Consider the following 72,089-nt stretch of genomic DNA (forward strand, 5'->3'; position numbering starts at 1 on the left):
GGCAGGTAAGCAGCGCAGGGCAGGCAGCAGACGAGCAGGCAGGGGGCGATAGAGGCTGGCAGGCACCGCGGGGCCAGGCAGGGAGGCAGTTAGGGCAGCGAGAGGGAGGCAGCGGGCAGCGCTGGGGGGAGCAATGTCGTGCGAGGGGAGCACCAACAGCAAGCCAGCGGGTTATCATGGTGCCACTTGTAGGTTAGCCACATATTAACACTGGTTTGATACCAAAAAAGACACTTTAGTGTTCTTTTTTCGCAAATTTAAATAAAATGGCACATGAAATCTACAACACATCTCAATGATTTTGCAAACTTATAAAAGTACTCAATAGAAATTATAATTCCTCACTTTTGATCATAACCTCAATAGTAACTACATTCATGAAAAGAACCTACGTAAAATAACATTCAATGTTTCATTTAAACTCGTACTCTAGCCTAAGAAAAATATGAGCAGAATGCGTGCAATATTTCGTGGTAACTACTTATATATGTGGTTGATATTTTTACAATTGTCATGTGAGAAAAAAATCCTTTGTGACTAGAATTGAATATAGAAAGTTTTATGGGTCAAATATGCAACGTTCACAAATTCAGTAAACAATCACAAAAAACATTTAGCTCATCTAAATTTACAATGTCTTATTATGCATATATACTAAATGTATGACTCCATTACATAAGGTGATAATTTTAAATGGTTATGCAAGCAACATTTGGTGATTTATGACATATCCAAAAAATTGCGCATACTGTAATTATGATTTTTTATTTATCAAAGATAAGCCTTAAAATAAAGTCCACTTTTGGATTTTTCCATTCATATCACTTATTTGTATACAAATACCTCATATGAACGCAATTGAAAAATTTAAATATACACTTTCATTAGTTTTTCATAGCAATGTTTCTTTTGCAAGAAATTATGCACTATAATTCTTTTTAAATGAGCTTAAATTACAAGATGCCTGAGAGTTTGAACCCTTGAAAAATGCTTAGTTGTTGGGTATTGACCTATAGAGACATTATACACCTTCGGTTTTGTCCCATAATCTCATCACGTTAATGAAAGACGTCTTGAAAACCAAAATTTTCCTCTTTGTTAGCATTTTCAAGATTTTGGTCTTTTGATTATAACAAAAATCCAGTTCCATAACCAAGTTATGAAGCTCAATTTCTTGTTATAATAAGTTTTTTACTATCCATACACCTTAAAATCTATGCAAAATCTTATTTTGATGAGAAGTTATATTCAATTTATGAAAATTTTGTTAAAACTACACTGAATTACTATGATTTTTAATCTTAAAACTTATCATTATAATCTTAATTTCGCATTAATTTTGACATAAGTAAAATTTGCTTATGTTCTTCACCTCATAGTTGACCTAAGATATGAATGTGACCTATGAATTTTTTTTGGGATTCACCAAATAATTATGACAAGTTGCTAAGAAAACAGGACACTTTAGTGTCTCGGGACATTTGAGTGTCCGATTACAGAACTAGTGTTAACAAAAGCTGCCATGAAAAGGTGCAAGGATTTAGTGGAGGTTGTGCTTCATGGTTTATAAGCTCCAGTGACCATCCTTCAGCTCTCATTAATGGGAAGAAGGGGCTGTTGCATGGTAATTGGAAAAAATAAGCCACACCTTCCTCTCTACCTATGCATTCTAGTTAAGGTCACAAACCTTTGATGGAAGAACTTTCATACTCGTATGGGTTTGCCATATGAAAAAACCAGGGCTAGAATTGCTTCACTTGTTTGATAAAATACTCTATCTCTCTGCTTGTATGCATTTGAGGCCTTGTGTGCATGCACCATGCAGGGTAATTTCACACAAGGCCCCAAATGCATGTGCAGTAAATTAACTCAAATGTAAGCTAACTATTTCATAGATCAGCACAATGTGACTCCCCTTGTTGAGTTTTCAATAGAATTCTTTCATGCAATGAAGATAATTTACTTGCAAAATGCTGCAGGCAAGGCTAGAAGAAAAGTTACTTACAAAAGAATATGTACCATGATAAGGGATACTTCGGTTGCCTCACTATGTCAATGCAACAAATAGGTAAATACCGCCCAGTTAGGAGACTGGGCATCCCTCCACAACAATGCCTGAAGCAGTGGGACATGAAGCAACGCTGCAGTAATCATACTGATTACCAGCCCAATTCAGGCTTATACCTTCAATGCCAAGACATACATAAAGAAGCACCCCCATGAATGCAGTGCCGGCATCAAGAGCTGCTGAAAGCACATAATTATATCTCCGCCACCACTGCTTGCGGAACCGAGCCATGTAAAAGTTGAAGATGAAGCCAACAATAAACCATACAATCATGTTCACAGATGAAGCGGGAGGAAGAACAGTTGCACCATTCAAAATGATGGCAATGTTGATCAGTGAAATCCACTTTAAATGCAGTTGCCATTTGTGAACCAGCCAAACAATGACAGGTACCAAGGCACCCCCAAGAAAAAACCAATTCAGATCCTTGTATTTGCCTTCCGGTCCGAAAATGCGCTTGGGACCTACAAGACCCCAGATAACTGACGCATTGTAGAATACTCTGTCACTTGGGCAGGTCCAAGGGCTTCCAGATGGTAGTTTTGACGTGTCGCAAATGTTGTCGATGGAATTTAGCATCCACCAAGAAACAATCACATTCACAAGGGCCGCAATGACAGTTCCCAAACCCTGAAAAGAAGAAACTGATAGTGTAACATGTTGATTGAGTGCTAAGTCAGTAAAATGCTATGCTACAACTTTGTCCATCAAAGAAATATATGAGTTCATTTCGAGTATTTTGTTCCCAATGAAAGGTAAGCAACTCCGTGTGTTGCACTACAAAATTTTGTTCTCTTGGAGTAGCTCTAATATTTAAGAACTGAGGTATAAATAGTACCTGTACAATAAACATTGATCGCGGTGGGATTTTCATATAGTGCCCAAGCTTGAAGTCTGATAAAAACGCGACTGCTTGAGCTGTACTATCATAGCCATAGGTTTTGAATACCATATTTGCAATGGGCTTTCCAGGAAGCATATAACCGATAATATACTCAGAAATGACATTTAGTCCAGGAGCCTGCCTTGTCAAATAAGGTTAATAAATTAGCTGCAGAGAAATTCTTCATGTATTTGTGACACATCAGGAAAATAAGCATGCAAAGCATGTGTGTGTGTGCGGATGTATCATGGAATTGCTACCATTCGCTGTGTCACATGCAGTCATCACCATAGACCTTTACCCTGTCCTGGACTTAGGTCATTGAGAGACCCACAAAAGAACACTGCCAGTAATACAGGGTGTAGCAGGGCTACAGTGTCACTTACACCGGACAGGCAGTTATAGTTGGTCTTGGGTTCACACTGGGTGAACTCTCGCCTGGGCAGTGACACATGGCAAACACAGAGAGTGGTGGTCTAGAGGACACCGTGGCCAGTTCACCGCCACCACAGTCCGGAGATAGGCGTAGCTGGACTGTTAGGGATATTTTGTTAGCCGTTGTCTGTTCTTTATGGTTGTATATATGCTCAATTGGTTTTAGTCAAGGGATGCATTATGGACGTTCTATGAGTGAGTCTTGTGTTCAGTCTAGCACTTGCACATTTGCACTCTCCCTGCACAGTCTGAACCTCGATACCCCATTATACCCGTGAGTCCTGGGCTTGGAGTTGTGTGTGCTTCCAGACAGAGTCTGTATTGATTCATGAGTTGAGCGAGTTCTATTGTGTTTGGAGCCAACTGTTGTGTCGTTTGATGATTGGTCTCACTTGTTCCATATTGCTCTACTGTGTTCGTTTCTATGTTTCGAGTCAGGTTTCTTGCACATTGCCTTGAGGAGAACCCACAGCAGAGAGCACTGCCAGTGGGACAGGGCGAGCCTCGAAGATGTGGAAGCAATGGGCCCGCCAAATGAACCAGAGTGTCATGCCACAAACGAGCTTCCAACACCTCTCTCTCACTGCACCACTCCTGTGGGGGGGGGGGGGGGGGGGGGGGGGGGGGGGGGGTAAGCTCTGTAGCAAGCTGAGGTGTAGGTCGACCCCCCTGGATCACTATCATCCTGCTGGTGGATGATAGCTCAAACTGTAGTATTGAGCCCGTGAGGGTGGACCAAGCAGCACCACCCCAAGTGTGTTGTCGTGCTATGGAGAGAGCTGGCATCAGCCGAAGAACTCAAAGCCAAACCTGATGTGCCATGGGGCAGTCCCACAGATAGTGACGGTGACTCTCCAAAGGATGGTCGCAAGTTGCACAAGCTGCCCAGAGGCCACTATGTACCAGCCAACTCCCAACTGCTGTAGCTCTGTGTGCAACTAGCCACTAGAACAAAGTGACTCGCCTCGACAGTCTAGAGTCTATATACCTAGATGAATCCAGGATAAGCCCAGATTCACCCTTAAAGGAAAGTGCAAGGTATAGATCCATGGTAGTCATCCACAAGACAATATAACCATCAGCTCCATCATGCATAGTATTGACAAAATACCACGACATCCCCAATAACGTCGCCAGTGCCCATTAATGGGTGTAGAACTAGGTACCAACATATGCTCCCAAACACAACACACACCACACGCACACACACATGAGCATACATCAACACAAAGTTCAGCGTACTGAGTTTCTGTCATGACTCCGGAGATCAAGGGCAGACTCAGCCATAATGAAGCCTAGCACTAAAAGAAGCATTAAATTGAAAAAATTAGCACCAAAACGAGGTAGTTGATAGGGCATACGCACCACAAAAGATAGAAAGAATTAGCACAATATCAATTGGTAGTAACTCGGACGAAAACTTCACAATGTGAAGTCTGCATGTGCGCTATACGACTAAAAAATATACCTAGATGAATCCAGGATAAGCCCAGATTCACCCTTAAAGGGAAGTGCAAGGTATAGATCCATGGTAGTCACCCACAAGACAATATAACCATCAGCTCCATCATGCATAGTATTGACTAAATACCACGACATCCCCACTAACGTCGTAAGTGCCCAATAGTGGGTGTAGAACTATGTACTAATATATGCTCCCAAACACAACACACACCACACGCACACACACATGAGCATACATCAACACAAAGTTCAGCGTACTGAATTTCTGTCATGACTCCAGAGATCAAGGGCAGACTCAGCCATAATGAAAGCTAGCACTAAAAGAAGCATTAAATCGAAAAATTAGCACAAAAATGAGGTAGTTGATAGGGCATACGCACCACAAAAGATAGAAAGAATTAGCAGAATATCAACTGGTTGTAACTCAGATGAAAACTTCACAATGTGAAGTCTACATGTCCGCTATACGACTAAAACATATACCTAGATGAATCCAGGATAAGCCCAGATTCACCCTTAAAAGAAAGTGCAAGGTATAGATCCATGGTAGTCACCCACAAGACAATATAACCATCAGCTGTCTAGAGTCCCACAACCTCTCCCAAAAGCCTGACAAGAACTCAGCTGTGAGACCCTCCTGCCAATGAAGTGTTGCAGCAGGACGAGCCTCTCTCCATGCTGCCAGTATGTGTCGCCCCAGTCGAACACTGTACTGAAAGAAAGGGATCCCAAGATGGTCGGTTGAAGAGAAGGGGTCTCTCCAAAACCACTCTCCAGGGTCCCACTGCATTCGTGCTAGAGGGCAGCTCTCCCAAGCCCAAAGCCTCCAGTGGTCTGTCTCAAGGTCTGTTGGGTCAGGATCTATGACACTGGTCCTCCCACAGATGCCCACTATTCATATCCTATGAAAACAGCACTTTGCAACCTGTGGAGCCTCTACTCAGACTCTGTGTAGTTGACCCTTTCCCTGGATCTTGTAGAACATTGGGGGTAGTCACTCCGAGCAGGCCCGAACTGCAATGAGGACCTCCAGTCGCGTGAAGGAACCATCCATCTTGGAGCTTCCGACTCTAGAGGGGTGAGCCACGTAGCTGATAAAGCCTCTGTAATGTCCTGGTCAACTAACAGAAGAGCTACAAGATGCCCAGGCTAACATCAAAGTTACCAAACCTAAGATGGTCAGATATCTTATATGTACACTATTGGTCGTGCTTAAATTCTCCACTTTCGGCAGATATATTGAGCTCCTTGAGTGTGAGAAGCTCTATAGAATTCAAGCTACAGTAAAGGAAGAGCTTAAGCTTGAACCCCCCTAGTCGGTCTCGCACTCCTGACCCTCCTCCATACCCTCCTACACCTCGCCCCAACCCTACTCCCTAGCACCTACCCACTCCCCCCATCTAGCCCCTACTCACTCACACCTATCTAGCCACCCTCCCCTGTATCTAGTGCCTACTCACTCGCCCCTATCTAGCCACCCTCCTCCCTATCTAGCCCCTACCCACTCACCCTTATCTAGCTCTTACTCACTCGCCCTTATCTAGCCCTAATCACCCCTATCTAGCCACCCTTGCCCCTATCTAGCCCGCATCCACCCCTCTTCTCTTGTCTCGCATGGACCAATTCTAGTTGGGCTTATTGATTGATGCTTGAGGCTTGTCTGCCTCATCTCTTGCAACTTTAGCTGCTATCAAGGCCTCCTCGCGCTCGTGCTTTGTTTTGACCAATTCGTCTTTTTGTTCCTCTATCAGTCGGCGACGTGTATCCTTGTTTCTTCTTCTTCTGTCATCACTTGTCGAAGGTTGATCTGTTGGATAAGTTAAGTTACCTGAATGCATAGCAAACCCTTGCTTAGCATGTCCCATCAACTGCTGTATGGACTCAGATTTCTGTAACAAGCAGTAATCTTGTATCTCTTTGGGCAGTCCACAGCAAAATCGCTCGATTTGATGCTTAAAACTCATCTTCTTTAAGGATGAAGTAGGTAGAAAAACATTCCAAAATCTCTTGCAATAAGTATCCAGGGTATCTGCCTTCACTATCCGAAAATGATTCCAGGCGATAGTCACGTCACATTCGTCACATTCGTACTCTTGAGTGAGCCACGAAGAAATAAAAAGTCTTTTGAACTTTGGCCACTTTGTCGGTGCTTCTTTTCGTATCAGAAGAGTGGACCAACATGTTCGTGCATTTCCTTTCAATTAGGATGCTGGCCTTCTAATCTTGGAGTACTCTAGGCACTCAAAGGGCATCCTTGCCAGACCAATCTACCAAGATCCCATAATCGAGTCAGCTCACCATCAAGAATTCTAGCAGATTAACTGTGCTCATAAAGAAAATAGACCACCCGACACATTCTGGGCCCAAAGCCCAAAGCCGTCATGATCCAAGCAATGAAGTCCCAATGAATAGTGTCAAATGCTTTCTCTATATCTACCTGCATGATAAGCACATCTTGTCCAATATATTTTGCATACTCAATTCCAATGAAAGCATTAGCGATATTATCCATAATTTGTTGACGAGAGATGAGTCTATACTGAGCCGGATGTATGCCAGAGAACAAATGATCATTAATACAAGCAGCTATCATTTTTGTCAACAATTTGTAAACGACCAGCATAAGCGTGATCGGACGCCAATGTGAGAAGTATTCACATAATGTTTACTTAGGCAACAATTTCACCAGTCCTTTCCACGACTGCCCCAGAGATTTCATAGTCCATGCATGATTTATCATGAAAAGCAGAGGCTGCTTAAGGGATCCCAAAAGCGAAAGAAAAATTCAACAGTAAGACCATGCTATCGAGGAGATTTCCAATGACCAAGATGTAACAAACTGTCGTGCAGCTCAGCCTTAGTAGAACTAGCCTCAAGGGAAGCTACATCATTTATTGTCAATATAGGATGTACATGCGACAACAACAGCTGTCTAGCTTGCAAAACCTCACTTGAGGGAGCCTCAGGCCTAGCAAAACTCGTTGAAAATGATCCACCATGGAGTCCACCAATTGACTTTTATTGGCTATTCATTGCCCACTATCGTCCTTAACCATTTTGATAGAGACAGATTGCCTCGAATGATGCAAATGCTTAAAGAACTGCTTTGATGAACAGCCTTTATCCATAAAAGGATACTATCTCGATCTAACCTTCCATTTTTCAAGTTTCCTCCTGTTATTATGCATCAAAGAGGCTTCAGTTGCACATAACTCCTCTTGTTCCGAGGACTGAGTAAGCCTTATAGTATCTGCAAGACTTTCCAAAGCATGACAAATCACCTTATCTTCCTGCAATTTACATCTCAACTGGTACATATATCACGAACCATAATCCTTTATGTCCTGGATCCGCATAACAAAACGATACCAAGACACATCCACATCGATAAACATATGAGAGGCAAGTGGAGGAATTACCGCTTCAATCAAGTTTTGGAATGCCTTGTGTGAAAGATATACATTATTAATATGCAGCAACCGCTTGCGACGAAGGGGGGAATCTCCATCCAATGCCTCCTGATGGATCAAGAGCCAAAGAGGAAAATGATCAGATAGAGAAAAGGAACGATCAATCCTCATATCACAAGCATGAGTAAACATATAACCCCACTCCAAAGAGTGAGTACCAGCCCACAGATCGAAAGCACCTAGGTTACTAACCATAGCATCCCAAGAAGAACATTCAGAGTTCGACATATGTGAGTGGCCAGTCGTATTGTCCACACACACACACACACACACACACAAGCATACATCAATTGGAGCTGATCCATTCACTCAAGGGGCCATTTGAGAGACTTCAGGGCTGCTCCAGCAGCATGCGGAAGCGCCGCGAGGCCTTCCTGCGACTTTGGCGACCAGGGCCCTTCTTCACCATGGTTCATGGAGCACCTAAAAGGCAGTAACACCCACCAATGTGATTGCTTCCTCCTCCCATATCCTTATTTAGCCATCTTTATACATATCTTACCTCTTCCCCACATTTTGATGTAGCCCTCTTTGGCAAGGCAAGGCTTTAGCCCATTGGGCAATGTTCTTAACTAATGGAAGTATCTTTTTCTTGCAAAAAATATGTTGAAAAAAATAAATTCTCTGTAGCATTCTATCAAATGAATTTAGTGCATCTAGACATCTGCTAGAGATCGGTAAGATCTGGATGTGATGGCTAAATGAGTCAGGAATGTGATTTACTGCATCGAGATTTATATCTGGATGAGATGACTGGATACTGATCCTAGTGCATCGATATTCAAGAGTTCTGAGAGGATGAGATGACTAACTTGATTGTTTGCACCTAAGTGTTCAGTGTGAAGTAAGTGTTTGATTTGTGGAATAAATGCTCTCTATGGTACTATCTTGTGGGGATGGTTAGTAGATGTTTTTCTGGAATGTGAGAAAGGATATGAATCTGATAGTGATAAGATTTAGTGGATCAAGACATTAAGATAAGCACGGTCTGGATGTGATTGCTAAATAGGTTACAACGATCATGATTTGTAACTAGCATCTCGATGGGAATGTGATGTGATTGATTAGTGAATCCTGTTGTTGTGTTCAAATGTTGGATGTGTGCACTCTGGTGCATGAGTTCATGTCTGAGCTAGTTTTTAGCCTTTGTCTGTTTTGCACGTGTAATCGAGGGCGATTACTCTTCTTTCAAGAGGGGGGTATGTCACAAGTTAGTAACGTGGCAGGACATTTAAGGGGATTAGGGTTTTGATAACCATAACCCTGACCAACTTAGGGAACTCCGCCCAAGGAGCCTAAACCCTAATACAAGAAAGTGTAAAAAGTGCTGGCAAGACAACAGCTGAGCCAATAATAAACTCACAATGTACCATCTTGAAGTGTCTGGTTGGCAGCACTCTTAGCCCCAGACCAAGAACCAATAGAGATGCAAGGGGGTGTAGTGCATGGAGGTGTGCCGTGAGACTATGTCTGGCTGGCTCGCGACTATAGAGAATAAGACTCTAGACCAAAGCAGAGACTGATAGTCTGTACAACTTATAACATCCATCCTTGAGAGGGACAACGTGTGTAGAAGACTATGGTTTTAGGTATGCCAAGTGGACATGTTACTGATGGACAAAAACACTCTAGCTGGGCTACAACTGGGCATGAACCCCTCTTGTTTATGTGAGGGTCTTCCTGCCCTAGATTATATTAACAACTTTACTGTCCTTGTGACTTGGCTCTAAAGATAGCATGCAAACTTTATAAAAGAAAATTCTTTGACCTTGGAACCATTACCAAAAAAAACATTTGCCGCTTGATTTCTTTGCAAACAAAAAGTTGAAAGCATGTTTTCAGAAATCAGGAAAAAATATGCTTTTTGGGAAGAATCAAAGTACCTGATTTGTAGTTGCTGTAAGTATTCCAATTGGCAGAGTGAAGGTACATGACAGAAAGCATGCAAGCAGGATGCCCCACCAAGGAAGCTGAAGCTCATTCTTGTATATGATGCACATCGCGACTGATCCACCTATGCTAACAAAAGCTAGAAGAGAAAACCACCAATTGGGAATATCTTGATACCGCTTCATCAATTTTGTGTGAATGTCTATCCTATTAGACTTAATCGATTGCTTAGTAGACTCCCAGATTTCTCTGCAAAAGACAAAATTCTCATAAGCTCCTCCAGGGAAATAAGCACCTCTGATGGTCCGAAATAACATGCTGCAAGAGTTGACTGACCACGCTTATACAACCTTCATGAGGTCATAAGCATAAACTTTAGACCGTCGATAGAAAATGGAGGATAAAAGTTTGAGGACAACATTGAGTCATTACTCAAACAAAGGCACAATTGAGCACAGAGAATTGAAAGATTAGTGGAGAAACTTCAGAGTTGCTTCTCAGAAAGGTTAGTGCAGCCATTCCCATAACTGAAGAGGCTTTCCGACTTAGAACAAAGGCTTGTCTACAGTCTTGAAAATTTTCTTCGTCATAATACATACGTGCAAAAGTAATGTAATCCAAAGAAAGAGAGTATACAAACCACAATAGGCAGGGGTGAATGAAAAGAAGCCACTGATATGGTGCATACTCCCATCTGGGATACCCATTCCTCATATCTCCAAAGCTCAGACTTGTGAACTAGGAATAAATAATGTACTCTCTCCTTTCCTCCCCTGCTCTCAAAGAAAAGAGTGACAAATTCTCATCCAAGTAGTCAAGTCTCCCCTCTAATAATGAGCTTCCAACTCGGGGTCATAATGCAATAGTATGTATTAGATTCCTTTTGACGATCAATGCACATCAGGCACACAAAACGCAGTGCCAAATTGTATTTGGGCTTTGAACTAAATTCTGTATAGGCCTGGTCCTAGACTCTATCCAAGCCAGTGTTAAAATATAACCAACACATTCTAGAGCACAAGACCTATAAAACACAACCTCCTCCATCAGCCTCCTTTGCAAGATGCATACCTCGTCCTCATAAACACAAAGCCTAGTAGCAGGGTTGAATGAAAGAGATAAACAGACTATAAACGTGAGTTAGAAAATACGTGCTTTCCATGGAAAAGAGCCACATGAGTCAAAGTTGCTGTAAGCTGAGCAAAGGAAAATCCGTAGTTCAGAGCAAACAACGTGCTCAAATTAAGGTGACCCAGCTTCTCATATGCCTCAGTATCAAGTTCAAAGTTGCTGTTTACTATGGCACTGACATTGTAGCTCTGCCCATCTGAAGTAAACGTATCGCTTGAATAAAGAGGAAAAGTCTTTGCGTCGTACAAATTGAACCAGTAAGAAAGTGGAAGTATGAAGTAAGCGAACAGTGCGAACCCCACAAACATGCAGACTATTGAATGCCATGGAGTAACGAGAGGACTTCCGAGAAAGGCGGACATGCTGGCCCAATCAAAGCTAAATGCTCCAATACCAAGTCCTTCAAGTCCAGAGCCAATCTGTTGAGCTGTGACTGAGTTTGGCCATATAATGCAGGCAATTGAGATGCATGTCAATGTAATCATTAGGTAACCGGGGAGCACATAATAAGAAAAAGAGGCCACCAAAACAATGAGGAAGAAATGAATTCTTGAAAGCCCACGTCGACTTTCCTTCTCATGGAGAGTCCTGCCAAGGAGCAAGACCATAAAATGTTAACTGTGTTTATGCTGTACGTTCATTCTATCAAAAAAGTAAAACTGAGGACAAAAAGTTCCTTACCGGAAAATAGAGACCTGAACAAGATTTGACGGCCACCACATGTGAGCTGGATTGACCAAATACTTGCGGAATAGGCCTGCCCAACTGTACCCAAGAATCTGACATTAACACCATCCGTCTTCAATTTATATGAACTTCGAACATTATTGGAAGAGCCATTTCAAAGATCTATGCTACCTGAGTCAATGTCACCAATAAAATTGAGGGCACCAAGCTGATATCGCGCTTATAAAATGCTTTGATAGCATTGATGACAGAAATGCCATACGCTGTCCCATATCCTGAAGCAGCTCCAGCATTTGCGAAGATAGTGACAAGAACATGCTCTTTAATGTTGAAAGGCCCTGGATTGAGAGAAAACTTCCAATTTGTGAATGGTAATCTGATTTCAGTATTGGGTAGCAGAGAAGCCATTGCATAACCAAGGGGTAGAGATGCAATTTGAGCTGATATTGCAGTTATTGTGAGAGGCTCTGTTCTGTAACTGAAGAAAGAGTTCAAGAATGATAATGTTACACATGAGCCTATGCCTAAAATCCACATACGAAATGTCCAAACTGGCAATGTATAATCATCTGCAGTGCTGACTGTTGCAGCAACTTCCTCAATGGGTGACTGATCATAATCATCAGCACCAGAAGTATTCTCGCCAAGTAAACTAGTTTTTTCTGCAGACAAAAGATTAGTGAATGAGGCTTCCTACAGTTTTGTGTTTTGAAAACAATAGCAAAACCTTTGAAGTTAATTGTTGGGTTGCAAAATTCAATTAGTAAATCAATATGTTTCCAAGAGACAGCCACACGAAGTGCCATCATCCATGATATAGAGAGTCGAGCCAATGCTACTGCCAAAAGACTAGAAAGTTGCACATGGATATCACTGAAATCAAAAAAGTAACTCAGTGGATCCGGTAGCCTATAAAAGCAAGAATAACTTCTCAAATCAAAGGGCTCAGGATAATTTACAGCCATAGGCATGACGTCATTAAAGCATACGTGAAGCAATTGAGTTCCTTCCGTTTTCCCACCAAAATTGCAACTGTGTATTTCTTCATTCCAAAATAGAACCTCCACACTCCTACATTCTCCCAAAAATCAGAGTTCGATGCAACTCAAGAGCAACTTCATTTGGCGTAGGAGTAAGCATTTCGCCATAACTTCAAGCAGTAGACCCAAATCTTAAAGAATCTCCTTTATTTATCCAAAATGTATGTTTTCACATACCTAAATGTATCCAGGATAAGTTCAGGTTCACCTTTCACAGAAATTGCAAGGTATAGACGCATGGTAGTCACCCAGAACGCAATATAACCATCAACTCCATCATGCATAGTATTGACTAAACACTACATCCCCACTAACGTTGTCAATACCCAATAGTGGATGTAGAACTAGGTATCAATATATGCATGCGGCCAAAATGACATGTCTAAATTCATACAATGCCTAAGTGGACGTGTGACCTTACTGAGGATAATTGTAACACAGAGAGTGGTCCAGATGCAGAGGAGGAATCTATCAGCACATCCTAGGACGTGTGCTCCGTGCACAAGATCAAGGACAATTTGCAACTGAACTATGGTTTGTGATTTGCTACCAAGAGGCGTTCTTGCCGCTCTAATGCTCAATAGCTTATGGCACTACTGCCAACATGTATCTTTTAAAGCTGTTGATTCAGAACGCTCGAGTTTTCAGATAACTTTGAAGGTACATCATGCATGTAGTAGGCTTCTTTTGCTTGTCAAAATACCATGAACAATTTTCAGATACACTTTGCAATAGTTTTAGATGCTTTGTTCAGATACACTTTGCAATAGTTGTTACAATACCATCAATGAGTTTTGCATACACAAATCTCAACCACACTAAGCTGGTAAAAATACAATTAACAGTTTTCAGATATAGCGCTGCCACGTCAGGAGCAGTCAGCGCAAAACGCGGAGGGATCCATACAGTCTGCCACATCAACATGTCAGCGCAAATTCCAGGCGGTCCGTACAACTACCACATCATCTATCTGTATAGTTGCCACGGCATCAGTTTTGACGCAAGGCCTTTGTGTGTGTGTGTGTGCGTGCACGCGCGCGCTTGACTTTAGGCCCCATCGGAAGGGGGTACCATAAGTTGTTGGGGTTAGGATTTTAATCCTAACCCTTCTTTAATAATTAGGCCACTCGACGCAAAACTATAAGTTGGTGAGACCTTCTCCTTCTTCTGCTTCTGCTAGGGTTTAGGCCCCTCGGCCAGGATCTGTAGGTTGGCAAGGGTTAGGCTCGACGAGCCCTAACACTCTGTGGCTTGACACATCAGCAGTTTGTGACATCCCCCTTCTTGAAAGAAGGGTACTCATCCGCGATGACATTATATCTGCAAAACCACTCAAGTCTGAGTGTCAATCCTGCATATTGGAGCTCTTGATATTCTAGCATAGCAAAATTAGCCATCACACCCACACCGCATTGATCTATAACGGGTGTCTCGATGCACTAAAATTACATACCCAAGCAATCTCACCCAATTAGGAATATTCCATGGTTGGCACATCACAATGCAACACAAATGCTTACATATGCATGTTACAAGACACAGAAACATATAGTCACCGATGAACACCACCCCCCCCCCCAAAAAAAAAAAAATAACCATCCCGGTTCGGGCCATGAGCTATTCAACGATTCCCTCATCACTCCTCCCGCAAATAACCCAAAGAGGTCCGGGCCATGATATATTTAGGCCTTTTACAACCAAATGCTCCCTAGACCGCAACATGCATCACTTGGAGGTGCTGAGAGTAACGACTGCTCAGACTATTGGTTGTGTGGGTTTCCCGACAAAGACTCCTCTTCTGGCCTCCCGTAATACGGCTTTGTTTGGGAGGGGAGATAGGTCAAGCTTCTCGAGCCCACCATCTCGTGAAAAAGGACAAGTTCTTGTAGGACGGGGTATCCCAAGACCTTCCTCTGGAAGTCAATGAGGTCTGCGGATGGGGACGTCTGGTGTGCCTCCTTAATGCGGTGTATGAGGTGGCAAAGAGGTGTTGAACGGGGCACCTACGGTGGAAATAGGGACGGGCTCTTGGGCCAAATAAGCGAAAGAGTAGGTAGCATTTGCTGATTATAGCCTTGCTCTCCTCATTGAGGAGATCCACGAGCTCTTTGTATCGATAGGGAGGGGCTGCCAACCTCGATAATCCAGAGCTCAACAGAGGGACTCCACCTATCCATGTCTATTGTGTCGAATCTCTCTCTCAGCTTGGGTTATAGTGAGTCCTAAATGTTCGTTCTAGTTTTGTTTGTTGCTTGACAAGTGGTGCCCAAGATTGTTGCACATTACTATCAGGCAAGTTGAAATCGGCCCATAGGGCGATAATCTTTAGCTTTCACCCGAATCTTTACTTCATAAACTTTACTTACATTTTATGACACAAAGGAACTTCATGTATAAGCCTGTGATGGGAATTCAACACTTCAAAACAAAACATGGCTTGGCAGCTAGAGCGCTTCCAAGTAGACAACACCTTGTAAGCCCCAAAGACTGGCGCGATTTTGGCAACATAACCACAGTAGAAGTCTCCACGGACCAAGTAATCAGTGACTTTCCGCATTTTGGAGCACTTTACAAAACTTGGCAAGAAATTACAGCACGCAGAAATCTCTGTTTTTTGCTTCCAATTTGTGCCAAAACACCTGTTCAGTGATTCCCTAGCTTCCCCGAAGCTCCCGGGACCTGTAGGCATCAAAATTGGCCAAAAACACTAAACCTGCAAAAAATTACATCAAGCTGTAAATCTTTGTTTTGCGCTCCAATTCGCATGTTGATCACTTCTGCGAGTAGCCCTCAAGCTTTCACACCTTTAGGGTCACTTGCCCCTTGAATTAGACGAGATTCATCGCGAAACCCTAAACCTGCAAAAACACATAGAAGGCTGTAATTTTCTGTTTCGCATCATTTTGAGCGGAGCAAAAAACGTCCAAGCATGTCTGAGACGCTCCCGCACGCAATGGGACAATTCCCTTTTCAATCAGACGAGTTTTCACGCAAGAAAACTTTCCGTTTTCGCATTCCTTCGCGATGGAACTATGCATACTTGAAGGGGATTAGCAATTAGCTAATCCGGTTCCTGTACAGAAGGCTCTTGCCTTGGCAAATGCGCATAAAACCCTCAAAATTGTACATGGTCATCTGAGAAGCCCAACTAGTGGGGCATTACCATACGTGCAAAGGGGAGAGAGAGATGCGCGAGAGCAAATCATCGTGCTACATAGAGCAAGGGAGAAGGCAAGCTTTCCATTAAAGCTGTGATCACCTACAACCACTACTCACACACACACTATGGAGCAATAACTCAAAAATCAGCCTCCACACTCAACATTGGGCACCCCCCCTCTTGGATGAGGCTTCTGGAAAGTGTGTGTTGGCCAGGATGCAGCTCCCCTGCTACCAAGTGTCCATTTGACTCCCTTTGGTTTAGTTTCCTAAGTCCTGCCGAGGGGCCTAAATGACTTTGAACTGAACCTAGCCAACCTTTTACTCCTCGGATTACAGTGCCAATTGGCCAGGCCATCTCGTGGCGACCTGCCCTTCTTGACTGCAGGTGAACTCTTGGCCAATGGCCATTTCACACTGGCCATGCAATGTCCGAGCATTCGTGATTTTAGTAATAGGGTCCCAAAAATTAAATAAAAATCAAGGGAAAGAAACCAGCAAATATATATAGTGGTTGTCACAATCTCGTGATACAAGCTACTTTGGACGAGATATTATACGGTCTACCAAATGAGAGGGTGACATTTATGAGGAGTAGCAGTGTGCTCCTGTTGATTCGGTACGGATAGCAAAGATACTCAAGTGGATACAGATTACTCTCCAGGATTCAATCGTGTTAGATTTGCTACCAAATGTGCACGCCAGTGTCAATAGTCGCAGATATCGATTACAATTACAAAGTAGCGTTTCCAATGGAGAGTAAATAGAGGCATGCCTTGTCTTGTTATCTTGTTGTCTTCTCAAATGGAGGATGGACAAGCTTCTTCTATAGATGTCACTTAGTTGCTCCACAATTGAGCGGTCTGACCAAGAACTGAGGGAATCTTCAAGCTTTTCACCTCTCTAGCAGGTCTTGGCAGAGTTCTCAGTGCCCGTGTATCTCCCTTGGGCTCATCACAGTGAGTGAGGTTGTAGCTGTGCCCGGCCTATATGAGGTAGTTTTCTTATGTTTCACATGTTTCCACCATTGTTTTGCCCACCCTGTACTGCTTGCAATGTCATATAGGTTGCCTCTTGATGGCCCCATGTAAGGTGCAGCGGAAATGAAAAACGTTGATATTCCTCAAGATGAGTGCTCCGAACAGTGCTCAAGGGTTCCTTTTACTTACGGAAGGGAGAGCCTTCCGTCCTTTAGAGAGAGAATGCTATGATCACAAACAAAGTGAATGCAGTGAATGAAGGTGCTGAGACTGAGAGAGAGAGCAAAGAATACGATACCAGACGATTCTCAAACCCTCCTCCAAGGGCCCCCCCTCTCTATGCAAGAGAGGTCTATGCTATTGATTGAACAAATTTGGTACAATGGTCTAGATGCAATGGACTTGCCGACGATGTCGACGACAATGGTGACGACGACGAGGACACGGGCTGAAAACTGAAAACGCTAGGACTGAAATGCTGAAATCTGCACAACGCTGACTTTCTGCTAATGCTGACACTTTGTCGCCGAGGATGGCGATCGCGACGACTCGACGACGATACGCTGAAAACGCAGATGCTGAAATCTGAAAACAGCGGGCTGAAACTGTAAATGCTGGCTGGCTTGATGGTACGGTGAGGATTTGTTGTGGGTAGGTGAGATCTGCGAGGCTAGGGGCTCGATCTGCTGTGGCTAAGTGCTGAAAACTGAAAACGCTGATGTGCTTGGCTGATCTGACGTCTTGAAACTGCAACACGCTAGACTTGATTTTCTACAGGAAACGCCAGAAAACGCTGGGGCTGATCTGCTACAGAAAACAGAAAATGCCAGGTGGTTCTTGTTGGCTGAAAACGCTAGGCTCTCTGCCGGTCTTGCTGGAAGGTGCATTGCAAGTTGCTAGAACTTCTTCTGCTTCTTCTCCTAAAATTGGACGCCCCATGTTTGCCTATATAGCTGAGGAAAACTGGGTCTAGCAGTCTCCTACAGCCCACGACCTCATGAAATTGGTAATTAAATTAATAAAAATGCCAAAATACCTGTAAACTGTACTGTCCCAAAACTGGCCGGGAAAATGGACCTTCTGCTTGGACAATGTATATGCTGGGTGGTATTGGGTGTGCAATCAGAGGATATGCAACTACTCTAAGTGCCTAGACATGCACGGCCTGCTCACAGGCTCACAAAGGTGCTAGAACACTTCCTAAGCTGACCTAAACCCTAGACCTGAGCTAGCTTGTCCACATGCACATAGGGTTAGATGTGCACGTGACATCCCCTCCTTTTCAAAGTGAGATACTGGTACCGAGTTGTATGGCGTCGAGGGAGTGCGCCAACAACTCCTGGAATCCTGCGAAGAACGCTTCGTCGGCCCACTCTGACGCATGGGTCGTGCCATACTTGAACTTCATGAAGGTCTGCAATGCTTGCTTCTCTGGGCCGCGCCGAAAACGACACAAAATGATCTGTAGCGGCTTCAATGCTCCAACTTTGTCTATGGTCATGGATCTACCTTCTTCAACAATCTCCGAGGAGGAAAATTCATGAAATCACTTCCAACACAAAATCATGAACATACCCATTCCATGTAGAGTGACTGAAAAAATACCATTCTTCCTAAATGATTGTGCATGCAATGCAGATAAACAAATTGACGGAGTGTCAAACCGTTCACCAGACATACGCAAAGAGTGGGATCGAAACTTGACTTTTCAACCTAAACCTATCAATTGTGGCAAATCACAACGGAAATGCCGATGCTTGATGGACAATCTTTCTCGTGCTCTTTCTTAGTGTGTCATGCCAAGGAAGAGACATGTAAAAGCGATTGACAAAACAGACAATCGGAAAACAATGTGAATTCCTTGAATGTAAACTTTTTTTCTTTTCGAGAGCGATCCGCATACATCCGTGCTCATCCGTGAGTGAATCATGTGTATCGTACAATACCGCATGCCTATGAAAAGGAAACACATAAAGACGGTGTCGAAAATACAAGAAACCGTCACGAATGAAAAACTCGAACAATGCGTGCTGACTAATCATGCGAACACACAATACTTCCTGAGTGAGTTCTTTGGACCTCGACTCGAGAGCCAAGATCGGTTCTTCGTGACAGATCGTAACTGCAATGAGGTTAGCTTCACTAGAAAAATCATTATGTAAACCATCATCCTTGTGAACAATCACATCTTTATCATGCAAAAAATGTGTGTCGTGCTTTGGAGAAGAAAAGACTGAGAGAGTCTCCTTCTCCTGTTTCTTTTCAAGCTTCGCTTGCACAGTAGAAATGAGAGGTAATGAATGAATAACCTCCTCACCACGAATGATAATGGGAGAGTCACTTTTTGCATTTAGAGTTAGCGTATTGTTGGCCCATCAATGAGAGGCTTGTGCTCACGAAACTATCTAATGTCCAAAATCATATCACTTCCTAAGAGAGCAGACACTACAAATTTTCTACGAAAGAAAACTTGTTGAACAGTGAATAACACATCAAGGCACTCTCGTGTAATGAGAGAGTCCATATCGGGAGCGAAGCCCGACACCTCGAGAGGAGTTGTCTGGCTAACCTCCAAGCGGGCTCTTTCTACAAGAGAGGCACCAATCACATCATGCAGACTGCCTGAATTAAACAAAACCACCATGCGTTGACCATTCACATGGCCATAACACTTCATGAGAGACTCATCAACTAGAGGATCATAAGAAACTTGGGACACATTAGTATTCTCATTTATGGCATTAACAGAGGATGTGGGTTCTTTAGGTGGTGCTATCTTAGGACAAGCCTTCTTAATATGACCCTTGACGTAACATTGGTTACATCAAGCTTCCTTAGAATAAATGACTTGATCTTCTGGCGTTATGTACCCTCCTATAATTCCTTGTGCAGCTTTTTCATATGGGGTGAGCTTAGGTTTAGCAAGTGTCTTAGCTTTACCCTTAGATTCATTTTGAGAGTTCTTTTTTGAAGGATTAGAGGAAGATTGGCTAAAAGAATTACCATTCTTACTGTGAGGAGTAGAGGAAGATTGGTAAAAGAATTACCGTTTTGAGGAGTCGCAGAGGTACTGTGAGAAGACTTTTTCTCCTTAGGCTTTCCTTTGTTGTGCTTCATCTCCTGTGCGAGAGCAATCGCTACCGCCTTGTTGAGATCTATTGGGTCGAGTACTTCGACATCAAACTTGATATACTCGTCCAACCCAAAAAGAAATGCTTCTTTGTGCTCAGCATTCGAATTGCGTAATTGGGTGCCGAGCTGCAAAACACGGTTAGAGAAGGACATGACTGGCATACCATTTTGCTTGAGATTGCGCCAATCGTCTTTCAACTGCGCTAAGTACTGAGGTGGCATAAACCGTGCCTTGAGCTTGTCTTGGAAGTCTGCCAATTGAAAGAAAGGGGCACGCCTTCTTCGGCTTCCTCTAGGTGCGCGGCCAACTGTGCCTTTTTCCATGCTTGATACCAATTAATGGCATCATCGGTAAGATAAATGGCTGCTGTTAAGACTTTGCAATTTCCTCTTTTCTTAGTTGTCGCAAAGTAAGCATTAAATTGATGCAACCAAGAATGAATAACATTAGCATCCATCTTACCGTCATACTTACTGAACGTCAACGGGGTTGTTGGAATCCGCTTCTCGACTTGTGCTACCTGATGAATCGCCCACGTCCTTGAGTAGCTCAGATTTCGAGGTGAGTACATGTAGGACCAACTCCTGCATGCGTTGATCTCTCTGCGCCTCACGTTCTAATTCCATAGCTGCTCGCTTCTCCTCGGCTGCGATGCGTACAGCTTCGCGAGCTTGCTCGGCCGTCAAGCGCGCTTGCTCACGCTCACGCTCCAAGGCTGCCTTTCTTTCTTCGCGGTCGCGATCCAAGGCGGCGCGTTGCGCCTCTTGTTGTAGCATCATGTCCATCATCAACTTGACCAAAGCCTCCATAGGATTTGGTACAACCTGTGGCATAGATGGGGGAGGGGGAGGGTCGAAAAAAATCCTCCTGGTGGGGAAAATTCTTCGTCACCACCTCCACTCTCATCACCTTCACACAAAGTATCCATTCCGCTTCGGGTGATGACCATACAGTAAGATCTTGGGTACTTAAGTTCTCGAGGAACTTGGGTTCTTGAGGTTCTTGAGTTCTTGAGGTTCTGTAGCTTGCAATCGGTGTCTGAGAAGGCTTTTCTCTTCCCCGAGCTCGACTCTTCCCTGCGGGCGCACCCCTTGGCGGCCTTGTGCTCACACCAAAGTTGCTTTTTCCCACCTCACATCGATTGGCCGGTCGCTAAGTGCTCGGTCCGCTCTCAATAAGTGAAAAGAGGAACAAGGGGAGGTTGGACAAGCCCTTCTTTCTAGGGTTACCTGTCACTCTTTAAAAACACGATTAGGAATCGACACGCCCAAGTGGACTTCGGTTACGTGCGTCCGAAACAAGAAAAAAATCTTATGTGGTTCTGTCCTTGAGTGATACAGAACACTGCCAAAGCTCTGATACCAATGTAAGGTGCAACGGAAGTGAATGTTGATAATGCTCAAGATGAGTGCTCTGAACTGTGCTCAAGGGTTTCTTTTACTTACGGAAGGGAGAGCCTTCCGTCCTTTAGAGAGAGAATGCAATGATCACACACAAAGTGAATGCTACTATGAATGAAGGTGTTGAGACTGAGAGAGAGAGAGAGAGAGAGAGAGAGAGAGAGAGAGAAAAGAATACGACACCAGACGGTTCTCAAACCCTTCATCAAGGGCTCCCCTCTCTATGGCAAGAGAGGTCTATGTTATTGATTGCATAAATCTGGTACAATGGTCTAGATGCAATGGACTTGCCGACGATGTCGACGACAAAGGTGACGACGACGAGGACGGGCTGAAAACTGAAAACGCTAGGGCTGAAATGCTGAAATCTGCAAAACGCTGACTTTCTGCTAAATACTGACACTATGTCGATGAGGATGGCGATGGCGACGACTTGACGACGATATGCTGAAAACGCAGATGCTGAAATCTGAAAACAGTGGGCTGAAACTGTAAACGCTAGCTGAATCGATGATACGGCGAGGATTTGCTGCGGGTAGGTGAGATCTGCGAGGCTAGGGGCTGGATCTATTGTGGCTAAGTGCTGAAAACTGAAAACGCTGATGGCTTGCCTGATCTGACATCTTGAAACTGCAAAATGCTAGACTTGATCTACTACAGGAAACGCCAGAAAACGTTGGGATTGATCTGCTACAGAAAACGCCAGGTGGTTCTTGTTGGTTGAAAACGCTAGGCTCTCTGCCGGTCTTGCTGAGAAGGTGCACTGCAAGTTGCTAGAACTTCTTCTGCTTCTTCTCCTAAAATTGGGCGCCCCATGTTTGCCTATATAGCTGAGGAAAACTAGGTTGAGTAGTCTCCTACAACCCACGACCTCATGAATTGGTAATTAAATTAATAAAAATGCCCAAATACCTATAAACTATACTGTCCCAAAACTAGCCGGAAAAATGGACCTTCTACTTAGACAATGCATATGCTGGGTGGTACTGGGTCTGCAATCAGAGGATATGCAACTACTCTAAGTGCCTGGACATGCACGGCCTGCTCACAGGCTCACAAAGGTGCAAGAACACTTCGTAAGCTGACATGAACCCTAGACCTAAGATAGCTTGTCCACATGCACATAGGGTTAAATGTGCACGTGACACCCCAGCTCTCGGGCATTTTAACCGAAAGCTCAGTGCCACTGATCTCCTGTAAGGTGCAGCGGAAGTGAATGTTGAACTTTGCTCAAGATGAGTGCTCTGAACTATGCTCAAGGGTTCCTTTTACTTACGGAAGGGAGAGCCTTCCGTTCCTTTAGTGAAAGAATGCAAATGATCACAAACAAGTGGTAAACACTGTGAATGAAGGTGCTGAGACTGAGAGATAGAGAGAGAAGAATACGATACCAAAATGTTGTCAAACCCTCCTCCAAGGGCCCCTCTCTCTATGGCGAGAGAGGTCTATGCTATTGATTACACAATCCTCGTACAATGGTCTAAATGCAATGGACTTGCCAACGATATCGACAACGATGATGACGATGACGAGACGGGCTGAAATCTGAAAACGCTAGGGGCTGAATTCTGCAATTCTTGTATCTGTTGTATTCTGACTCTATGTCGGTGACGACGACGCCACGACGATGCGTTGAAAACGCATATGCTGAAATCTATGAATAGCGGACTGAATCTACTGGCTGATCTGACCGAGCGACGAGGATCTGCTACGGGAAGGTGAGATCTGCGAGGTTTGGGGGCTGCGGTGCGGAGTCTTACTGCTGAAAACTGAAAACACTGATGCAATGGGGGTTCTGTCGCCAAGAAACTGCAAACTCTAGGGCTGATGAGGTGGTATCTGCTGCAAAAACGATAGGGAATCTGCTAACGCCAGGCTGATCTGTAGTCTGCAAAACGCTGGGGCTCATCTGCAGTTACTGAAAACAGTAGTCTGTTCTTGATGGCTGAAAACGCTAGGTTGTTCCGCAGGGGGTCTTGCTGAAAAGGTGCACTGCCAGACACTGGGTCTCTACTGCCTCTTCTCCCAGAAAGTGCTAGCGCTAGCTTTCTTATATAATCACTTGCAAGATTTGCCCTACCCAGTTTCTCAGTCACTTAATAATAATAAGTAAAAAATGGCTAAAATAGGGAAAATGGGTGCTGTGCACTGTAAAATGCTCCTGATGGGTACTGACTGTAATCTGATGATCATGATGTGCGCAACCAAAGGAAATGCAACTACTCTAAGTGTCTGGACATGCACGATGTGCGAACAGACTCACAAAGGTACCAGAACACTTCCTAAGCTAAATGAACCCTTGTCATGAAGTAGCTTGTCCACATGCACATAGGGTTAGATGTGCACGTGACATTCCCTCGATACTTATACCAAATTGTATGGCGTCGAGGGAGATCGCCAACAGCGTCTAGATGAATCCTGGGAAGGACTCTTCGTCGGCCACTCTGATGTGTGGGTCGTGCGATACTTGAACTTCATAAAGGCTTGCAACACTTGCTTATTTGGCCGCGCCGAAAGCGACACAAAGTCATATGTGGCTGCGTCAAAGCTTCAACTTCGGCTGTAGTCATGAATCTTTCTTCTTCAAGAATCTCTGAGGAGGAAAATTCCTGAAACCACTTCCAACACAAAAACATGAACATACCCATTCCATGTAAAGTGACTGGAAAAAGACTATTATTTCGAAAAAATTGTGCATGCAATGCAATGAACAAAGTGACGGAGTGCCAAACTGTTCATCAAACACACGCAAAAAATGGAATCGAAACTTGTCTTTTTTATCTAAATCTATCAACTCTGACAAATCACAATGGAAATGCCAATGCTTGATGGTCAATCTTTCTTGTGCTCTTTCGGATATAGTGTCATGCCAAGGAAGAGACATGGAATGTGAATTCCTTGAATGCAAACATTTTCCTTTCAAGAGAGTCCCGCATACATCCGTGCTTATCCATGAGTGAATCATGTGCATCGTACAATATGGCATGCCTATGGAAAGAGAACACATAAAGACGGCGACTAAAATACTGGAAACTGTCATGAATGAAACACTCGAACAATGCGTACTGACTAACCATGCGCATACACAATACTTCCTATGGGGGTTCCTTAGATCTTGACTCGAGAGCCAAGATCGGTTCTTCATGATTGATCGAATCTACAATGAGGTTAGCTTCACTAGAAAAAGCATCAACTAAACCATCATCTTTGTGAACAATCACATCTTTATCCTGCAAATCATCATCATTGTGAATAATCACATCTTTATCATGCAAAACATGTGTCGTGCTTTGGAGAAGACAAGACTGAGAGAGTCTCCTTCTCCTGATTCTTTTCAACCTTCCCCTGCACATTAGAAATGAGAGATGAAGAATGAACAACTTCCTCTCCACGGATGACAATGGGAGAGTCACTTTTGGCATTAAAAGTGAAAGTATTGGTTGCTCAATCAATGAGAAGGTTATGCTCAAACCATCGAATGCTTGATAGCATATCACATCCTGAGAGAGGAAATACTATGTCACAAAGTGATGACGTGGCTGCCCGCTCTACGGGAAACCCTAACCCTAAAACCAGAAACCCTAATTCTGTTGAAACCCTAACCCTAAAATCAAAAACCCTAATTATGTTGAAACCCTAACCCTAAAATCAAAAACCCTAATTTTGTTGAAACCCTAACCCTAACCCTAATTTGCTGGCTGGAGCTGCGCTGTACGGACGCCTCCATGATTTGCGGGCTGATGACGTGGCAGCAGCATGCAGGAAAAGCACTGTTGCGTGGGCAGCTTTTGGCTACGCATGGGATTTGCTTTTTCCTACACTTTGGAGAGAGACAAAAAGGCCTCTTTGCTTTATTTTAACAAGAGAGAGAGAAAGAGAAAGCCTCTCTGCTTTATTTATTAAAAGAAAGAGAGAGAAAGAACTTTTGCTTTATTTTCAAAGCTTTTACTTGAAGCTTTTGATTTCAGCTTTTGGGGCTCTGCTTTTGGCATCCCTTGTAACTTTAAATATGTGAGCAGGCCTCTCAGAACTCAGAGCATCTGGACGTAGAGTCTGAGTGTGAGCGCCTACCAGCACTCTTGTACTTTGAACTCAGATTAATACAAAAGGAAATACCGAAAGGGGCGCCAGTCTTTGGGGCCAATATCTCTAGGCACGAAACTCCGCCGGGCCAGTGTCGAATCAATTGTGAATTGTGAACTGTTTTGAAGTATTTAATTGTGCTGTTGCGGTAGATTCTTGACTTGGAGTGTCCAAGTCTGTTACAGTGGTATCAGAGCACGGCCAATTCTCTTCTACGGGAAATCCGATCCCAAATTTTTTTTTCCACGGCACCTATGGCTTCAGGCAAAGATCAATCGACTCCCTCTGCATCCGGAGATGCGGAAAGGGATCACAACGAAGGTTCCGGCAAGGAGTATGGCCCACCTCGGCCTACTCAGGCGAAGCGTCGAGAGATGGAGCGTCGTCAACTGATCGGTGATGCAACAAAGATGATGCTCAATTTTGCGAAGGACCCAAAATTTGCAAAATATATAAGCGTGACTTCTTTTCAGGAAGTGCATGCGTAGTGGCAGAAAACCACAACACCACTCCCAAAACCCGCTCTCAAGAAATCTTCTGCTCACAAGAAATATCCAGAGAAGGAATTAGAAGAGGTGGTTGATGCACGAATTGCTCAGCTTTTTGACACGCAAAACAAAGCTAAAAATGCACGGCAAAAAGCAGAAGAAAGACACTGACTTCCCCGGCTATTTGGGTCGTCGGTCGACATTTGAGAAGGCAAAGAAACAGAAGAAGTGTGTTCAATTTGAAGAAGTACCCAGTTCTTCTTTTTCTTCTTCTGGCAGTTCTTCTAGCTCATCTGACTCGAGCGAAGAAGACCGAAAAGGCAAAAAGCGAAGCAAGAAACAACGCTTCGGAAAGGGCAAGAAAAAGGCAAAGAAGTATTAATCTCGCCGAGTGAGTGACAGTTCTACAGAGGACTCGTCTACAGACAGTTCAGACTCTGACGACAACAACTTTTATGCAAAGAAGAAGAATTTTTACAAAGCCAACCAGTATGACTTTCTAGAAGACAAAAGCAAGAAAGTCCGAGAGTTTAAGGAAGGTGGACAGTCAATTACATTTGACACGTTTTCTGCTTATAGAGATGCTTCGAAGGCTTTGTCTTTTGTATAGCAGTTTGACATCGCTTTCGCGGGAGGGCGTTACTCAGAGCACTCTAAGATTCGGAGAGCTACCTCTTACTTTAAGGGGAATGCTCGAACTTGGTGGTCCCCGCTTCTATTAAGCAAGACAGCGCCAGTTAAATGGCTGAAATTCAAGAGGCTTTTTATTTCTTCTTGGCTGACTCGAGAGTATGAACGTGATATACGAATTGCTTAGAACCATCTTCGCATGACCAAGAAGGATACAGTGGACGCTTATTGCAAGAGATTATGGAGCTCTTTTCTACCCGCCTCTTCATTTAAGAAGATTGAGCGGTTTACCTTGGGTCTACCTACAGAGATCCGAGATCACTGCTTGGAACATAAGTCAGCTTCCATTCAGGAGATGATGAGTCATGCGAAACGGGGTTTTTGACAGTTTGACCTACCCCACCGATGAGATCATGACACAAAGAACTGAACAGACTTCGACAAATGAAAGTAGAAAGAGAAAGAGAAACACAAAAAAGAAGGATGCACGACCCAAGCGTACTCCTCAAGAGAGAGCTCGCTACATAAAGGAGGGGAAGTGCTTTGAATGCGGAAAAACTGGGCATATCTCCGTGAAGTGCGATAGAGAGGAGGAAGGAGTCGTCTTACGAGAAAGAAGTAGAAAGTTCCAAAGCAACTGAGAAACGTGGCAGAAAAGGCTGATAAAAAGCAGAACTGGTACCACATTGCGTGGGGCTTGAACCGAATCAAATGAATGAAAGTACAAACTTTGCCGCTTTTGGGGCAAAGTGAAAGATCACGCAGCTCTTTTGAAGGAGAGCCAAGGCCAACTTCTTTTCACTTGGAATTGGCGGCTCGATTTGGAATTACATCCGATAGGCTGAGGCCACAGGCGGAGGTAGTTTGAGTGGCACCCGGACGGGATGTTTCCATTACACCGAGCATTGGCAAACTTCGTTTGCAATGACAGGGGTGTTTAGGGCACAAGGAGTTTTACCTATTTGCCTTGGAAGGTTGTGACGTTCTACTCGAAATCCCTTGGTACCACAACAACAACGCCGTGGTTGACTACCGGGCCGAGAAAGAGACTTTGACAAATGAAGGGCTCAGAGAATGTACTTGATGAACTTCAGTTTCTTTACTCACTTTTTTTTTGAGAGAGAACTGAACGATGGATAAAGGTCGAATATGTTTTGACCTGAACAACATAACGCCAAGATTTTCTCCACACTCATGCCGATTTGTTTTCGAAGGCCTGTCAGGCGAGTTACCACCCACTCGTCATGAAGATCATTCTGTTGATCTGATACGAGGAAGCACACCACCGAACCGGCCACCTTATTGTGTGAGCCGAGCACAGAACGAAGAGATTATGAACCAAGTGAAAGACCTCTCGGAAAAGGGTCTTGTCCAGCCTAGTACTTCACCGTATTGCTCTCCAGTGTTGTTGGTTTTGAAGAAAGACGGATCTTGGAGAATGTGCATCGATTATAGAGCTCTCAACAAAATCACCATCAAGAACAGATTTCCAATTCCTAGGATCGATGATATACTCGACAGATTACAGGATTCTCGTGTTTTAGCAGGATTGATTTGAAGAGTGGATATCATCAGATCCGAATCGCGCCGGGAGACGTCTACAAGACAGCCTTTCGGACGACTTTTAGGTTATTTGAGTTTTTGTTAATGCCTTTTGGCTTAACCAATGCTCCTGCAACATTTAACCGGATGATGGACAGGATTTTTTCAAGAGTATGGACTATTTGTTGGCACTTTCTTTGACGACATCATTGTTTTCTCCAAGGATGAGGCAGAACATAGAGATCATCCGCTTCAAGTCTTTCAGGCATTACGAGATCACAAGTTAGTGATTAATGCAAAGAAAGTGAATTTTTCCTACCAGAGATACACTTTTTGGGACACATTGTCTCAACATCGTTCGTACTACAAGCGGTTTATTAGAAAGTTTCCAAAGATTGCTTCCCTTTTGCAATATCTTGGTACAGAAAGGAGTCCCTTTCTTGTGGGGACCCACAGAGGTGACTGTCTTTCAGACTTTAAAAGAGAAATTGACTACAGGACCAGTTTTGTCTTTGTCGGACTTCCAAAAGTCATTTGAAGTATACTGTGATACTTATGGTCGTAGTCTGGATGCGGTCTTAATGCAAGAATGCCAATGTCATTGCCTACGAGAGCCGATTGTTCTCAAGGCCAGAATTGACAGCACAAATTTGTGAGAAAGAGCTTTTGGCGGCTATCCATGCTCTTATTCAGTGGCCACTTTACCTACTCGGAGCCGATTTTACGGTTTTCACAGATGATGGGAGTTTATGCTACTTCTTGTCACGGAAGCAGCTATCGGAAAAAGCAGATGCGGTGGGAAAAACTTCTTGTCACAGTTTACTTCCGGATTGTCCATGTGCAGAAACAGAAGAAATTGGTAGGAAATACTTTGTCCCGAAAGCCGTTGATTCTGGCTATTTCCGCGATACATCATAGAAACTTCGAGGATTTGGTCAGTCAGTACGCCACACAACAGATTTTGCAGATGTATTCAGCGAAATACAGAGAGGGGAGATAGTAGCAGACTATTCCATTCGGAATGGCTACTTGATGAAGAAAACCATGTTGTGCGTTACACAGCCGTTGAGGGAAAAGGTTCTAGCCGAATGCCACTGTCCGCCTTTTACGGGTCACCGCGACATTGCTACCACCTTGAAAGGGGTAGAGAGATACATCTTTTGGCCGAGACTCAAGAAGGATGTGGACGAGTTTGTGCGCAGTTTCTTGATAGCACAAGGATTGTTACAGCTTTTTTATAACCATACCCACCCGCCCTGGGAAAGTATTGCAATGGATTTCATCTCTCGAGAACATAGCGTGGGCACGATTGTTTATTGCCTAGGTCTTAGATTTACATGGCATGCTTGAGACAATTGTCTCCAGCGGGGACCCAGGTTCACGAGTTTGTTTCGGACGGCTATTTGGGAGAACATAGGCACGCAGTTGCAGTTCTCGTCATCGTTCCTCCCGCAGACTGACGGGCAATCATAGATTGCTAATTCAGTGGTACTCGATTTGTTGAACTCTTCTTTGTTGGATCAGAAGACTACTGGGGAAAGGTTTTTACCTTTGGTGGAATATGCCTACAGAAACACGATTAACTCTTTGATGGGCAAGGTGCCATTTGAGATTTTTGAATTTGCTACGAAGGTTCTACCCTTCCTTAGCGTGACAGATAAGATTTTTCTTTGAAGCCGACCAGCTCACGAGGGACTTGGTCCGGAAGGCTTGGCAGAAATTTCAAGAAAGACAAAAAAAGGCAGCAAATCGCCATTGTCGCGATTTGAAATTGAAGGAGAAGAATTGGGTGCTCTTACATTATGGAAAGGCACGACCGAGAAAGAAAACAAAAAGGGAAAGGAGCGGCTTCTTTGTAAGCTTAGCATCACATAGTGTGGACCTTTCCAGGTTTTCCGAAAGATAAATGATATCTCCTTTGGACTAAAGCTACCAAAATACTGGGAGGATTCAGTGTTTTATTTTCATGTGAGTCTCTTGAAGCCTTTTGAAGGCGATGTGCCTTATGATGAACAACTCGAATTAGACGAAAACGAGCAGATACTCGTTCCACATCATGTCAGAAGAACAAGGCATTTATTCTAAGGAAGGTCGATGTTATCATAGTCACATCAAGGGTCGTATAAAGCAAGGTTGCATCCGTACGCACGTACGGATTCTATCCGTACCATGTGGTTCAGTACGTACGAATAGGTTTCGTACAGGTGTTTTTTTTTTTTACAAAAAATTCAGCCCTATTTCAGCCGATTTCAGTTATCATCATCATCTTTAGTCCTATTTCAGTCCTCATCATCGTCCTCTGATGATGATGATGGCTTTTGAGTGCAGTGCTGAGTGTGCGGTTTTTAGTGCTTACTAGTTATTAGAGTCGGGACTTCAGACTTCAGTCTTGGATTTATCATTTTCATGATTCATTATATATTTATTTTGATGCTCTTAGTTTTATGTGACCATGGTAGCAAACATCTGATACTATTTGTTTGTAGACATTGATCAATGGTTAGCTAATCTTAGCTTTGCGTTTTCATTGTTCGGTTAGAGTCGTGACCTCCAGTATTTGGCATTTGTAACGGTGTACTGTTGATTTGCTAGTCTTTATTTGAAGTCTTGGTGAATGCATAAGTAAATGTATGAAGTACTCTCAGTTTTAGGCTTTGTGAAAAAAAGGACGAATTTTTACGTACCTAAAAACTCAATCCATTCTGTACTACGTACGTTACGTATTGAATTTGTACCAAACACTACGTATATAACTACGTCGACATAAAGAAAACATGTCCTAAGATTGAATCTAACGAATTTAAAGAACCCACATCCTCTGTTAATGCCATAAATGAGAACAAGAGTGTGACCCAAGTTTCTCATGATCCTCCCTTTGATGGTCATGTGAAGGGTTAGCGTTTTGTCATATTGTTTGATCCAGGCAGTATGCATGATGTGATAAGTGACTCTCTTGTCAAAAGAGCCCGCTTGGAGGTTAGCAAGACATCTCCTTTCTAGGTGTCGGGCTCCCAGTATGGACTCTTTCATCACGCAAGAGTGCCTTGAGGTGTTTACTGTTCAACAAACGTCCTTCCGCAGAAAATTTGTAGTATGTAACAGACTTGGACACTCCAAGTCAAGAATCTACCGCAACGGCACAATTAAATACTTCAAAATAGTTCACAGTTCACAATTGATTAGATATTGGCCCGGCGAAGTTCCGTGCCTAGAGATATTGGCCCCAAAGACTGGTGCCCCTTTCGGTATTTCTTTTTGTATTAATCTGAGTTCAAAGTACAAGAGTGCGGGTAGGCGCTCACACTCAGATTCTGCGTCCAGATGCTCTGAGTTGTGAGAGGCCTGCTCACATATTTAAAGTTACAAAGGATGCCAAAAGCAAAGCCCCAAAGCTGAAATCAAAAGCTTTAAGTAAAAGCTTTGAAAATAAAGCAAAAGTTCTTTCTCTCTTTTTCTTTTAATAAATAAAGCAGAGAGGCTTTCTCTTTCTCTCTCTCTTGCTAAAATAAAGCAAAGAGTCCTTTTTCTGTCTCTCCAAAGCGTAGGGAAAAGCAAATCCCATGCGTAGCCAAAAGCTGTCCACGCAACAGTGCTTTTCCCGCATGCTGCTGCCACGTCATCAGCCCGCAAATCACGGAGGCGTCCATACAGCGCAGCTCCAGCCAGCAAATTAGGGTTTTAACAGCCAACAAATTAGGGTTAGGGTTAGGGTTTCAACAGAATTAGGGTTTTTGATTTTAGGGTTAGGGTTTTCCGTAGAGCGGGCAGCCACGTCATCACTTTGTGATATACCCCCCTCTTGAAAGCATTGTAATCGCCCTCGATTACGCCTGCAAAACAGACAGAGGCCATAAACCGTCTTAGAAGACACTGACTGTTAGTACCTACGTACTAGGAACACACATCTAGCACATATACCAATCGACAGTCACATCACACGACATCACAGGACATCACTAGACATCATAGGACATCACATGACATTCAACATTCATTCGGATCTTAGACCATGATTTATCGGCAATGTAGCTAGCAATCACATCTAGATCTAGTTGGGACCTCATCGATGCCCAATTGACTAACCCCTATTGCAACCATGTCTACTCGAGATCAATTAGACCAAAATGCTGCAGTCATTTCGTCTATCAATTCCTGCACTTAAAACAAGTCAAGAATAAATCAGTTTCATATTCAGGAATTCCATTTCATAAAGTCATCTTGCAGAATACTGTCAGCTCTCAGTATCCCTGAAGCTCAAAGAGACATCAGTGACTTTAGTATTCTAAAATCGAGACATCTGTTGACAAAGGAGCACACCCACTACACCAGATCTTCGGCCAAGCTGAATTCTTGGTTCCATTTGGAGTAGACTATGCTAAACCAAAAGCTTTAAGGTAAAGATTCACATTCCAAGGAATATCTGCTAGGTCTTCCTCCTCCATTCGCTTCGCATCCAATGCGAACTAGGTCTTGAATTCAACCAAGAACCGTCAGTTCGCTTTACCTTCTTTCTTTCTTTCTGTGCCAATTTCTGTGTATCCTCCTAAAATTCCTTGTGTTGCTTTTTCATCTGGAGTGAGCTTAGGTTTAGCAATTGTGTTAGCTTTACCCTTAGATTCATTGTGTGAGTTCTTTTTTGAGAGACTAGAGAAAGATTGGTTAGAAGAGTTACCATTCTTACCGTTCTGAGGGTTCTGAGGAGTCTGAGAGGTACTTTGAGAAGTCTTGTTCTCCTTCGGCTTTCCCTTATTGTGCTTCATCTCCTGCGCGAGGGCAGTCGCTACCGCCTTGTTGAGATCGATTGGATCGAGTACCTCGACATCATACTTGATATACTCGTCCAATCCATAAAGGAATGCCTCCTTGGCTCATCATCCGATTTGCGTAATTGGGTGCCGAGCTGCAAAACACGATTAGAGAAAGACATAACTGACAAACCATTTTGCTTGAGACTGCGCCAATCGTCTCTCAACCGTGCTAGGTACTATGGTGGCATAAACCGTGCATTGAGCTTGTCTTGGAAGTCGGCCCAATTGAAGGAAAGGGGCGCGCCTTCGTCTGCTTCCTCTAGGTGCGCGGCCAACTGTGTCTCTTGCCATGCATGGTACCAATTAATGGCATCACCGGCAAGGTACATGGCTGCCATCAAAACCTTGCCATTCCCTGTCTTCTTAGTTGTCGCAAAATAAGCATTAAATTGATGCAACCAAGAAGGAATAACACTAGCATCTATCTTACCGTCATACTTACTGAACGTGATCTTCTCTGTGACGGGGTTGTTGGAGTTCGAGTTTCTGCTACTTGATGAACTACCAACATCTTTGACCGGTTCGGACTTCGAGGTGAGTACCTGTAGAACCAACTCTTGCATGCGTTGGTCTCTCTGCGCCTCACGCTCTAACTCCAAGGCCGCTCGTATTTCTTTGGTCGCCAAGCGCGCTTGCTCACGCTCACGCTCCAAGGCTACCCTTCTGTCTTCAGCCGCCAAGCGCTTGCTTGCGCTCCAAGGCTAACCGTCTTTCTTCAGCCGCTAAGCGAGCTTGCTCGCGCTCGCGATCAAAGGTGGCACGTTGCGCCTCTTGTTGTAATATTATGTCCATCATTGACTTGTTCAAAGCCTCCATCGGATTTGGTGCAAACCGTGGCGAAGGGGGAGGGTCGGAAAAACCTCTTGGTGGGGAAAAGTCTTCTTCACCACTTTCATGCTCATCACCTTCATGCAAAGTATCCATTCCGCTTCGGGTGATGACCATACACTGAGATCTTGGGTTCTTAAGTTCACGGAGAACTTGGGGTCTTGAGATTCTTGGGTTTTTGGGTTCTTGAGTCCTTGAGTTCTTGAGGTTCTTGAGGTTCTTTCTTTAGCTTGCAATCTGTGTTAGAGAAGGATCTTCTCTTACCCGAGCTCTTCTCTTTCCTACGAGCGCACCCCTTGGCGGCCTTGCGCTCACACCAAGGTTGCTTTTTCCCACCTCACGTCGATTGGCCGGCTGCAAAGTGCACGGTCCGCTCTCAATGAGTGAAAAGAGGAACAAGGGGAGGCTGGACAAGCCCTTCTTTCTTGGGTTTCCTGTCACTCTTCACAAACACGATTAGGAATCAACACGCCCAAGTGGACTTGGGTTACGTGCGACCACAAGAAGCAAAAAAATTTCTTGTCGTTCTTTCCTTGAGTGATACAAAACACTGCCAAAGCTTTGATACCAATCTAAGGTGCAACGGAAGTGAATGTTGAACTTTGCTCAAGATGAGTGCTCCGAACTGTGCTCAAGGTTTCCTTTTACTTACGGAAGGGAGAGCCTTCCTTGTTCCTTTAGTGAGAGAATGCAAATGGTCACAAACAAGTGGTAAACACTGTGAATGAAGGTGCTGAGACTGAGAAATAGAGAGAGAAGAATACGACACCAGAATGTTGTCAAACCCTCCTCCAAGGGTCCCACTCTCTATGGCGAGAGAGGTCTATGCTATTGATTGCACAATCCTCGTACAATGGTCTAAATGCAATGGACTTGCTGACGATGTCGACAACGATGATGACGACATCGAGACAGGCTAAAATCTGAAAACGCTAGGGGCTAAAATCTGCAATTCTTGTATCTGCTGAATTCTGACTCCATGTCAATGACGACGGCGACGGCGGCGGCGGCGACGCGACGACGATGCACTGAAAACGCAGATGCTGAAATCTGCGAACAGCAGGCTGAATCTGCTGGCTGATATGACCGTGCAGCGAGGATCTGCTGCGGGAAGGTGAGATCTGCGTGGTTTGGGGGCTGCGGTGCGGAGTCTAACTGCTGAAAACTGAAAACGCTGATGCAATGGGGGTTCTGTCGCCAAGAAACTGCAAACTCTAGGGCTGATCTGCTGTTCCAAAAACGCTAGGGCTGATGAGGTGGTATCTGCTGCAAAAACGCTAGGGAATCTGCTAACGCCAGGCTGATCTGCAATATGCCAAACGCTGGGACTGATGTGCAGTTGCTGAAAACACTAGGCTGTTCTTGATGGCTGAAAACGCTAGGTTGTTCTACCAGGGGTCTTGTTGAGAAGGTGCACTACCAGACACTGGGTCTCTGCTGCCTCTTCTCCCAGAAAGTGATAGTGCTAGCTTTCTTATATAACCACTTGCAAGATTTGCCCTACCCAGATTCCCAACAAAGTCACTTAATAATAATAAGTGAAAAATGGCTAAAATAGGGAAAATGGGTTCTATGCACTGTAAAATGCTCCTGATGGGTACTGACTGTAATCTGATGATCGTGTTGTGTGCAACCAGAGGAAATGCAACTACTCTAAGTGTCTGGACATGCACGGTCTACGAACAGACTTACAAAGGTGCTAGAACACTTCCTAAGCTAATTGAACCCTTGTCATGAAGTAGCTTGTCCAAATGCACATAGGGTTAGATGTGCACGTGACATCTCCAATCTCATACGAGGTTTTGTTTATTCCCAGATTTAACTTCCTATTAATAGGGTCGTGGGGGTTTTGCAGAAGTCGCACAATTTGGTTATTTTCCGACATAGGGAAGAGGGTTTATTAGCTTTGTGCATTGCATTCAAAGCCAACATTTTAAGTCTCTCTCTATATAGTGTTTTCTTCTCTAACAACAACTCATTTATCCAATATTTTTCTCTCTTCAACGATTCTGTTCCAGATCGCGCTCTCTCCCTAGTGCCTTGATGTTTTGCCGATCTCTCTCCCTCTATGCCTTCTCTTGCTCTAGGCGACTTTCCTCTGGCGCGTACTTTGTAGATATAGATTTCACCACGACTAGGTTGCTCTCGGAGGTTGCTGCTATCCACCATCGAATACGATAGGTTGTACACCTGCTACCGTTGTTTTAAGCTATATCTGTCCATCTTCCGCTGCCACTTCCGATAGAGCCACGACAATGCAGATGACTATCCCTTGCTATAATACAAAATCAAACAGTGTAGCAATTCAATTTTAGAGAGGGTTCCATACCCAATACCCCACCCCAAACTTTTTGGCCTCTAAAGGCCTTAGTCTCCATATAGATGAAGGTCGTCCAATTCTTGTTGTTTGACATGCGTCCTCAAAAGAGCCTTAAAAGTCTTGAAGAGATTGAAGAGAAAGAAATTATGTCCTTTCAAATGATCTTTCCCAAAAGCTGCATTTAGTTCTTTTTTGGAGGGGCTGCAACAAATGATTTGACTTTGAACATAATAATCCTTTAAGAACTTTTGATTCTGTTTTGTGTACCACAAATCATTTTAAAATTAAGAAATAAACTAAATTCCGCAAAAGCCTGGCACATTGCAGTATGTGTCTACGATTTTAGAAGCATTTGTTTTAAGGAAAATATAGGCAAGGCCACCCCATTATATAGAATAAAATAAAAGTCAATTCACTTCCCAATTGCAAGAAGTTTTTAATTTTTGACACCCTTCACTTTTGCATTTTAGATGTTTTGAAAGGAGTTTTTAGTTTTTTAAAATTGGGAGGCCCTACTGGCTCGTTGCATAGTTTATTCATCACTATCGAGATTCCTCTCGATCCCAACGTTACCACTCAAGAATTTCTCTCTCTTACTCACCCTTACAAAAGAAGGACTCGAAACTGCACACATAAGATTTAGATTAATCATGGGAGATCCCACGTAACCACTCAAGAAACCTTGTGAAGCGGCTGCCAGGGTCAACCGTGAAAATTAAAAATATTACAGCCTACCTCTGCGCCCTCCCACAGAGCAGCATTACTGCGATGACCTGTTAGGCGCACAGCCCCTAGTTTCTGTGCTCTCCCTTCATTTGCTCCCCACCTCACGCAACACCTACTCACGGTCTCCATGTCTACATTCGCCCCTTCTGCACTGGTATCTCACTTGATTCCTTCGATTTTCGGATTTAAAATCATTGGGCCTCCCTACTCACTTTGAAATTAAGATATTTTTTCCAATTGTGGAGACCTAATCACTTTGTGTCACCATATACATGTGGTAGTGATTTGTGTGAACACACTTAGGACTGCCAGGGCATTTTTTTTCCCTCACTAGGAAGTTTTTTCCCCTGTGCATTGTATATACGCCCTCACTCTACGGCTATCTTATGTTTCCATTCCACACTAAGTAATATACTCTCTGTTGTGTGCCTTGAGCTTTCGTCGTCTTCTCCAAGCTGAGTGCATTTCCCTCCAACCCTAATTCCAACAATTGGTATCAGAGCAGGTTGCGTCCTCCCGCCTTAGTCGCCAGCAGCTCCAGCACATGCCTGCTTACTTTCTCCGATTTTTGTGAGCTTTGGTGAGCGTCAACATGTCGACAAATACTTCGGAAGTACTCGTAGAGCTTCGTCTGCTCAGAATTTTCATTTGGGCTCATTTCGGCCTCCGTTTCCACCACAGGCAAACTGCGCAGGCTATTTTGTCATTTTGTGCAGAATTTGTCAGTGTCGTTTTCTGCATAACAGGTCCCTTACAGTCTTCTATGGTTTGTGCTATAAAGCACATGTTGTTCCCCTTTCGTTTCTCCTCTTTTCGGGCAATTTTCACATCAGGTGCACACATTCGCCATGGCTGACAACAACACAGATGTTCAAGATGTTTGCTGCTGAGGACAAATTGGATAGAGACAATTACCCTATGTGGGCTTACATGATGCAACACCCCTTCATCTTCATGTCGTCGGCTTCCTCATGTGTGGTTGAAAGTTTCGTCCTCATTTCAATGTTGAGTTGCTTGATTTTCATTAATGTCATTGGTCTGATTTGTAGAGAGTACAATCTTCATGGATAATGGCGTAAAGTACTCATGCATTTTATTTACAATGCTTGTGATGTGAGTGCTTATGACGATGTCCTTGTGTCAAAGGGCATTTGGAACATTGTGCAGGGCATTGATGTACGTCCTGATTCTAAGAATGTTGCAGGTTTTGGTGGTAGGATTGTTGTTGCCAGAGCTATTTTGCCTACGATTGAGCAAGCTCGTTGGGATGTAAGAGATGTGCAGGCTCATGCATTAATTGCGTTGTCTGTGAAGCGCACTATTACTCCTCACATTCGTTCAGCAAAATCTGCAAAACAAGCTTGGGATATTATAGTTGGTCTTTATGCAAGTCCCAATGAGGCCAAAATTGCATTGCTGCATAAAGAGCTAACAAGCCTTTCATTTGAGGGCCCCCGCTCTCCAACCCTCACAACGACCCACCATACAAAAGCCTTTTGACGAAGATTATGCATGAGTAAGATGAAATGGACACTTTCCTTGTTGGTGTCAAGGATATAAATGAGCAGCTTATTCTTGCAGGTAAAGCCATTTCTGAAAGTTCCCTTGTGTAGACTGTTCTTGATGCTTCGCCAGATTCTTACCAAACTTTTGCTAATACTTGGAGACTTATAACCCAAGGAAATCTTGAAGTTGTCAAGTTTGATGCATTATGCACATTGTTGTTGCAAGAGTAACTTTCCAACAAAAACAGGTCTACGTGCAATTGAACGGGCTTTTATTGCTACTCAAAGAAAAGGTTGTAACAGCAATGTAACCACTTCTCATGGTTCTTCTACGAGTGGAAAATCTTCTGTTTCTAATGCTTCTGCTGGCAATACTTCGTCTAGGAATTATGGTGATAAGGGCAAAAAGAAGATGTGTCGCCATTATTGTAAAGCTAAAGATCTCTTAATCAAGCAGTATCCGAAATTAAAGGCAAAAGAGGCTAAGAAGAAAGAGGTTGGATCAACTACAAGGTCCAAAACAAGTGCAGCTATTGTAGAGTCTTTGGTGAAAGGAGATTGTGATGCTGATGTAGATGCAGAGTGGGCATTTAGTGCAGAGTGTACTTATGATCCTACTATCCATGATGCATGCATGTTAGTTGCTGCAAATTCACATGTGTGGTATTTTGTCAATGGTGTTACAAAGCACATTATCTCACATCGTGATTTGTTTGCCTCTCTTGAATTTGTCCCTCACGGGAATACGATCACTTGTGCCAACAATGCCTCTTATCCGGTTCAGGGAGTTGGAAAGATTGTGCTTACTGCTGCGAATGACAGTCCTATCACACTTGTTGATGCATTGTATGTACCCGGTATCAAGAAGAATCTTTTGTCTGTATCTGCACTTGCTAGACTTGGTCTTGTAGTCAAATTTGTGGATGACACATATACAGTACATGATCTCAGTTTTGGTGATGAAATTGTTGCATCTGGCATTTTATGCCGTGGGCTGTATAAGCTCACTTTGTATGACAAGTGTGGACAGAATTTTGTAAAAGCTGTTGTGGATTCAAAAGCTATCTCAGATGCAAAAAGTTTGGCATGCACATTTTGGGCATCTGAACTTTGTCAGTTTGCTGCGATTGCAGATATCTAATATGGTTGCTTCTTTGCCGCCTCTTGAAGCACCTATCAAACATGTTTGTGAAGGCTGTATTTTAGGTAATATGCAACGTTCGAAGTTTCCAAAGGATGGTTCAACAGGGCCACATGCAGGTTGCAGCTTGTGCATAGTGATGTTTGTGGGTCCATGCAAACTCCGTCCTTGGGGCAATTACCTTTACTTCGTGACTTTCATTGATGATTACCCCAGGCATGCATGGGTGTAATTATCAAAGTCGACGATGCGGAAGCATAGAGACCAAGGGGGGGGGGAGAGAGAGAGAGAGAGAGAGAGAGAGAGAGAGAGAGAGTCTTCTGAACCAATCAACCTTGGCAATGAACTGAATGTGTATACAATGGAGGCAAGGGGTTGCTTATATAGCAATCCCAATAAATTGCCCTACCCAAGACTTTGACAAATAAGTAAAATAAACACCTAAAAGCCAAACTAAATAATGGGATCACATTTGGCAGTTCACTTGAGATACCTAAACTTTAACACACTCTCTACAGCTCATAGTGGACATCAATAGTGAGACCTAGTCGATGAAGAAGCTACCATGGACACCCCAATAGAAGGCCTTGGACTACTAGATATACCTCTGTGTTGCTCTCCTCAACTTTGTACCTGAAATTAATGCCATCTTGAGCATTGGTTGCCTTTGTAGAAACTTTGAACTGTAGACCACACTACGTCCAATAATCCCCATTCTTGAACTGTTGTTGGTCGGATCATGGACAGGATGTGTTCCAACATTCATTATCTTGGATTTTTATATTTTGTACGTGATGTGTTCACGATTGGTACACTCATTCATAGTGTTTTAGACATTTGATTGGTTCCCTGCCAGATGCATGTGCATTGAACTCCGACCTACGGGTCCAAACACCAATAACTTGAACTCCAATACAAGGGTCTAAATTGATCATAGCGAGCATTGCTTGCCCCTCTCTGCCACTCACAAGCCTCCCTCTGGCTGAAGCTAGTGGTGACACCGATCTTCATGTGAGATCATCAAATTCCAGCTTTTCCTTCGTGACTTGTAGCCGAAGTGTCCTAGCCACTGTTTCATACTCTTAAGGCAACTTCGTGAGAACCAAAGCAGCTAACTAGGTACTCGTCACTGCACTCTTTATAGCCGATAGTTGATCATGGATAACTTTAGTCTTCATAAGAAATGATTGCATGGAACTTCCTCGGGGAAAGTGTATGGCAAACAACTGTCCAAGAAGGGACTCGCATCGTAGAATCCTGATCAAACATTCCTTTGAGCTTGAACCACATTTCGTTGGCAGTCTTCAAGGTCTGAATAGCTGGAGATAAGTCCTTTGTAAGAGATTCCGCAATGGCCGACATTGCCTTCGCATTAGCCGCATCCCAATCGACACACGATTTGAGATATTTGTCATCTTGAAGGCGGGTGTATCTGTTGTGGGAATCCCGTGTGGGACGAGGCTCCAAGCCGTCGGCAACATCCCACAAGCCTTTCCGTGAGAACTAGAGTCGCATAATCAAATTCCACTGAGCGTAGTTCAATTTGTCACTGGAGCTTGAGTGTAAGGTGCAGAGGAATGAATGTTGTACTTTTCTCAAGATGAGTGCTCCGTAATGTGCTCAAGGTTCCTTTTGTTCTTAGGGAAGGGAGAGCCTTCCGTTGTTAATGAGAGAGTGCAATGATCACTAACAAAGTGATGGACACTGTGCATGAGGGTGTGTGAGACTGAGAGATAGAGAGAGAAGAGAATACGACACCAGAGACGTAAAACCCTCCTCCGAAGGACCCACTCTCGTTGGCGAGAGTGGTCTACTATTGATTGCACAAACTGGGACAAGGTGGATGCATGTGACTGATGCAAGCCTAGGCTAGGTCGATGTCGACGACGGGAATGACGAGACCGACTCAAGGGCTGAAAACTGATGCACTTTATCTGCTGTCCAAAAACGCCAATGGCTGAAATTTGCTGAAAACCAAAACGCTGGTTTGGGGCTGATTTCTGCTGGCTGAAAAACGCTGTTTTTAAGTTGGCAAAAACGCTGATATTCTGAGGCTAGGCGATGCTAGAAATGCTTAGGGTCTGGGAGTCTAGGGCGATGAGGATCCTGCTGAAAAATGCCAAGGGAAGGGAGACTGTGGCGATGATGCTGTGGATGAAAAATGCCAGCAATGGGTGGTCTATGGCGACGAGGCTTCTTGATGAAAACGCTGGATGCTGTGGTTCTTGCTTGGAGGAAAAACACCACCAAGGGGGGGATCTTGCTGAGAGAGAGGGGGAACCTGCTGCCTGCGGTCTGTGTTCTCCTTCTCTTCTGCCAATTAGTGCTAGCCTAGGTTAGCTTATATACAAACTTACTCAATTTTCCCTACCTACTTTCCAACAAAAGTCACTTAAATTAATAAGTGAAAAATGTCAAAAATAGGGAAAATAGGTTAAATGCATTGGAAAATTCCCCTGAAGGAATCTGATGGATTCTGATGGGAGTGCTTATGATCATGCTGTGTGCAACCGGAGGATATGCATCTACACTAAGTGCCTGGGCATGCACGGTCTGCGAACAGACTCACAAAAAACGCCAGAACACTTGCTAATCTAGATTGACTAGACTGACTGAACCCTTGTCTTGTTGTAGCTTGTCCACGGACACGTAGGGTTGGATGTGTCACGTGACATTGAGCAAGGGGGAGCCATGGTGAAGTTGCGAGATCTAAAACTCCGGGAACCTTCTCACACTCCAAAGTGTGGCCACCCGAACCAAGCCGCAAGATCTCCAATATCCTCACCTCTTCCAAGCCGTTTTTCCACTCCACAGCTTATGCCAAACTGCTCCACACCCTCTGCTATCCCTATCTTCAACTACAATTACCCGTCCTTTTTGACTCTCAAGCCGCACCACAAAATTTGGAAGATTGGGCACAAAACCTCACCCTCCAACTCTCCTTATGCCTCTTAGCCCCTAGCGTTTAAAAACGCTTGGCTCACAAGGTCGGTGATGCTCTAAACTTGGGCTTTCCACACCCTCACTGCTTCTCAAAAGGTGTCGTCCACAGACCACAGCGTTTTAAAACGCTTGGCTTAACATTGGGGGACGTCGGCTCCAAGAGGTTGCTAGGGGTGGCGTTTCATAACGCTGCGGGCAGAGAGAGGAGCGCCTAGCATGCACTACCCGACAACGTTTCAAAACGCAACGGGCAGAGAGTGAAGGCACTGTCGCGGCAGGAGAGGGGGCAGGGCTGCTGCACAGCAGAGTTTTAATATGTCCGCAGGCGGGCAAGGGGCCGTCAAGGGGCAGGTTTCGACAGCACTTTAAAACGTTGTAGCAAGGCAAGGGGGGAACACCAAGTGGCGCCAAGGCAAGTGAACTCCGGCAACAAAAGTGGCTGCGTTTTAAAACGCAGGGACAGGAGTAGGAAGCAGCGACATGCGGGTTCGTCCTTAACAAGCTCTTCTCTGGAGCAGCTCCATCACACAAGGTTCTTCATGCACGAGCTACTCCAAGCTCTGATACCATGTCAAAGTCGACGATGCGGAAGCGTAGAGACCGAGGGGAGAGAGAGAGAGAGAGAGAGAGAGAGAGAGAGAGAGAGAGAGAGAGAGAGAGTCTCCTGAACCAATCAACCTTGGCAATGAATAACTGAATGTGTATACAACGGAGGCAAGGGGTTGCTTATATAGCAATCCCAGTGAATTGCCCTACCCAAAACTTTGACAAATAAGTAAAATAAATACATGGGATCACATTGGGCAGTTCACTTGAGATGCCTAAACTTCAACAGTAACCACTTAAAGCAAATCCGAAGTGTTTATGTGCTTCAAACAATTTCTGGCTATGGCTGAAAATGTCTCAAAATGTACTATGGACACCCTCCATTCAGATCGAGGGGGGGAGTATATGTCTCATGAATTTAATGCATTTCTGGATAATCCTCGAATAAAACACCAATGTACAATGTCGTATACGCCTCAGCAAAATGGTGTTGCTGAAAGAAAAAACATGTCACTTACGGAAATGACACAATGTATGGTCAAAAGTCAAGCTTTGCCGCATTCGTTTTGGCTTTGCCGCATCATGTGTGTCACTTATGTACTTAATAGGTGTCCTACGAAAGCTTTGCAGTCTATGACTCCTTATGAAGCATGGCATGATAGAAAGCCTTCTACTGAGCACAGGCGCGTTTTTGGTTGTTTGGCTTATGCTTTGGTGCCACAAACACAACGCAAAAAATTCGATAATAAGGCTGTCAAATGCATTTTTGTTGGTTATAGTATTGAAAGCAAAGGTTACAGGTTGTACCATCTACAAACAAAGCGTATCTTGGTTTCACAGGATGTTGTGTTTGTGGAAGATTCTGTTCAGCCCTTGCTATCATGTACTGAGACAGTAATGTAAGCTCACAGGACATTTATGACAGTTTGTTGCCACTTTTCAATGGTGGAAGTTCGAATGTAAATTCAAATGAGGCAAATATGCAGCCTATAGGGATTTTTTAAAATGTTACAGATCAAAGCGCATTGGCAGTTGCAAGGAACCCAGTTTTTCATGCTCGCACAAAGCACATTGAGGTGCACAGGACAACCTTGCAGATCTTTTCACAAAGGTATTGTCTCGTGAGAAGTTCGAAGCTTTCTGCAAAGTTTTGGGCTTACTCCCCTTTGTGGACTGATCATGTCCTCACAGCATGGCACTTCCCTATACTCTATGTGCCAACTCTCGTTCACCGCATCACTCCCAGCCTCTAGGAGGTATTTGTTACAATATACATGTGATAGTGATGTGTGTGAACACATTTAGGACTGCCGAGACATATTTTCCCTCACTAAGAGGTTTTTTCCCCTGTGCATTTATATATACACCCATCACTCTAGGGCTATCTTATCTTGCCATTGCCCACTAAATAATATACTCTCTGTTGTGTGCCTTGAGCTTCCTTCGTCTTCTCCAAGCTATGTGGGTTTCCCTACAACCCTAAATCCAAGACTTTGAAATTCAAACATTTTGCGAAGGGTTATGATTTTTAATTGTATTAAATAAAAACCAAAAAATGCAAAGTTCTATTTAGACCAGAGTACAATAAGTTAATGCAATGCCCTTTGTACATGCCAAAATGGGTTAATGTCAAATTTTCATCTCATATTGTAAATGTTAAACCAAACATCCTTTTAAAGTAGATTTTTATCTCTCTCTCTCTCTCTCTCTCTCTCTCTCTCTCTCTCTCTCTCCTGCCTTTATTGTTATGGTTAGAGTTTGCGCACTTCTAATCATAAATAGCAATTAATAGCTTAAATTTTGTAAATCTACTTTTACATTAAGGGCTAACTAAGTAAAAGGTTTCTTTTAAACACCGGCCTCTTGCTCTCTCTTTGTTGGAAATCATTATGAGGTTTTAACTTTTTACAATAGATTTTTAACTCTCATGGCCCCTCCATAGTCACTTTTTTGCCTTTTGAAGGCCCTTATGAAGACTTCACCTTGTTCATGCAAGCGTAAGGCTAGGAGCTTGATGTAAAACTGGAGCTCATCAGCAGCCTCACCATCCGGTTTATTTGGAGCGCTTGATACTTTCATATCTTTGGGTGGCAAGCTGTGTTACATATGAAGACCACATGAGACCTCTGCTTGAGCTGAGTCACACCTGCATGGCCAACTCGACCGTTTCCATTGCAGCACTGACAACGTGCAGCAACACCACCAAGCCTTTCCTCAATCTTTTGCAGGTGGGACACGGAGCAGCTATGACAACATGCAGGAACGCCACCAAGCCTTCTTGATGATAGAGCATGGCTAAGCTTTCTGGCACTATAGGCCACTCATATGGCATTTTCCTCCCACCCATTTATGATACAAAAAATAGCCTTTAAAGTTTATCTCTTTCTCTCAGGAGAGTCTGCCCCCATTGTCAGCCACTGGTTTGGCAGGAAAAGCTTCACCTGCTGCTATCATCTGAAGAGCAAGATATTGAGCACATGGGGATGGGCACCCTTGAACCTTAGCAACTGTCAGCTCACACTGAGCTGCTGCCGGCTGGCTGAGGCGAGCCATGTATAGCACAAAGGCAACTGGATGCACTAGAAAAAGGTTTAAATCTAAGAAACACTCAAATTCAAAACAAATTGAGAGATAAGGCAGCTCCGCAAAATTTAAACAGGCTGCAGGTTGTCTACAAGGATTTCGAGCTCTGTCATGTGATAAGATATTAGTATATCCTTACCGTTTAGTGGCAGATTTACAATGCAGTCCAGCTTGAAGATATGCATATAGTGGATATGAAGCAGACACAAGAGGGTTGTTAAGACTCTATTCGTATGTTGTGGTTTGGAGGAATCAAATAGCTAAAATTTTGTTCGAAAAGGGGAAGCTACAGGTTTCCCTATGAGGAACGCGGGAAAGAGCTTAGAATGCTCAGCACATTGTGAGAGCTTAGAATGCTCACTTCGCAGATCAAAACCATGAGACACTAACAAAACAGAAACAAGTATAGCTCCATTAGAGCAAAATGATGCATTGAAGAGGGAGAAAGCCACTTGCCTGAGGCAGGAAGAGGGTGGAAAGGAAGCAGTGCATCAATCTCCTCTTGCTCATCGGGGGTAACTTCCATGGTAAGCTTGGTAGAATGCAAGCAGAGGCCGACCCGAAGTGTGATGAGCAGCACTGGCTTTTAATATGCACAAGAAACCCGCACACACCCATTTCTCGCGTTCGTTGTGTCGCAGTCGTCCTGTTCCGTGATCCTTGGAGATTCATTCACTGGGAGAGATTCTAGACCTGACGTGTAAGTTTTAGTTCCAGGAATCCAGGCTGGGAAAAAGTGGCTTCTAAGGCTGGGTTCACACTGTACATGTTCAGCTTACGTGGACCAACCCAGTGAGCCGCCAGAGAGTTTGCAGTTCACACTGTTCAAGGTCGAAGCAATGTAAGGCTGTCATGGCATGCTGACTCACGGCAAGGCAATGAGTTTCCAGCTGGTTGAGCCGTCCAAAGGTGGACATCTGCACCAAAGACCAATCAACTGCTTGCTCTTGCCTGCACAGAAGCACTTTCTGCAGGCGTTGTTATGCGCAGTGTGAACAAGATTGGAGCTGAGAGAAGGGGGCATGAAAATCTTGGGTGGAAAAGCGTCCAACAGTAGCTGATGCGCAGTCTGAATTAGCCATAAGGCCCGATCCAGACTGGAAGGGTGGGCCTCCCATCACTTCCAGATGAAACACAGGGGAGCGCAACTCTTCCACCGCCCTGCTATTCACACAAGGTGGTAGCAATTTGGCTCCCTTCGCTTGCATGGCGTGGTGCTATAGGTTGGAGAAGACCCCTGTCAAGGTGGAAGTGCTCGAGGGGGGGGGGGGGGGGGGGGGGGGGGGGGGGGGGGGGGGGGGGGGGGTGTTTGTTTTAGAAGAGTTGCAGAGCAGAGTGGAAGAGAAAAAGCAATTTTGTTCTTTGACGTGGCTGCCCCACCAACAACTTCCACTGCCCTATGTGAACGGGGCATCCTAAAGCGTGACTTTTGATTGACTCACAGCAAAAGGAAGCGACTTCTGCCACGCATTGTGAACCCAGCCTAACTTCTCTTTAGGCTATCTTCACGTTTTTGCAAAAGGGATCTTTTTTATATGGCTTTCACCTCTACAAAAGGTTGTGAAAAGGATCCAAAAATGGCTCCATAAATTCATTTTTCCAAGTCCTACATAGAATGGTGGAGAGAGAGAGTCCTAGCACATAAGGGTTGCCGCATGTCTCAGTCGGTGATGTGAGGGCTGCCAACCTGTGGCCCAAAGCAATGAACTATTGAGCAAATGCACAATGTCATTGGAGATTGGGACAAAGCTATGGAGAGAGCTTCATACATTGAAATTTGCACAAAGGAATGGGTTACCCATTGAAAGGGTACGCACATGCACAAAAAAATCAACTGTTGCAGGGCAAATTGAGCTGATGTGGCATGAAGATTCTTTTGTAGCATCAAAGTGCTTGAAAGTAGGATCTTGCACGTAGTTTACCACAACGGCAATGATTTTTGCTTTTTAAGGCTAAATTAGGTTTGGAAAACTGCCCACATGTGCGTGAAGACATTCCAACGGTTTGAACCAAACTTTTTGGTTGTGAGAGATGCAAGGAACTGCACTCTTCATGTGCATACCCTTTGAGGAGGGGTGCAAATTCTAACAATCGACCAATCTTGCTTCATTGAGATGAAAAAGTTGCCACATGTCCATGCATTGACACGTAGGAAACACGCTGGTGTGTTTTGTGGGTGAAAGTCCCATGAATGAGTGGGTTGCCTGTTGAGAAGTGGTGTGGATTCTAATGATTGATTGGTGGCAAGATGAAAAAGCTACCACATGCCCTCACATGTTGACACATCGTAAAGCACATCTATGTATTTTGCGGCTCCAACTGAGCGTGTTTCATGTGCTCACTAAGATTCAAATGCTCCAAAGAACATCCTGGTTCTGATTTTATATTGAAGGGAACTAAGCTTCCCATGAAGAGTAGCAAAAAGGTAAGTGTTTCGAGATGTTTGTGAGATATGGAGACTTTTTGGCAAAATATGAGGGGCATTGTGTCTCATGACTAAATAACACATCTCATTTAGTGAGGGACTAGTATGTGACCCGTGCGCTGCTGTGGTCAAAGAATATGACCTCTGTTTTGAGGGCTACCTTCTCTTCCGAATGAAACACTATCAATACTCTCTTCCTACATGCATAGTCTATTGCATTTCTAAATGTGATGCATGACACAAACATGAATATATGTAAGATGGTGCAAAGCTTTCTTTGATACCAAGCTTGAGAGCTTCTCATAGACATTATATTTTCATGAGGTGCTAGCGCTTGCTCAACAAATTTAAAAGTTTTGTACTTCTATTGGGGGGGGGCAGAGAGAGAGAGAGAGAGAGAGAGAGAGAGAGAGAGAGAGAGAGTCCTCCTTTTGTTCTATCTTGGTCTAGCAATGCTATGAAGCTTTGATTATACATATTAGATAAGTTCACGTGGTGTGAAGAGTTGAAAGCTAAGAGAAGACAATTTAGTTACAAAACTTTTTTTGAGAGTGGAGTGGGTTCTAGAATTGGTTTCAACAATAGGAACACAATTGAATTCAATTTCTTTGCTTCACTCTATTACTTGCTTCTATCCTTGCGTTTTTCTTATGAGCAAGGCATGGTAATAGTGCACATCATAACTTCATATATAGTAAAAAGGACGTCTTTCCCTTGGTCTACCTAGGGTTGACAAAAGTGCTACCAAGTCGAGAAGAACAAACTGGGTAAGCCAACAAGTTTTTAAAGATGAAGGCCCATAACTGCTACACTGTGTAATTATAAAACTTTTCATGTCTAAGAGTAGAGTTGTGAGAAGATTAGGCCTCATAGTTTCCAATATACCAGGAAAGCTTCAAGTTTCAAAGAGATGAGTTGGCTTCCTTTTGTGCACTGGTAATGCTTTACATCATCACCCAATCACAACTACACTTTCACGTCATTTGCATCTTAAATTGTGATAGAAATGAAAGAAAAATAACATCACGTAGTTGTTTATTTTTGCAGGAGTTTTGGCCATTATGCTAAATTGCTAGATGTGGTGCAAAATTCAGGTTGTGACCTAAAATCATGTATATCATTGATCTCTATCTCCCTCTCCCCAAATTACAAAAGCATGTTCCTCTTTGAGAGAGCAGATTGTATTCAACAATTTACATGCGTAAACCTATTCTCTTACGCACAATCTCTACCATACCAACCATTTAGCTTAGCTCCTTGGCTTAGATTCTACTCTCTTAAATGTGAGACCGAACATTGAGGTAGTGTAGGAGAGCCTCCTTTTTTATACACATTATGTCCCTTGAAAATTTGAGAGTATGAGTATTATACCCTACTTTAGTGCTCAGCTTTTGATCGCATTAAATTTCTTTTTTTACATTTTAGCTTGGGCCATGGTCTACATTTCTCTCTCTCCTAAAACTTTCATGGTTTATATTTGTCAGATGTAATTATTATATCCATAGTCTTCAAGCATGCTACATGTTGAATTTGGTCCCATAAGTCAATCTAATCTTTAAGAATGCAAGGAATCTCTCTCTCTCTCTCTCTCTCTCTCTCTCTCTCTCTCTCTCTCTCTCTCTCACAGCTTTTTAATTGTTTCTACGATATTAAAAATCCCACCCCCTATCCCTCCTTGAGAAAGTATGTGCACATGTAAGCAATTGCATTCAAGAATCAAGACTTGTTGCCTATATTTTTTAGGTCTCTTGTGCACCTCTTCTTCTCCTTCTTCTTCTTCTTCCTCTCTCTCTCCTCCCCCCCTCTTGCCCCCTCTCAAAACTCATTTAATAGGATTTGTCCCTCAATTATTTATTTTGGTGATGTTAAACATTATGTGTGTGTGTGTGTGTGTGTGTGTGTGTGTGTGTGTGTGTGTGTGTGTGTGATGTAAGGTATGCAACAAGATGACTCCTTTTGTGAGTAGTGTTTGGAGAAGGTTTGCCTAAGCTTTGTTGTTGAGATTTTAGATTAATCGGGTTAAAAAGAAGTGCAAAGGGTAAAAATAGTCAAAAATGCTCTAAAATTGTCAATTTTAGAGATTATTAGTACTTTTGGTGTGCATCTTAATTTAAAAGAGATGGGCATTGCAGATACATCAATAACATGAAGGCCATTTTGGCTACAAAGGGCAAATGCCAAAAGGTTCTTGAGGGCTTGAGAGAGAGAGAGAGAGAGAGAGGGAGAGAGACATTGCCTAGTCAAGGGAGACACACACGGGGCCACCGCTATTTGTTGATACATGCGACTGTCAACAACTTCTCTCAGCGACACTATGCATAGGTAGAAGGGGAAGGTTTACGTGTGGAGAGGTCAAGAGTTTGGGAAACTTTTCATGTCAATAAAGAAATTATAGAATATTCGAACGTCATAGAAACAATAACAAATTATTTTAAAGATTTGTAGCGTTTAATAAAATTGGAACGATAAAGAGATGACATGCATAAGTTGAAATCTCTCTCTCTCTCTCTCTCTCTCTCTCTCTCTCTCTCTCTCTATATATATATATATATATATATATATATAATATATATATATATATATATGTGTGTGTGTGTGTGTGTGTGTGTGTGTGTGTGTGTATAAATATATATACATATGTGTGTGTGTGCACGCGCGCACACTTAATTCGAAGATTTTGAAGATTTGTCACATATGTCTTGTTCCAGTCAGTAACTATGAGATTCAAAATTTCTATGCTCCCCTCATGCCCCCCTTCCCTCCCCTCCAAAACCTCTCTCTCTCTCTCTCTCTCTCTCTCTCTCTCTCTGAGCTTCTCTCTTTCTCTAGTTTTCCTTCTTTCTCTTTCTCTCTACACTTTACTACAGCTCACTAATGCCTAAATCTAGTGTCGCCTAAAGAATTGTAATATGGATTGGATATATGACCCTGTTTTGGAGTTAAATCTACTGAGAGCCTAGAAAGGTTCTACTAGTTGAAGCTGCCTTGGGTTTCTGAAAAAATGAGTGACTTACTACCTACATATGACCTTATAGCCTAACTAGATCAAAAAAAGAAATCTAACTAGGTTAGGCTATGGCTATACCCTTAGCTTTGACTAAACTAGGCCTTACCAGGGACTTGGGGTGCATTAACCCCAAGGGCCTATACCCTAGGTTTTTTTAAAGATAGGATCCCTTGTGCATGATAAATATTTTGTTATTAAAAGCGGAGCCTGAATGCGTTGTAAAAATGCCTTTACTGCAATTAACACCTCGAAATGTATCAGGCAATCCACCTTTATGGCTTGACATACATAATTGAGCCACGTCGTCTTGACTGCAAATTAGAATACACTATATAAAAGCAAAAGTATTTAAAGGGAAACACACTACCTTGAACTCACTTGGGTTCCCATTCAAAATATCAAGTGCTCATTATGAGAGCATGGCTAGGGCTTCAGGTTTTGATAAAGCAACCGCTAAGCAAATAAATCAATAGCTAGTTATCTCCTTCTTCTCTTAATAAGAGGGATTTAGCTTAATGATTCCAATCCACATTGACAAGGTGTCAAACATGGCGGCATAACCATCTGAGGTTTCTGAACACTTAGATTAGGTTTAACTTCTTCAAGGAATAATGATTAAATTAACATGCATTTGTACAAAGGTACCATTTGGGGCGCATGGATTAGCTAGGATGGTATAATCTGTTGACCAATCTATCTTTAGGAGTACTTAGTGGCTCATCCTTGACAAATATTATTTTCTTTTTTCAGCATTTTCCTCTCTTAGGTTAAGTTAGGGTGACATGGATAACAACTAGAGTCACCCAAGTTACCTGTTATGCTGTTTGAAAACTAATCTAGTGATTGTTTTCTTACTGTGGATGTAGGTAAGGGTGCTCTCTCTGTGGCTTTGCTAAAGGAAGGAGATGTTGTCACTTTTCCCTTTTCTCTAGCAAGACCCCAGAGAAACTAAGAACTAGCCTGCACATTAGAAAGATGTATTTTTTAGTTTGAATGACTAAATAGATATGTCTACTTGTCAATGATAAAGTCTCAAGTGTTATTCTAGTAACCTTCAGGATGTGGTTACATGCCGTGATGTAGCATCTTTGAGTTTCCATAAGTTTTTCTTGGTAATGCAACTGATGTGGTGATATGACGTGGTGACATATTTTTGAGTTGCCTTAAGGCTTCCCTGCACGCCATTCAGTCAATTGGAAATTATCTCAATTTTTCCTTTTCTCTAGGAAGTCCCCAGAGCAACTAAGATATGGCATGCACATTATTAGACAAATGTATATTTTAGCGTGAATGACTTAAAAGATATGTCTACTTGAAATGGAAGTTGTGGTCTATGGGTCTTGAATTTTTGAGCAAGTCACATGTGCTATTTTACCCTATGTATATAAGAAAATCTCTCCCCTCTTCTCCTTGTTGCATCATTTGTTGGGCACTAAAAAAATGTTCTCTCTCTCTCTCTCTCTCTCTCTCTCTCTCTCTCTCTCTCTCTCTCTCTCTCTCTCAGGCCATTAATTTTTTATGAGCACTGTCATAATAACTAATGTCTAATTCTCCTAAATGATTTTCTCATGTTAAACTGATCATTTAATATGGGAAAGTATCAGGGGAGAAAAAGCTAGAATATTGGTTAAGCTGGCAGACGGCCACAATAGGGATCCAAAGGAGGGAAAATAGGGATCCAAAGGTGGGGCCATCTGCAAAAGAGATGTTATGGAATTGATATCTTATTATTGTAGCTGTGACAGGTGGAAGAGGCTTGACCGAGCTAAGCTATTGCAAAAGGATATCATGTTTTATGTATATTTTATTATTCAAGTGCTCTTTATGAGCTTTGGCCATTTATGACCGGCTGGCCAGTTTGTACACACTTTGACCATTCAAGAATCTATAAATTAAATACGTGCAAGAGGGAAATGGTCACTCTTGCACGGGGGGAGATTGCACCCAGTGTCTGTGTACTTCTTCTCTCCTCTCCTCTCTTCTCTCTCGTCGTACCGGCGTAGCACTCCGCTCTAGGAGGTGCGCCTGCACGTGCTCTCTCGTTCTATCACGCTCTCTTTCTCTCTCTGCTCGTGTACAACTTGGATTATGCGTGTGCGATTCGAGGTATGCAGATTTGTTCATTTCATGGCTTGTAGTATATTGTTTTTGCTATTTTGCAGGACCCGCGGCGTTTCCGTATGTAGCAGTGGTATCAGAGCTAGCAATACGCTCCTATGAGCACAATAAACATGGCCTTGAAGCAATTCATGATGACCAAATACTGAAGCTAAGTTTTTTGTGTTTACTCTATGTGTTTTATTAACCTGATTCTTGATCAAAAGTTATATGTTTGTTTTGTATTTCCCAACCACTTGGATCGTGATGTAATATAGAATTAGAACATGGTTAACTTAATTAAGATCTCGATTAGGGTAAATTAAAATAAAGCGGAGACAGAGATTGTAGAAAGAAGAGAATGCGTAAAAGAGGATATGTTTTTTGTCATAGGGATCACCCGAAGGGACATTGCGAGAATCGTTTTAGAAGGAGAAAGAAGAAGAAAAATAAATAAGTTTTGACGTGGGAGGTTTCTAAGATTAATTAGATGTGCTTTAAAGTGGAAACCTCTCATCTGAGAAGAGGAAATCGAGATCCTCAACAGAAGGGCAAGATAGAGAAATCTTCATGTTCGAAAAGATAAAAGCCATCATTTTTAAATTTGTTTTGCACCCTCCAAACTACCGCAGGAGTCGCCCCGGCATGGAGATCAGTACTATCTTATCTATTCTTTTTTTGGCTCTCAGCATAACTTCGCATCATGCAGGGTTGGGCTCGACCTTAGCTTCGTTAAGTGCTGAACTAGCACAAGACAGTCGCAACATGCAAACCCAACAATGCCCATCACTGCTGCAACAACAGTTGGAACCTACCCGTCGCCCATGGCATGCAGCTGTAGCATCACCTCCGACTACACGTCACCCACCATCCCCCGCAGTCAAGAATTACCCTACTTGCATGTAGTGGTAAACCCACTCTCTGATCTCTCTCTCTCTCTCTCTCTCTCTCTCTCTCTCTCTCTCTCTCTCTCGTGGCCATCTACTACTACCAGCTGTGCATGTGTTTCTCCCAATCTTCTCTCTCTCACTCCACCCGTTCATCTCTCTCTCACTCTCTGTCACTCATCGACAACTCCTAACGACCACACCTTTTACACCCGTGAACTGCCCATAGCTGGAAACCTTTAGTGAGCGAGACTCGCGTGATAACTAAATCTATCATCCGGACGTGGCCCTTGTGGTGCAGCACTACCAACCACACCAGTCAACATCACCCTCTCTCTTATTAGAGCCACCCAGCACCTCCTACTGTCGTCAACCACAGCTGCAACTCCCAGAGGTACCATGCACCAAACTCACCAACTCGATCAGAATTGGCTGCACCATGGGCTCTTGGACCTTCGACCAACCACCCATCTCTACCTCTCTTTCGACCAGTCATCCGCGCCTTCTCCTTATCTCTCTCTGAGTCTTTCTCTCTCTCTCTCTCTCTCTCTCTCTCTCTCTCTCTCTCTCTCTCTCTCTCTCTCTCTCTCTCTCTCTCTCTCTCCTGCGATGACGAGCTTTCTCTCTCTCTGTCACATTCATAAGCCTCTCTCTATAACCGTGCCTACCCCCCCCCCCCCCCAACTCTAGGAGTCGCAGTCACCACCCATCATCTTTTGATGGCCATGCAAGAGCGCTCACATTGCTACCCGAGATTGGTGGTAGGAGCTGCAGCAACCACCACAAACACACACACACCCACCGGCTCTCACACACTCTGTCAACCTCTCCCTCATGCAATATTCAGCGCTCCTTCTTGCCCTTGCTCTGTGGCGCTGGCAACCCATACCCCTCAACAGTTTCTCTGGCATCATGTTTTGTCAATGGCAACCTTCAACTCCTTGCAACACTGATTGCGGCACCCCATGCTCACTGCTCTAGTGAGCAAAGCGCCCTCCTGTACGGGCTCTCTCAACCCTCGACACAGCCAGCTTATGATCCTTTAAATCCAACCCGGCCTTGCCTTGCAGAGCTCTTCTTCTCCCTGATTCGTAGCAGGCCTCAAGGCCCTACTTTCAACACCCTGAGGACCCTCCTTCTCCGCAACTTGTCACACTTAGTGTGCATCTCTCTCTCAGTGGAACTACTGTGCTCTCACTCAGCTAGCAAGCAGGAGCAAGTCTCTCAATCTATTTCGCTTTCTGACAACGGCTTACATTGGCGGGCATTGACTAAGCTCTGTAGCAGCGGATGCAATACATCTTCCGACGACGTCAGCCATCCTCAGCTTTTATTTTACCTTGTTTCATTTTGTACCTAGACACTGTCTTCTACCTTGTTTCATTTTGTACCTAGACACTGTCTTCGATCCATAAGATTTTATGAGTTTGATCCCACATCCCTTGTAAAGACGATTCATAAAAACATTTCTTTTCATTTCGCTCTCCACTACGATTCCTTATAACGACGACTGACATACCAATAAGCATACAATAGCCTTTCGGACATCACCGGGTTGCCAAGCATACTTGGACATCGACAAGCTTCTCAACGACCAACTTCTTGTGATAACGTCGCCTGTTGCCGACCATCACGGGCATTGGGATGATCATGATGATGATGACTTCAGTCTGCCGATATTAATTTTAGTCATTTAATTCAATTTTTTCACTACACTCCATTTTATTTTGTACTCGACATTGTCTTAGATCCATGAGGATTGTACGAGTTTGACCCCATGGCTTTTAAAGACGAATAATATAAATTTTCACTTCATTTCTCTCTCTCTCTCTCTTTCCCCCCGTACCACTACTGCAGAAATGGACATTGAAGACGCTCTTCAGTGGGACTGATGTACTACTTTCTGCGACAACGCCCATTATCGAGCATTCTCAGGCATTGACATGATCATGATCCTTTTAGTTTGATGTTTTTAAACTCTTAACTTTTACATCTTTCACTTTACTTGATTTTAACTTTGTACCCATCTCTTGGATTACATCCAACCGGATTGTGTCCGTTTGATCTCATTATTCTAAATGTATAGTCTCTACTGTCACACACTCAAAATGTCTCTCCTCGTGTTACCCCACTCTAGCATAGACAACCTGAGGACTCTCATAACTCTAATCAGTGGTCTCAATCACTAAATAGACAATGCAAGTGCCTTCACATCTCATAGTATACTAGACGATGACATATGTGATGTAGCTTTATCTTCGTCCCTATACCCTAGCCTCTACTCATATAACCCCCCCCCCCCCCCCCCCCCCCTCAGAATTACATTGACGATATGCCCCATCGACGATTACAATGTGACTAGATGATAATGTATGCACAAATTTGACTAGAAGCATACTGAGGGATATTGACGAATGGTACAAATTTGCAGTGGGTAACAACACTAATTAAGGCAGAAAGTATTTGGAACACAACGATGAAATGATATGTTGGAGACGACCAGAATCAATCTTCATAAAGTGATCATAAGACCTAGATTTACATAACTCTAATATCTTCAATGGATTCCATCACACTATTTGCATACATTATTTTACTTATAATCTGTGGAATTTTATGACATTATTTGCATGACCTTTTTGTTACCATATACATGTGGTAGTGATGTGTGTGAACACACTAGGACCGCCGGGGCATTTTTTCCCTCTTTAGGAGGTTTTTTTCCCCCGTGCATTGTATATACGCCCATCACTCTAGGGCTATCTATCTTTCCATTGCACACTAAGTAACACACTCTCCATTGTGTGCTTTGAGCTTCCTTCGTCTTCTCCAAGCTGTGTGTGTTTCTCTGCAACCCTAATTCCAACAATTGGTATCAGAGCAGGTCACGTCCTCCCGGGCTTAGTCGCCAGCTGCTCCAGCACACGCCTGCTCACTTTCTCCGATTTCAGTGAGCTTTGGCAAGCGTTCGCAGGTCGACAAATATTTTGGGTTTAGGGTCGAAGAGCTTGGTCTGCTCAGAATTTTGATTTGGGCTCATTTCGGCCTCCGTTTCCACTACGGGCAGTACTGCACAGGTTATTTCGTCATTTTGTGCAGATTTTCTGTCAGTGCCGTTTTCTGCATAACAGGTGCCTTATAGTCTTCTACGGTTTGTGCTATATAGCACAAGTTGTTCCCGCTCCATTTCTCCTATTTTCGGGCAGTTTTCACATCAGGTGCAGCATTTACCATGGCTGACAACAACAACACAGATGTGTTCAAGATGTTTGCTGCTGAGGACAGGTTGGATGGGGACAACTACCCTATGTGGGCTTATATGATGCAACACGTTCTTGTGTCAAAAGGTGTCTGGAACATTGTGCAGGGCATTGATGTACGTCCTGGTTCTGAAGATGTAGGCGATATTGAGGATGTTGCAGGTCTTGCTGCAAGGATTGCAGCTGTTAGAGTTGTTTTGCCTACAGCAGAACAAGCTCGTTGGGATGTTAAGGATGCGCAGGCTCATGCATTGATTGCGTTGTCTGTGAAGCGCACCATTATTCCTCACATCCGTTCAGCAAAATCTGCAAAACAGGCTTGGGATATTCTAGCAGGTCTTTATGCAAGCCACAATGAGGCTAAAATTGCTTTGCTGCGTAAAGAGCTAGAGTCGAAGATTATGCATGAGGAAGATGATATGGACACTTTCCTTGCTAGTGTCAAGGATATCAATGAGCAACTCATTTCTGCAGGTGAAGTCATTTCTGACAGTTCCCTTGTGCAGACTGTTCTTGATGCCTTACCAGATTCCTACCAGACTTTTGCTAGTACTTGGAGACTGATGACCCAAGGAAATCCTGAAGTTGTCAAGTTTGATGCATTATGCACATTGCTGTTGCAAGAGTCACTTTCTAGAAAAAACAGGACTAGGCAGCGTGCAGTTGAACAGGCTTTTATTGCTTCTCAAAGAAAGGGTGGTAACAGTAATGCAGCCACTTCTTATGGTTCTGCTGCGAGTGGCAAAATTTCTGTTCCTAATGCTTCTGCTGGCAGCACTTCGTCTGGCAATTCTGGTGATAAGGGCAAAAAGAAGATGCGTTGCCATTATTGTAAAGCCAATGATCACTTGATCAAGTCGTGTCCTAAGTTGAAGGCCAAAGAGGCTAAGAAGAAAGAGGGTGGTTCCACTGCAAATGCTGGTTCCACTACAAATGCAGCCATTGTTGAGTCTTCTGTGAAAGGAGATTGTGATGCTGATGTTGATGCAGAATGGGCTTTTAGCGCAGAGTGCACTTACAATCCTGCTGTCCATGATGCATGCTTGTCAGTTGCTGCAGATTCACATGTGTGGTATTTCGACAGTGGTGCTACAAAGCACATTACCTCACATCGTGAATTGTTTACCTCTCTCGAGTCTGTCCCTCATGGGAATTCAGTAACTTGTGCCAACAATGCCTCTTATCCAGTTCAGGGAGTTGGAAAGATTGTGCTCACTGCTGCTAATGGCAGTTCCTTCACACTTGTTGATGCACTTTATGTACCTGGGATCAAGAAGAATCTCTTGTCTGTATCCGCACTTGCTAGACTTGGACTTGTAGTCAAATTTGTGGATGACAGATGTACAGTTCATGATCTCAGTTTTGGTGATGAAATTGTTGCATCTGGGCTTTTGTGCCGTGGGCTGTATAAGCTCACTTTGTATGACAAGTGTGGACAAAATTTTGCAAATGCTGTTGCAGATTCAAGGGCTATTTCAGATGCAAAACTTTGGCATGCACGTTTTGGTCATCTGAATTTTGCCAGTTTGCTGCGTTTGCAGAAATCTGATATGGTTGCTTCTTTGCCGCCTCTTGAAGCACCTATCAAACATGTTTGTGAAGGCTGTATTCTGGGTAAAATGCAGCGTTCTAAGTTTCCAAAGGATGGTTCAGTTAGGGCCACATGCAGGTTGCAGCTTGTGCATAGTGACGTTTGTGGGCCCATGCAAACTCCGTCCTTGGGCAATTACCTGTACTTCGTGACTTTCATTGATGATTACTCCAGGCATGCGTGGGTATTTCCGCTTAAAGCGAAGTCCGAAGTTTTTATGTGCTTCAAACAATTTTTGGCTATGGCTGAAAATGTCTCAAAATGTACTATGGGCACCCTCCGTTCCGATCGAGGGGGGGAGTATATGTCTCATGAATTTAATGCATTTCTGGCTAGTCGTGGGATAAAACACCAATGTACAGTGCCTTATACACCTCAGCAAAATGGTGTTGCTGAGAGGAAAAACAGGTCACTAACGGAAATGGCACGATGTATGGTCAAAAGTCAAGCTTTGCCGCATTCTTTTTGGCTTGAGGCCATCATGTGTGCCACTTATGTACTTAACAGGTGTCCTACGAAAGCTTTGCAGTCTATTACTCCATATGAAGCATGGCATGATAGAAAACCTTCTATTGAGCACATGCGTGTTTTTGGCTGTTTGGCATATGCTTTGGTGCCACAAGTGCAGCGCAGAAAATTGGATGATAAGGCTGTCAAATGTATTTTTGTTGGTTATAGTGCTGAAAGCAAAGGTTACAGGTTGTATCATCCGCAAACAAAACGTATTTTGGTTTCACGGGATGTAGTGTTTGTGGAAGATTCTGTTCAACCCTTGCTGTCATGTACTAGAGACAGTAATGTAAGCTCACAGGACATTTATGACACTTTGTTGCCTCTTTTCAGTGGTGGAAATACGAATGTAAGTTCCAATGAGGCAAATGTACAGCCTATGGGGGTTTCTGAAAATGTTTTAGAACAGCCTATTACTGATGCAGATGTACATGATGTACTTGATGAGGAAAGGGCTGAAAATGAGCAGGCTAGAGGTATGCCAAAATGGCTGGTGCACACTTTGCGTGACAGTAAATTGGATGCACCTTTATCTAGTCGTACTCGTTCAGGCTCTCGCCATGCATCTTATGCATCAGATTGTTATGCTTTGGCTGTGTCTAGTTTACATGATGTTGAGGAGCCTCTGTCTTTTGATGAAGCACAGAATTCAGAAAATTGGATTGCTGCCATGAAATCAGAATATGATGCACTTATAGAGAATGACACATGGACTTTATGTGATTTGCCTCCTGGCAAAAAGGCCATTGGTACGAAGTGGGTTTACAAGTTGAAACGCAAGCCGGATGGTGAGATCGATCGCCATAAGGCTCGACTTGTTGCAAAGGGTTATGCACAACAAAAAGGCATAGATTATGAAGAGACTTTTGCTCCCACTTGTCGTATGACTACTGTGCGTTTTCTATGTGCATTGGCAGCTCATTTTGGTTGGGATGTACATCAATCAGACATTGTTACTGCTTTCTTGAATGGTGACATATTTGAGGAAGTTTATGTAACACAGCCTCGCGGTTTTGTCATAAAAGGACAAGAAGACAAAGTGTGCAAATGTAAGAAGGCTTTGTATGGGTTGAAGCAATCTCCTCGTGCTTGGTATGAGAAAGCTGACACTCATTTGGTTAAACGAGGCTTTCGTAACAGTCCAACAGAAAGCACATTGTATGTAAAGCGTGAGGATGATGTATTTCTCATTGTGGTTCTTTATGTTGATGATTTGCTGATCACTGGACCAAATGAGAGACATATTGCTGAATTTAAGGCTGATTTGAATGCTACTTTCAAGATGAAAGATTTGGGGCTGTTGCATCATTACTTGGGTATACAGTTCAAGCAGTGTGATGGTGGTATTGCCTTGTGTCAGAAAAGTTACATAGAGACATTGCTATGTAAGTTTGGACTTGAGGATTGCAAACCTATTGCCACTCCCATGGAAACAGGTTTGAAGCTGAGTCTACATGATGCTGGCGATCCTGCTGATGTCACTCTTTACCAAACTGCTGTTGGCTGCCTCATTTATGTATGCAACACGAGGCCAGATATTCAGTTTGCAGTCTCGCAGGTCAGCAGATTTATGCATAGCCCAGGGTCTAAGCATTGGCAGGCTGTCAAGAGGATTTTCCGCTACCTTAGTGGCACTTTATATCTTGGCTTGTTTTATCCCAAGGGGGGATCATTGCCGCCAGACTTACATGCTTTTTCGGACTCAGATTGGGCTGGTTGTTTTGACACGCGAGTGTCCACAAGTGGTTTTTGTTTCATGCTTGGCAGTTCATGTATATCATGGTTGAGCAAGAAGCAACCTACTGTGGCCACTTCGAGTTGTGAGGCTGAGTACAGGGCAGTCTTCACAGCTACGGTTGAGTGTGTATGGCTCAGACGCCTTATGGCTGACTTGGGTGTTGGACAGGACACTGCCAACACTATCTACACTGACAGTCAGAGCGCATTGGCAGTTGCGAGGAACCCAGTTTTTCATGCTCGCACAAAGCACATTGAGGTGCATTACCACTATGTCAGGGAGAGGCTCTCAGCAGGAGAGATCAGCTTGGCTTATGTGCCAACACAGGACAACCTTGCAGATCTTTTCACAAAGGCATTGTCTCGTGAGAAGCTTGAAGCTTTCTGCAAAGCTTTGGGCTTACTCCCCTTTGTGGACTGATCCTGTCCTCAGGGCATGGCACTTCCCTTTACTCATGTGCCAGCTCTCGTTCACCGCATCACTCCAGGGGGGATTTGTTACCATATACATGTGGTAGTGATGTGTGTGAACACACTAGGACCGCCGGGGCATTTTTTCCCTCTTTAGGAGGTTTTTTTCCCCCGTGCATTGTATATACGCCCATCACTCTAGGGCTATCTATCTTTCCATTGCACACTAAGTAACACACTCTCCATTGTGTGCTTTGAGCTTCCTTCGTCTTCTCCAAGCTGTGTGTGTTTCTCTGCAACCCTAATTCCAACACTTTTTTCGGTACGTAGCACAATATTTTAAGCACCTTTGCGATTCCTAGCAATGCTATTAGCATTTTATATTCAGTTGGTTAATGCTAGCACACGTTAGTACAAAATGTTCTATGCTCATACTCCTACTGCCAGCTTGCTCGGTGACCACTTTTTGCAACTTCATCTAATTACGACCCGACTCTATTGCATGCTCTTTCTCAGATTCCTTGTATTGATCAACATTGTCAAATATCCTGCATTCTTAATTAGGGACTTAAAATTTGTTAGACTTTTCAAACTATGAAGATTTTCTGGGTTTTCTCCTTTCGAATAGCTCATTGTTAGTTGTTGTACATTAGCGCTGCTCCGCACCATTATGTTTAGTTCGTTTACAACAATTTTAAAGCAATAAACGTATCTGTCTGCTTGACCGTAATCAAATGACTTTTATCATGATCTTCACTTGTTCCATTTCTCTAACTCATTTAAGGATTCACAAAAACCTATGCAGGCCATAATGCGAGGACGTCAGATAAGTAATCTCTTTGCTTTATTTTGCAAACTCATTTTTACAGCTTTTGTACTAATACCCTAACCATATTTTATCCGACTTTATGATACCCTCTTGCACCGCTAAGGTCATGCCCTCTAATTATATTGAAAGAAATTTTTGTTGAGATGATTTGTCAGTAAGCTATGCAACTACTCATGCGAGCTAAGATGCTCTGGGACAGTGCACAACCATTTGTAAGTCCTTTGGTGATATACTGCATTGTGATGTCGACAACGTAGTAAATATACTTTTTCTCGTTTATGTCTTGTCTAGTCCATTGGTCACATGCACACAGATTCACCGATTTAGGCAGTGTGTCAATGCTCATCTAGTGCAGATTCGCCGATTTAGGTAGCACAACAACAAACTACAGATTCACGCTTTTTAAACAATATCCAATGCAGATTCGCCGATTTAGGCAGCATTAGTGCAAATTCGCCGGTTTAGGCAGCACATCTTATTGGTGTAGATTCGTCGATTTAGGCAACACCGATCACAAAATCATGCTGCAATGGCTGGCCACCATTGTAACTGGTATGATTTTGTTACCCGGGTACATAATGACAGTGATTTGGATTTGGACTTATATTGTGGAATTGGAATTGGATTGGGATTTGGTATCTGGTGATTATTATGGCAGTGTTTATGTGATGAGACTTGACATTATGAGATTAATGATGAGTGTGACCAATGATATCCTGATTCACTAGGGTATGACATATACTGCTTATTCTAGTGGTATGGGACACTAGAATAGGTAGTATGTGGATGACGGCAGGCATAAGCTAATGTTGTTTAGTTTCATAAATTTTTCTTTTATTATGTAATGTTTTTGACACAACATACTAATCACTGTTTTTGACAAGTATTGTTTGCAGATTTTTATCTTCGCAACTGAGGACAGTTGCTTTCCAACGGAGAGGTATGTTATGGAATTGATATCTTATTATTTATTGTAGCTGTGATAGGAGGAAAAGGCTTGACCGAGCTAAGCTATTGCAAAAGGATATCATGTTTTATGTATATTTTATTATTCAAGTGCTCTTTATGAGCTTTGGCCATTTATGACCGGCCGGCCAGTTTGTACTCACTTTGACCATTCAAGAATCTATAAATTAAATACGTGCAAGAGGGAAATGGTCACTCTTGCACGGGGGGAGATTGCACCCAGTGTCTGTGTACTTCTTCTCTCCTCTCCTCTCTTCTCTCTCGCCGTACCGGCATAGCACTCCGCTCTAGGAGGTGCGCCTGCACGTGCTCTCTCGTTCTATCACGCTCTCTTTCTCTCTCTGCTCGTGTACAACTTGGATTATGCGTGTGCGATTCGAGGTATGCAGATTTGTTCGTTTCATGGCTTGTAGTATATTGTTTTTGCTATTTTGCAGGACCCACGACGTTTCCGTATGTAGCAAGAGCAATGTGCAACAATGGGCTTAAAAGACCCTAAGGTTCAGCCCATTAAGACTTCCAAATTGAAAGGTTGTGTCCAAAGGTCAAACACTAAGGAAATTGGATGCTTTGTGTGTGTCCCAAAAAGTCGTCACGAGTCCTACATAGGCGGGGGCGAGCCCTGGAAGTAGGGGATGAGAGAGAAACACACACACACACACACACACACACACACACACACACACACACACACACACTCACAAGCTTCCTTTACGCAAGGGAAAAGAGGGACACATGTCAGCTCCCTAGCCCAGATGCCCACAAGGTGTACTCAAATCCCATGGCGGTGGACCAATGAGAATTAGGCTAGAGTAAATCTAGTTTAACTAATTTAAAAACACTTAATAAAAGAACCAATAGGAATTAAGCTCTCTAGAAGACTATTGGATAGTCTCCCAAGGGGTCCAATGAACATTCAGCAGCCGAATGGCTTGCGTGATTCCTATTGGCCAGGAGACAAAGGGGTCCAATGAGAGTTTAGTTGCATTAATTAATTTCCTAAACCTCTCACAAAAGGGGAAAGGGGGACACATGTCAGAAGGCTATCACTTATGCTCTTGAAATTCCATTGGCTAAGCCTGGAGAGGTCCAATAGGGTGTGAGCATGAGCAAATAGCAAGAGGGGTCAACCAAGAGAGAGAGGGGGCTGATTTTCTAAAGGCATCATGACATACACACTCACACTAGTCCATGTGTGAAGCAAGAAGACTCTCTCTCTCTCCTTCTCAAAGCTTTAATGGAAAGCTTATCACCTACTCCAGGCTTGTGAGAAGGGAGGCCTACACCAACAACTCTTAGCTTTGTGATGCAAATCCAACCAAGAGCCTAGCTTCAATGCATGCTCATCTCCTCTACCATGCTAGTTACTAAGCTAAGCTATGCTAATATGAGTGATTATGTGAGGAGAAGTACATCTTTCTCGTAAGACTACTCCTTCTTCCTCTCAATCTACTCTCATACCCTGCTAGCTCTCACCATCTTCGAAGGTGTGTGAGGTCTTGGGTCTAAGATCATGAGGGAATTGATGTCGTGTTTGATAAGTGTTTTGCTTAGTGCTTGAAGTTTCCATCTTCATTGCACTAGCTAGTATTGAAGGAACACAAAGAATTGTATTGTAAAATGTCTCTCTTGATAGGAGAAACCATAATACAAAGCCTTTTTGGAGGGGGGACCAACTCCATGCAAATCCGGTCCTCAACTGTTGTCAATTGCTTAATTTCTCTCTCTTTTGAAGTATTGTTCATGCTATCTAACTAGGTGTTATACTTTTTGTTGCTCTCTCCACCCAAGCACTCTTGTTATTCTCATTAGGGAATCTATTCTAATGAAATGCTCACTATGTTGATGCTATTTTCCGCTACACACAAGTTACTAGATCATTAAATGTTACAAGCACCCTTGCTTGTCAAAATTAAAAGAATTTATAATTTTTTAAGCATGTCCATAGTTTAACTCTTGAAAATAAAAAGGACAAAATATGTTAGGAAATAAGACGTAGCTAAATAGATAATTGAGTAGATTACTTAATAGAGAGAGACAGATCTACATACACGAGATTATAGAGTAGAGACAAAGAGTACACATGATATACGTGGTTCACCCAATGTGGGCTACGTCCACGGGAAAGCAGCCACTCAATGGCTTTAATACTTCAAAACAAGAAGTAGTTTACAAAGGGATTATACCCTTAATAGAGCTCCCGCCTTGCTTCACTCTCACCACCTCACACCCACCTTGTTGCATCAACTTCACACTATGAAATGTGTGTAGAAATGGCCTCCTGTTATAGGCCAAAAAGGGCTGCCCTCTCCCATGTGTAGCCGCCCTTGTGTAGATAAGTCCAAATCGGACCCTTCAATCTGCCCATGTGTGGCCGCCCTTGGGAAGACAAGTCCGCTTTTGAATTCGGCCACCGGCCATTGAATTCGGTCACCGGCCCCGGCCATTGACTTCCTACCACCGACCACCGGCCACCGGCCATTGACTCCAGGCCACCGGCCAACCGACCAGTTGTTTTTCGGCCACTTTCCGGCCGCTGTCCGGCCATAATATTCCAACGAAAGAAAAAAAAATTGGCCGTGAAAATTTTGGTTTCCAGCGAGTGATTTTCCTTTACGCACGATGGCTTCTCCTCATAATGGGGGCCTTACAAATGTGCGCTTTTACCACAGAAGACTACGAGGTAAATCAGGCTCCATACTTAACAATCTCCCACTTGGAGACTGATCTCAAAACCAAACCTGTGATTACTTTCCATCTTGGCTTCTTATCCTTGAATGCCGATTGAGGATGAGCAAAAGCTCAACTTCTCCTTGTTGACCACATTTGTAAACATGTCTGCAGGATTTTCACTTGTATGCACCTTTCCTAGCTTTAGCTGTCCCTCTTCTAAAAGAGTGCGTATGAAGTGATATCTCACCTCAATGTGCTTTGTCCTTGAATGAAAGGCTGAGTTCTTCGCAAGATGGATAGCGCTTTGGCTATCACTGTACAAGACACAATTGTCTTGTTTGAATCCAAGCTCTTCTAAGAATCTGTGCAGCCACATAATTTCTTTGCTTGCCTCCGTCATTGCTACATACTCTGCTTCCGTGGTAGAAGGTGAAACCACTTTCTGCAACTTTGAAGCCCAGCTTACTGCTGTGCCTCCAACCGTGAACACATAGCCAGTAGTGCTCCTTCGAGTATCTTTTTCACCTGCCATATTTGCATCAGCATACCCTTCTAGAAAAATATCAGTTCCTCCAAAATACAAGGCATTTGTTGTTGTCCCTTTTAGATACCTAAGTATCCACTTCACAGCTTGCCAATGCTCTTTACCTAGGTTGTCCATGAATCTACTCACAACTGCCACTGCATGTGCAATGTCTGGCCTTGTCCAGACCATAGCATACATTAGAGAACCTACCGCTACAGCATATGGAACTTTAGACATATAGGCTATCTCCTCTTGTGTTTTTGGACACATATCCTTCGTTAATTTAAAGTGACCAGCCAAAGGTGTAGAAACTGGTTTTGCATTTTGCATTGCAAACCTTTCTAGTACCTTCTTGACGTAATCTTCTTGAGATAGCTTTATTGTCTTCTTCGTCCTGTCCCTTGATATTTTCATACCAAGTATCCTCTTTGCAGCACCTAATCTTTCATTGAAAAAGATTTAGACAGCTCCTCTTTTAGGTCTTTGATGTCCTGCATGTTAGCACTTGCAATCAACATGTCATCAACATATAACATTAGGATGATGAATTTCCCATCTCCCAAATTCTTCGTGTAGACACAGTGATCCGAGTTGCATCTTGTGAATCCATGATCCAACATCCATCGATCAAACTTCAAGTACCATTGTCTTGATGCTTGCTTTAAACCATACAAGCTCTTCTTTAATCTGCAAACCATTTTCTCCTTACCTTTTACTTCATACCCCTTTGGTTGAAGCATGTAGATTTCCTCCTCTAAGTCACCGTGAGAGAATGTTGTATTTACATCCATTTGCTCGAGATTTAGATCATGAGCAGCCACAAGGCTTAAGACAAGACTAATTGAGTTCATTTTTACAATAGGAGAAAATATTTCATTGAAGTCAATACCTTTCTTTTGAGAAAAACCTTTTACCACAAGCCTAGACTTGTATCTTTTCTTTCCACCTTCTTCTTCCTTCACCTTGTACACCCATTTGTTTTGAAGTGCCCGCTTACCTTTAGGAAACTCAACCAATTCCCATGTTTGGTTGCGATGTAGTGAGTCCATCTCCACTTGCATGCTCTTCGTCCATTCTTCTTTGGATTCATGTTGCATAGCTTCTTCGTATGATTCCGGCTCTCCAGAATCTGATATCAAGAGATGGTTGAAGGAAGGAACAAACCTTTCTGGAGGTCTACTTGCTCTTGTAGATCTTCGGGGAATAGGTTGAGGCTCCTCATTTGGTTGACGTTGTTGCACATTGTCACCGTCTGCAGTCCTTGAGTGTTCACCATCCTCAAGCTCCATGTACTCATCACCTGTTTCTTTTGTTTGATTTCTTTCCAAGTAATCTTGTACATATTTTGTGTAATGGAATTAGCCTATTCAACTTGAGAATAGCGGAAATTAATGAGAATACTTTCGAGAAATAACTTTGTGAGCATAGCGGGTAGACATAATCGAAGATAGCAACATAATCATAGCAATTAGTTAACTTGGCATGAACAATACTTTTGCAAGAGAGAGAATTTAGAGAACATGACAACAGTTGAGGACCGGATTTATGTGGAGCCGGTCCCCCCTCCAATAGGCATTTGTATTATGATTTCTCCCATTAAGAGAGACTTGTTACAATACATTCTTTGTGTTCCTTGTGACCTAGGTGATGCAATGAAGATGGAAAGCTTCATGCATCACAATCATAGCATAACATGAACTTGAAGAAAGCTTTAACTATCCCAAGCCTCAGTCCCAAGACCTCAAACACCTTCGAAGGTGGAGAGAGCTAGCAGGGAATGAGGGTAGGGAAGAGGAAGAAGAAACATTTCGTAGGAGAAAGAATTAGTTCCTCACTTATCATACTCTTGTTGCTAGCATACATAATAGCATAGTAATGAAGAAAAAGGAGATGGCAAGCTTAAGCATTGAAGCATGGCTCTTGGTTGGATTTGCACTCCATAGCCAAGAGTGTTGGTGTAGGCTCTCAACCTCTACTTGCTTGGAGAGGGAGCTCTTGCACTTTGCATAGCACACAATGAGAGTGCTTGTGAGTGTGTGTGGGTGAGTATACCCCTCAAGCAAGCCCCTAGCTACCTTGGGTCGACCCCCCCTTGTAGCTCATGCTTGAAGCTCATTGGACCCTCCCAGGACTAGCCAATCACAAGCAAGAGCCATTACAAGCAACATGGGTAGCCTTGGGACAAGTCTCCCCCTTTCCCCTTTGAGAGAGAGGACTTGATAAATGAAAAATCAATTAGATAATTCAAGTAATTTATCATTGGACCCCTTTGAAGCCTAGCCAATAATCTTCAAGCAACTCATGAAGGTAACATGGGTAGGGATCTGACATGTGTCCTTGTTGCCTCTTCAAGTTGGGGCTTCCCTTGTGTGTGTGAGTGGGTGTTCTCTCTCTAGCCCCTAGGAAAAAGGCTCGCCCCCCCTCTTGTAGGAATGATTTTGACTTTAGGTGATCAAGCACCTTACTCACCAAGCATGACAAAGCACTTGAACTAGGGGGTGTTCCCACAAGCATCTCAGGCAAGCTTCTCAAGGCACCTCAAGTACCTTAATCATGCAGCAAGTCAAGCACCTCAAGCAAGGAGCCATTCAAGCACCTCAAGCATCTTAATCAAGCACCTCAAGCATGAGAAACACCTCAAGCATGACAAGCACCTCAAGCAGGACAAGCATCTCGAGCTTGGGCCGGGTTCCCACCTCAAGCTCAGCCCTAGCTTACCTAAGGTCAAAGGACTTTTACACACATTTATTGGAGGTCTTTAATGAAGCTAACCCTAAGGTCTTATGCTCCATTGGTTAGCCTTGCTCTTTGATAGACCATCTCCCTTTTGGGCGCCTTTACCATTGGCCCCGTGTTGAGATAGATCTATAAGCACATATCTATATCTTGACACTTGTTCCCGTTTATTCTCCCACATTAAGTGATCAATTTAATATGAGAAAATCATTTGGGTTGGTTAGATATTAGATTTTATGACATTTTGTTCGTTGAAAATTACATCCCTACTCCTTCAGATTTTACCATCTTCAGGATTCCATAGGCGATACCCAAAGTCACCTTCTCCATAGCCAATGAAGAAACACTTTCTGGACTTTGCATCTAACTTTGATCTTAGGCTTCTATCTATGTGCATGAAAGCCTCACACCCAAACACTTTGAGAAATGCATAATTCATCGGTTTACCTGTCCATGCCTCTTCTGGAACTCCCCCATCCAATGCCGTTGAGGGTGACCGATTGATTAAGTACACAGACATACTTACAGCTTCCGCCCAAAGCTGAAGCGGTAGGCCAGCATGTAGCCGCATGCTTCGTGCTCGCTCCATGATTGTCCTGTTCATCCTTTTCGAAATCCCATTTTGTTGCGGTGTCCTTGGGGTTGTCCTTTGCCTCCGAATGCCATTGCTAGCACAAAAGATTTCAAAAGCTTGGCTGCAATATTCACCTCCATTGTCGGATCTAGGCATTTAACCTTGGTACCTGTTTCATTCTCCACAAAGGCTTTCCACCTTTGAAATATGGAAAATACATTGGACTTATTCTTCATGGCATAAACCCATGTTTTTCTAGTCGCATCGTCTATGAATGTTACATAGTACAATGAGCCACCAAGTGATGGTGTACTTGCAGGACCCCAAACATCATAATAAACCAACTCAAGTTTTTTATTTTTTCTTTCATTTCCTGATTTTTGCAATTTCACCCTCTTTTTTTTACCATAAACACAATCTTCACAGAATTCTAAATCCACTTCTTTCAAACCTGGTAGAAGTTTCTTTGTTTGAAGGATTTGCATTCCTTTGGCACTCATATGCCCAAGCCGGTAGTGCCACACCGCACTGTCAACTTCTGTAGTTGTTGCACAAGCTGAAGGTTGCGTCCTAACAATACACAAGTAAAGTGTACCGACCTTTTCTCCTTTGGCAACCACCAAAGATCCCTTTGAGATCTTCCACCGTTTGTTTCCGAATGCAATGTTGTGACCTTCATCGTCCAATTGTCCTGTAGAGATCAAATTTTTGCGAAGAGAAGGAACATGCCTAACATCTTTAAGCTTCCATTCATTTTCGTTAGCAGTTTTGACAGAAAATTTACCTTTGCCGACAATCTCACAAGCTTCATCATCTCCCAAGTATACATACCCGAAATTACGTAGTCTTGGAAATGTTGCTTGTGTGGTGTCGCATGGAATGAAGCCCCGGAATCTACTATCCAGGAATTAGACACATTGTCTAATGAGAGAATTAGAGCATCTTGCTCTACTTTACCTGCCACATTGGTCTCCGATGTTGGCTTGTTGTCTTTAGACTCTGTCTCCTTCTTCTTCTTGGACCAACAATCCTTCTTGACGTGGCCCTTCTTGCAGCAGTTCCAACATTCAAGAACGGACTTTGTGCGTGACTTGCTCCGCCTTGAGCGATCACGACCCTTTTGGTTTTTGAACCTCTCCTTAGGCCTTCCTCTTGTTTCTACTGACAATGCAGCACTTGATGATTCTCCTGTGATTCTCCTTCGTATCTCCTCGCTTAGGAGAACACCCACAACATCATCAAACTTAAGAGTATTTGTGCCAGAAATAGAATTACTTACAGCCATCACAAGGCTGTCCCAACTATCCGGTAGAGATGATAGTATAAGGAGAGCTCGCACTTCGTCACCGAAATTGATTTTCACCGATCGAAGTTGACTTATGTTTGTGTTAAAGTCCTTTGGTGTTCTGCAACTGAACCATTCTCTGCCATCTTTAGATTGAACAAGCGCTTCATAAGAAATACCTTATTGGATGCCGATGGTTTCTCGTAGAAGTTTTCAAGTGACTTCATCAAGTCCTCCGTGGTCTTCATCTCCAAAACATTGAGGGCCACCGTTGACGCTAAGCTTAACCGGATTGTTCCCAGTGCCTTTCGAACAAGGACAATCCATGCTTCATCTTCCATCGTTGCGGGCTTCTTTGCAAGACCGGGTAGTGGCAAATAGAGGTCCTTCTGGTAGAGATAGTCTTCAATCTGCATCTTCCAATGTTGGTAGTTTTTGCCATTGAACTTCTCAATCTTGAGCTTCCCTTCCTCCGCCATAAATCCCACTCAATTCAAGGAGTCCTTTCCTTGAGATAATTTAGCTGCGAGCAAACCTTGCTCTGATACCAGTTGTTAGTAAATAAGACGTAGCTAAATAGATAATTGAGTAGATTACTTAATGGAGAGAGAAAGATTTACATACACGAGATTATAGAGTAGAGAGAGAGAGAGAGAGAGAGAGAGAGAGAGAGAGAGAGAGAGAGAGAGAGA

General features: G+C 43.3%; 1 protein-coding gene across 2 annotated transcripts; it reads right to left on the bottom strand.

Annotated features, from left to right (window-relative positions):
* Positions 1-1,916: 1,916 nt before the first annotated feature.
* On the bottom strand, positions 1,917-47,143 carry LOC147434627 (oligopeptide transporter 4-like). Of its 2 annotated transcripts, none has more exons than XM_086491085.1 (8): positions 46,663-47,143; positions 46,340-46,466; positions 12,200-12,690; positions 12,023-12,120; positions 11,366-11,929; positions 10,204-10,459; positions 2,907-3,089; positions 1,917-2,698 (listed from the first exon to the last, which is right to left on the bottom strand). In XM_086491085.1, the coding sequence occupies exons 1-8, from the start codon at positions 46,798-46,800 to the stop codon at positions 2,084-2,086; spliced, it is 2,472 nt and encodes an 823-aa protein (XP_086347211.1). In that variant the 5' UTR covers positions 46,801-47,143; the 3' UTR covers positions 1,917-2,083. The 2 variants fall into 2 exon arrangements, with proteins under 2 accessions (XP_086347211.1, XP_086347210.1); XM_086491084.1 differs by lacking the exon at positions 46,663-47,143 and adding an exon at positions 8,270-8,368 and having other exon boundaries at positions 46,340-46,651.
* Positions 47,144-72,089: the final 24,946 nt, after the last annotated feature.

The sequence above is a fragment of the Adiantum capillus-veneris genome, chromosome 19 (genome assembly GCF_014529385.1).
Source record: "Adiantum capillus-veneris isolate H3 chromosome 19, ASM1452938v2, whole genome shotgun sequence".
In the NCBI taxonomy this organism is placed as follows: domain Eukaryota; kingdom Viridiplantae; phylum Streptophyta; class Polypodiopsida; order Polypodiales; family Pteridaceae; genus Adiantum; species Adiantum capillus-veneris.

What these genes read in the sequence shown, in the direction of transcription:
- LOC147434627 (XM_086491085.1), bottom strand. Translation starts at nt 46,800, where the DNA reads ATGTCCACCTTTGGACGGCTCAACCAGCTGGAAACTCATTGCCTTGCC. An exon ending in GGCTCACTGGGTTGGTCCAC is followed by an intron (nt 46,467 to 46,662) that starts GTAAGCTGAACA and finishes GCATATTAAAAG; the next exon opens with CCAGTGCTGCTCATCACACT. An exon ending in GTGGCTCTTTTCCATGGAAA is followed by an intron (nt 10,460 to 11,365) that starts GCACGTATTTTC and finishes TGTCTTTTGCAG; the next exon opens with AGAAATCTGGGAGTCTACTA.